This window comes from Muntiacus reevesi, chromosome 2 (genome assembly GCF_963930625.1).
Source record: "Muntiacus reevesi chromosome 2, mMunRee1.1, whole genome shotgun sequence".
Lineage (NCBI taxonomy): Eukaryota > Metazoa > Chordata > Mammalia > Artiodactyla > Cervidae > Muntiacus > Muntiacus reevesi.
In genome coordinates this window covers 40,913,755-40,984,052 of record NC_089250.1, presented here as the reverse complement: position 1 = coordinate 40,984,052, position 70,298 = coordinate 40,913,755, and the positions used below count along the sequence as shown (strand labels likewise).

At 50.6% G+C, this 70,298-nt stretch overlaps 3 protein-coding genes across 3 annotated transcripts; 1 reads left to right on the top strand and 2 right to left on the bottom strand.

Moving 5' to 3' along the window:
• Positions 1 to 16,331: 16,331 nt before the first annotated feature.
• On the bottom strand, positions 16,332 to 18,845 carry LOC136157839 (cystatin-9-like). Its single transcript, XM_065919598.1, has 3 exons — positions 18,536 to 18,845; positions 17,292 to 17,405; positions 16,332 to 16,586 (listed from the first exon to the last, which is right to left on the bottom strand). Exons 1-3 carry the CDS (start codon positions 18,818 to 18,820, stop codon positions 16,494 to 16,496), a joined length of 492 nt encoding a protein of 163 aa, XP_065775670.1. The 5' UTR covers positions 18,821 to 18,845; the 3' UTR covers positions 16,332 to 16,493.
• A 4,276-nt stretch (positions 18,846 to 23,121) lies between these two features.
• On the top strand, positions 23,122 to 25,558 carry LOC136157141 (cystatin-9-like). Its single transcript, XM_065919153.1, has 3 exons — positions 23,122 to 23,367; positions 24,604 to 24,717; positions 25,466 to 25,558. Exons 1-3 carry the CDS (start codon positions 23,122 to 23,124, stop codon positions 25,556 to 25,558), a joined length of 453 nt encoding a protein of 150 aa, XP_065775225.1.
• A 23,206-nt stretch (positions 25,559 to 48,764) lies between these two features.
• CST8 (cystatin 8) lies at positions 48,765 to 69,334 on the bottom strand. Its single transcript, XM_065919152.1, has 6 exons — positions 69,140 to 69,334; positions 65,113 to 65,119; positions 63,500 to 63,531; positions 56,270 to 56,482; positions 52,327 to 52,440; positions 48,765 to 48,848 (listed from the first exon to the last, which is right to left on the bottom strand). The coding sequence occupies exons 1-6, from the start codon at positions 69,332 to 69,334 to the stop codon at positions 48,765 to 48,767; spliced, it is 645 nt and encodes a 214-aa protein (XP_065775224.1).
• Between the last annotated feature and the right edge of the window lie 964 nt (positions 69,335 to 70,298).

Sequence of the window (70,298 nt, the reverse complement as noted above, 5' to 3'; positions counted from 1 at the left end):
GGATCATTTCTTGATTTATTTGACTTTAGCTGGTTCATGGGGACCCCCACTTAGGAGCATTCAAGCCATGGACATTGTCTTCTTGTTAAAAATTGTTGTCTTCATAATACATGCATTCTCTCAAAAGCTTTAAATGCCTGTGGGCAGCCATTGACTAGGCAATGGTTGGTCTCTCATGGCCTAGGATGATGAAAGAGACCAGAGGGCATAGCCAGCTCCTAGAATTTGAACTTGATGTTTTCTCCTGTGAACACCACACTGGGACCCAAAGATGCGATGATAACTGACTCAGACTAAGGCCAATGGTTTTCCTCAAACCACTAGAGTGGCCAAGAGGATGACCAAAAGGGTGGACTGTGGAAATAAATGTCTAGGCCCAAAATGGGACTGCTCTGTTGAAGGTGCTGCAAACTGATCTTTCACATTCTCATGAATACTTCCTTGGACCAGGAATGCAATATCCAATCAGCCCAACCCTAAGCACTAAACCACCTCTGGCTCCATGCTTATTTCCTTGTTCCTTGATCTTCCTAAATAAAGTTAGACATGCAAGCCCAATCAGTTCTGCCCTGTCTCTACATTGCTGCTTCTAATGCTCCAGAAACTCGCTCTTGACCAAAATCCCTTGAGAGGCTGTACCACTGTAACCCCCAACCCAAGGATAGCTTCCCCTTGAATAAAGGGTATAAACTTGCTCTTAAATTGTCTTGATTTTGTCATTTGACAATCCTGTCAAGGAAGAGGGAAAACAACCCACAGAAAGGTAGAAAACATCTGGAAATCATATATCTGATGTGGAACATGTAGCCAGAATTTATAAAGAACTCTTACAACCAGTAAGAAGACAACTAATCCATTTAAATAAATAAATAAGCTCCAATTTTAAAAATTTTAAAATAACCCAATTAAATTTTTAAATAGAAAAATAACTCAGTTTAAAGATACCAAAGAATATGAACAGACATGTTTCCAAAAATGGCATGCAAATAACCAATAGGCACATGAAGAGTGTTCATCATTATCCACTAGGGAAACGCAAATCAAAATCAAACTGAGGTACCACTTCACACCCACTACATGATTATAATAAGAAAGACAGACAATAAATTAGAATCCTCTTATATTGTTTGTGGGGATATAAAAAGGTACAGCTGCAAAAGGTTAAAGGTAAAGTTACCACATTACCCAGCAAATCTACTCCTATGTAAATGGTGATATAAATGAAAATGTGACCATAAAAAAAAAAAACATGAATTCTTATAGCAATATTATTCATAGTATCAAAAAATAGGGGAAAAAACTCCAAATGTCTGTCAATTGATGAACAAGTAAACAAAATGTAGTATGTCTATACAATGACATATAATCAGACAATAAAAAGAATGAAGTATTGATCCGTGCTACCACGTGGGTGAACCCTGAAAAGATTATGCTTTGAAAAAAGTCAACAACAAAACCACCACAATATTGTATAATTCTGTTTGTGTTAAATGGCCAAAAGAGGCAAACTTATGGAGACAGAATGGAGACTAGTGGTTGCCCAGGGCTGGGGGTGGCAGAGAGGTGGGAAGTGACTGTAATGGGTAGGGGGTTGTCTTGGAGGATAATAAAAATGTTCTAAAATTAGATAGTGGGAATAGTTTGACAATTCTATGAATATACTAAGAACCACTGAATTGTATGCATGAAATGGTTGAATTGTGCTGTTTGTGAATTATATCTGAATAAAGTGGCTTTTTAAAAAATTCACCCAGAAGTTACAATTTACCCAAACCAAATGTTTACTGTGTGTTCTCTTTCCCATCCCAAATAACTTCCGGCCACATTTCCAAGCCTCAACAAAATTAAACAAGTACAGTCAAACAATTGTACTCTAATGACAAGTCAACCCAGAAATTTCCACCCTAACTGGACCCCTATTATCTCATTCCCAGGAAAAAATCAAATTTAAGATATCAAGGTTAACTCCTCTTGCTAAATGAAGTCCTAAGAAATTGAAGTCCAAAGGAATTAAACCCCAAATACAGTGCTCTTGTTCTCCTGTGAGTTAAAAATCCAAAGTCTTAAAGTTCACAATCCTCCCTAAGTTCTTATTCAGCTCAGGCTCAGCCAGAATCTCAGCACTGGAGGCCTGAGGCTGAGTGCTGCCTGGGTGAAGTCCAATCTCCTGCAGCAGCTCGAGGCCGTTTCCCACTGTAATTGGGCGAAGGGGTTTTATTTCCCACTGTGACTGGACGAAGGGGTTTTAAAGCAGCAATTCCCAAAATGTGGTCTTTGGACCAGCAGCAACGCAGGCCAGGAACTATTTAGGAGTGAACATTGTCTGACTCGGCCCTTGCCTGCTGAATGATAAAGTCTGGGTGGAGCTCCATAATCCCTGCTAATTAACTGGCAGGGCTCCCTGACCTCCATCTCCTGAGATTCTTGCCTTTATGTAATGCCTTTCCCCTGAGAATGGGCTGGACTTGGTGACTAATTTTTGTTTTTTTGGTTTAAAAGATAATTTATTTCATCAAGTTAGTTTTAAAAAGACAGAAAATCACCACATTACACAGGATAATGCATTCAATGGAACCAGAGCCAACCTTTATAAACAAATGGAGAAATAGACAAAGACGGTCTAAGCTTCAGAAAACAGGAAGAGCATCCTGCAAAGTTAGGACAAATCACTGTTTTCCATCAGAACATTTACAACAATGTACCTCGGTGGCTCAGCGGTAAAGAATCCACCTGCCAGTGCAGGAGACTCAGGTTCTATCTCTGGGTGGGGAAGATCTGCTGGAGGAGGAAATGGCAACCCACTGAAGTATTCTGGCCTGGGAGAGTTCATGGACAGAGGAGCCTGGAGGACTGCAGTCCATGGAGTCGCAAAAGAGTCAGGCACAACTTAGTGACTAATCAACAATAACAACAATATACAGGATGGCAGTGTCAAATTTTAGAGAAAACAGATCATCACTACACTGCATCTGATTTCTTAGAGAATAAAGGTGTCTTTTTTAAATGCCATTTGGTTTTTAGAACAGAAAGTATTTTTCTCTTATGTTTAGGTTGTCTGGTACTCCAGTGAAAACACCCCACATAACAACCTTTTGAATTTTAAAGCTTAAATCTTGGTCCCAATATTCCTGACCTGTCTCTTGTTATTGTGTGAAAGAAATTTTTTTTTCCATAAGTTTCAGTTCAGAATTTTTACAGTTGGTGACTAGTTTTAAATGAAAGAACCACAACAGAAGTGATGACCATCACTGCCCAATTCACCCAAAATGTTTGTGGATTGCGGCTTCTGCCTCAGACACTGGCTGGCTCAGTGTGACCACAAGGACGCTTAGGTAGCCCCTGGAGAGATGCACAGATGAGGAACCAAGGCGTGCCAGCAGCCACATGGAAGCCACTTGGAAGCAGTCCCCCACCAGCCAGCGCCGTCAAGCCTTCATCTGAGACCCATCTCTGCTGAGAGCATGACTGTAACCTCAAGAGGCCTTGAGTTGGAGGCACTCAGTTTGGCTGTACCTGAATTCCTGGGGCACAGAAACTGTGAGATAATCAGTGCTCACTGTTTGAAGTTGTTAGTTTATTTCAGGTGCCTGCAAGCTCACACAAGTCCAACTCTTTGAAAACCTTTGGACTGCAGCCCATCAGGCTTCTCTGTCCATGGGATTCTCCAGGCAAGAATACTGGAGTGGGTTGCCATGCCCTCCTCCAGGGGATCTTCCCAACCCAGGGATAGAACTCGTGTCTCCTGCATTGCAAGTGGATTCTTTACCACTGAGCCTCCTGAGAAGCCTAACTTGTTTCACAGCAATGGGTAACTGGGCTTCCCTGGTGACTCAGTGGTAGAGAATCTGCCTGCAATACAGCAGTTGAGGGTTTGATCCCTAGGTCGGGAAGGTACTCTGGGGTAGGAAATGACAATCCACTCCAGTATTCCTGCCTGGAGAATTCCATGGACAGAGGAGCCTGGCGGACTACAGTGCATGGAGTGGCAGAAGAGTCGGATATGACTGAGTGACTAAGTCACGCACAATGGAAAAGGAATTCCCCGCTCCTTGGGGGATTGTGGTGCAGGCTAATGTTGAGAACCGTGGCTTCACTGCTGGAACAGTCAGTCTCCAACTGAATCAGGTTTCTCACTCCTCCCATTGCCCTTCAGCAGGATCAGGTAAGGTTTTGATGGTCTCCTGCCCTTTCATTAAGGAGTCCTTTGGTTGCTTCTGGTTTTTTGTTTGATTGGTTGGGTTTGCTAGTGCCAGAATAAGTCAACTTGCTGTGAATTCAGTTTTTTTCTGAAGCAAACCTTTCTATCTCTTGAAATGCAAGCTCAGAGGAGGGAGGAGCACAGAGACCCAGGGAGGTGGGGACCCTGAGGGCAGAGCAGCCTTCTTAAGATTTGGGCTCTGGGGCAGGCGGTAGCGAGTGGAGCCCTGGCCCCTTGGGTATCTTAAACTTTTATATAGAAAGCCTATAGAATAAGCACCACAAACCACTCCTCGAGTGAGCCCTGGCTATCACCAGCACCATTCTTTTTTCCTGTCCCGCTTCTCACCTGGACACCCTGTGGAGGACACCCCCAAAGAAGAAGGCCTCCCCCATCCAGTCCTCCTACCCGTGCCCGCACCCCCCCCCCCACATCACTCTGAGGGGGCTCACAGCTTCTCTTTGCATTCACAGGGTTGCAAAAAGCTGGGAACCATTATCTCCTTTGTTCTCAAATTCAAATCAACACATGACGAAAGTACAGAAGAGCAGCCCCTTCGTGGCTCCAAGCTGCCGACCAGGCGCCGGGAGCAAGTCGCTAAGTCCCAGTTCCCCCAGGGCCTCCCTGTGGGCTGGTCTGGTTGCAGGTTTTTGCTGCAGCCCTGAACTGGCCTGATATCAGACTACCTGTGTGATCTCTGATATGGAAGGGGTGGTGGACCCACACAGGATGACCCCTCCTCCAGTGTCCAGTGCTCACGTATCGGTACTGCTGAGGGTCACCTTTGACTGGAGCCTCTGTGTGTGGCACTGTGGAGGTAGATGAAGTCTGACTCTTTAGCCTGAGTTCATGTGGATGGTGGCAGGCTTCAGAAAGGTTTGCTTGGTGGAGAACACCTGAGGTGCCTGAAAAAGTAAAGAAGGTAGAACATGGATGGATCTGTCTTTGGAGCCCCGAAAGGGAGTGTCATCTCCACACCAAGTTTGATGTGTGATGTTTCTAAAATAAGCACCACTTGTAGGGCCTGATTCCCAGACAATGTGAATTGAAGAAGTGGAAATTTGGCCGAATTGATGGAGACTGTGGCAGGAGACCCCAAACCAACTCTGAATGAAGTCGTTTCAAGGGAAAGCAGCCAGCATCCGCGTAGGAGTAGCCGTGACGGCGACAGGGACAAGCTTGTCAGATTGGCAGGATCTAAAGAACCATTTTGAAAAGAGCATTGGTAAACGCTGCCCAGAGTTGTCAGAATGAAACGTCTGGAGGGCTCCACATGGCGTGAGAAAGTGGCTCTGCCAGGACAGCCCCAAAGGCACCACGGGAGGAGCTCCGGCCAGGAGGGGTGGAGGGAGGCACTTGACTGGAGGGAGGTCGTGCGATCCCTTGCCTGATTTCATCCCAGGAGAGAACAAGAGTCCTACACGGCTGACTTGGGGGTGCTGTTGCAGTGAAAAAGAGAAAAAAGAGAGGTATGAGTTTTTCTTTTTCCCTTTCCTGAGAATAAAGACGATAAAAAGAATAGTGAGCAGGCCTGAACGTTCCTAGTTTTTTTACTTTAACTCTGCATGTCTGTAACTAAGCTTGGTTTTCTGCCCCTTAACTCTGCAGGAGCTACAGTTCACATTTTTCCCTTTCACTCCATGCTAAATACATCCCCTATCTGCCATTCACCCTTACAACACCCTTCCCCTTGTAGTTACATATCAGAAAGAAGGCTGCAGAGCCACCCAGCTGCCAGACTCAATTACTGATTACTGACGCAAGTCAATGACTGTCTTCAAAACAGTGCAAGAAATGCAATCCCTATCAAGCTACCAATGGTATTTTTCACAGAACTAGAGCAAATAATTTCACAATTTGTATGGAAATACAAAAAACCTCGAATAGCCAAAGTAATCTTGAGAAAGAAGAATGGAACTGGAGGAATCAACCTGCCTGACTTCAGACTCTACTACAAAGCCACAGTCATCAAGACAGTATGGTACTGGCACAAAGACAGAAATATAGATCAATGGAACAGAATAGAAAGCCCAGAGATAAATCCACGAACCTATGGACACCTTATCTTTGACAAAGGAGGCAAGGATATACAATGGAAAAAAGACAACCTCTTTAACAAGTGGTGCTGGGAAAACTGATCAACCACTTGTAAAAGAATGAAACTAGAACACTTTCTAATACCATACACAAAAATAAACTCAAAATGGATTAAAGATCTAAATGTAAGACCAGAAACTGTAAAACTCCTAGAGGAGAACATAGGCAAAACACTCTCTGACATAAATCTCAGCAAGATCCTCTATGACCCACCTCCCAGAATATTGGAAACAAAAGCAAAACTAAACAAATGGGACCTAATGAAACTTAAAAGCTTCTGCACTACAAAGGAAACTATAAGTAAGGTGAAAAGACAGCCCTCAGATTGGGAGAAAATAATAGCAAATGAAGCAACAGACAGAGGATTAATCTCAAAAATATACAAGCAACTCCTGAAACTCAATTCCAGAAAAATAAATGACCCAATCAAAAATTGGGCCAAAGAACTAAACAGACATTTCTCCAAAAAAGACATACAGATGGCTAACAAACATATGAAAAGATGCTCCACATCACTCATTATCAGAGAAATGCAAATCAAAACCACAATGAGGTATCATTACACGCCAGTCAGGATGGCTGCTATCCAAAAGTCTACAAGCAATAAATGCTGGAGAGGGTGTGGAGAAAAGGGAACCCTCTTACACTGTTGGTGGGAATGCAAACTAGTACAGCCACTATGGAAAACAGTGTGGAGATTTCTTAAAAAACTGGAAATAGAACTGCCATATGACCCAGCAATACCACTTCTGGGCATACACACCGAGGAATCCAGATCTGAAAGAGACACGTGCACCCCAATGTTCATCGCAGCACTGTTTATAGTAGCCAGGACATGGAAGCAACCTAGATGCCGATCGGCAGACGAATGGATAAGGAAGCTGTGGTACATATACACCATGGAATATTACTCAGCTGTTAAAAAGAATTCATTTGAATCAGTTCTAATGAGATGGATGAAACTGGAGCCCATTATACAGAGTGAAGTAAGCCAGAAAGATAAAGAACATTACAGTATACTAACACATATATATGGAATTTAGAAAGATGGTAACGATAACCCTATATGCAAAACAGAGAGACACAGAAGTACAGAACAGATTTTTGAACTCTGTGGGAGAAGGTGAGGGTGGGATGTTTCGAAAGAACAGCATGTATATTATCTATGGTGAAACAGATCACTAGTCCAGGTGAGATGCATGAGACAAGTGCTGGGGCCTGGTGCACTGGGAGGACCCAGAGGAGTCGGGTGGAGAGGGAGGTGGGAGGGGGGATCAGGATGGGGAATACTTGTAACTCTATGGCTGATTCATGTCAATGTATGACAAAACCCACTGAAATGTTGTGAAGTAATTAGCCTCCAACTAATAAAATAAAATTAAAAAAAAAAAAAAAAACAGTGCAAGAGGGAGAAATCAAGATCCTATCCCCTCTGCTCCTCATCACCGATGACTGTGAGCTCCTCGTCTTATATAAGCCCCCAGAATCCTCAAGGAGGGGGTCACAGTTCTTGAGGTTTGAGCCTACTCTGTCCCCCTCTTCGCCACCGTTCTAGTTCCTCAAAACTCTGTCTCTGAAAATTCAAACTCTGAAAATTCGGCTTCAGTGGGCAGAGAAGGCCAAGATTTTGGCCAGCAGCAGTGGGGGCGGGGACGGCAGGGTTCAGCCAGGCTGAGAGATCCCAGCCTAGCTAACCACGCCCTTTGTGAACTTTGTCATTGGCAATCCGAGCTCGGGTTGGAAAAGAATTTCCAGATGGAGCATTTCAGAAGGGAATGAGATTATTAAAAGCAAAGAGTAGAGATAATAAAGGCGCTGTAAATGCAATGGGCCAACCTCCTGACAGGCCAGGGAGAGCCGGCGATTTTCTGGCCAATTTTTATAATCTCAAGACAAAGAAACTCAGTTGGTAAAGAATCCGCCTGTAATGCAGGAGACCCCAGTTCGATTCCTGGGTTGGGAAGATCCCCTGGAGAAGGGATGGGCTCCACCCTTCAGTTTTCTTGGGGTTCCCTGGTGGCTCAGCTGGTAAAGAATCGGCCTGCCATGCGGGAGACCTGGGTTCGATCCCTGGGTTAGGAAGATCTCCTGGAGAAGGGAAAGGCTACCCACTTCAGTATTCTGGCCTGGAGAATTCCATGGACTGTATAGTTCATGGGATCACAAAGAGTTGGACACGACTGAGCAACTTGCACTTTCAACACAAAGAAAATTCCTGCCGGAAGCCTGGCACTAGGTGACTGGGTAGGGCGCTATAGCGTGAGCAGAGGGTGAGCATTTTTGCCTCATTTGGGGTCAGGCTGATGATGATGGGGGAGGGGCGAGGCTTTTGGCAGTGGTCACCAAGGGTCTCAGTTCCCGGCACAACCTTGTTTCTGGACTCCGTGTCTGTGCCCTGGGGCAAGGCCTTGCACCTGTGGCCCTGGAGTAGGGCTCCACAAACTGGACCCCAGGCCGTGTCCAGGAAGAGGGAAGAGGCTGGGAAGGCTGAGTACCTGCTGGGGTCACAGCTGCTGTGGGGTCAGAACACAGGGACTGAACCCCGGCCTTCCCAGTACACAGAATTGGAAGCTGGGCAGGCGAGTTTGGCTGTCAGAGCCTTTCACCCCACTTGATTCTCCAGGAAGAGCTTTTTGGAGCTCTGGTCCTGGCATGAATCAGACCAAGGCCAGGTAGCAAGGCCCACCGTGTGCCTGCCTCTGCCCTGACCTCTGGGGCCTGCCAGGCAGTGACGGAGCCCACGAGGCCCTCCTTTGCTGTTCCCACCCTCTGTGCTGCAGCTCAGAACCTCAGTCTCATTGCTGATGACCAGGGTGTCCGGACCAGGCCTTGCTCCTCAGGGACTCTGCCCCGTGACAAGGGAGAGGCATGGACAGCAGAGAACGGCTTGTCAGCACCCAGCTGGGCCGAGGTCTCCTCGATACCGTCCACACACTGCCTCATTCATCTTATCACCACCCTCCAGGCAGATACCTGTTATTCTCACCCTGTGGTTGTGGAGACAGAAGCTGACCGGAAGTAGAAATGTGTCCCTGGGGCTGCAAGTAAGAAGAACTGGAAATCAGACCCCAGCTCAGAGGTGCCCGCCCTGAGGGCCTCTCCGGGGGTCCTGGGTGGGCAAGACCCATCAGTGGACCCGTGGAGGGCGAGAAGGTGCACCTGTGTCTTTAGATGGATTGAGGCCTCACCTATTTGGTAGTAACATTTGTATTTTTGTCAGTTGCAGATTCTGTTGTAGGGCTTCTTTTTCAGTTTAAATTTGCTGGAAATCTAAAGAGGATTCCTGAAGTAAGCAAAACTCAGAGTCACTGAAGACAGAAATGAGGGGGCCTCCGGGAAGGAGGAGGGCCAGGGCGGGGTGCGGTGGGGGGTCGCAGAGGCGCAGACCCTGCTCTGGCCCAGCTGATTCCCCTGGCCAACAATGGTCACACAGGTCCATCCTGAGGCGCTCTCTGCCTGTTCCTTTTAATGCCACCGGGGACTCCAAGCACATCTTTGTTTCCCAGCTCCTGGGAAGTCTGGCGGCGGGGGGGGGGGCCGGGGGGGGGGGTCTTGGGCTATTTGGATGGGGTCCCCAGGGGAGTGTCAAGCAGGAGGTGTTCTGGAAGCCCAGTGTGTGATCCCAGCAAGGAGACTCGAGATGGGGGAGGGAGCGGCCAGTCAGGCTAGGCCGTGAGGACAGGGCACCAGGCCTTCCTGGAAGGAAGGCGTGGAGTTGTGGGGTGGGTGGCAGGGGATGGGGTGGGGGGGTGGAGTGCTGGGGAGGAATGTCCTCTGTCCTGTGTAGAGATGACCGACTGCTCACTCCAGCTCTCCAGAGAAGGGCTAGGGGTTGGCCCTGGCCTCTGCTTTCAGTCTCTGACCATTAAAATCAATGCCTCTGAGATAGGAGGGTAGGCTTCATGGGTTCAGTCTCACTGCAGGGAGCACTTCCAGGGGGCTCCCTGTGAGACCCCTGGGGGAGCTGGGTGCCAGCAGCATGAACATGGGCACGACAGAAGCCCTGTGTCTCCCGGGAAACGGGGCCACCTGGTGCCCGCGATCCCACTTGGGGAGACAGAGTTCTTCCACAGGGCATCAGGACAGCTTTGTAGAAGAGGAGACATTCTGTCTGGACAAGAAGGATGCATAGGCGTCTCGAGAGAAAAGGTAGTCAGTCCAGTCCAGGTGCAGGCGGGGCCGGGCGCAGAGCTGTGACTAGAGACCAAGGGGCCCCGCCAGGACGCACACCCTCTGGGTTTCCCAGGCCCCGGTCCTATCTGTGCCTATGTCTCAGGTCCTCGCAGTCTAAGGTCCACATTCACCCTCTTTTTCTGGGTTCTGGTCTTGATGGTGCCTGTAGCTCTCAGGCTATGGATGGGGCCTCCCCCAGACAACTATGGATCCAGGGGCTCTGCACCACTTTTCAGGTCCAGTCGGGTCCACATGCCGTGATCTGGGCCAGCTGTGGCCCACCCAACATGTTCTCCCCTGGACTGCATCGCGAGGACGCACACTGGGCATGGGGATCTAAGCCGTGTGAGGGTGAGAGTGTCTGTGGACACCCGCTCTGAATGCGCACGGTTGCTTGCCTTCAGGACGTGACAAGACAGGCCCCTGTTTTTCAGGCTTCTCTGATGACAAACTCTGAGTGGCCGCTCTGGGCATTCCTGGACTCTGCCTATCGAGGTGTATTAGGACTCTATTCATACATGTCTCCACAGGCTCTTCCCCCTCAAATCCACTGAGATGTTGCTAAAATTGCTGCCAAATCCATCCCAACTCCATTCCTGAACACTCATTCTTGGGCAGAAAATGTCTCACTGTTAACGCTGACGTTCCCTTCGCGGTTTCAGTTAACTTACAGCCATCTGAGAAAAGGAATGGTCTGTTGTGGAGTTTTTGATTTCACGACTTTGTGAAAATATGATTGAGAGACAGAAGCCACACACATCCATGTCTACACTTAAGAGTTTGGAGTTTGGGATCCGCATGAGAAAGCTCGCACATTCCAGGCCACAAACAGATGACTGGCTCCGAAAGCGCCCTCCTGTACCTTCATTTTTTAAATGTTGTTCGTTTCTGGTATGGAAAGCACTCTACCTCTACCCTCTCAGCCCAGATGCATGTCCATGGCAGTGCCTTCAGGCCCTAAGTCGAATAGCACATGTCCAGAAATTATCCTTCTTCTAACTAAAACGTGTGTCCTCTGACAACCTCCTCCACTCCCCTCCTTCCAGCCCTGGGAACCCCCGCTCCACTTCCCACCTCTGTGAGTCTGACTACTTTGGCTTCCTCACGAAAGTAGAAGCATGCCTCGTGTTGTCCTCTGTCTACCTTCTGTCACCATAATTTCCTCTTGGTCCATCTGTCTTTGTGCAACTTCCCTCTGTTTTGAGGTTGAATGATGGTCCAGTGACATGACCTCTTTGGAGTTTTCCCTGCACATCTGGTTGCTTCTCATACTTGATCACATGGCCCTACTTCACTGTTGCAAATACTAAATGACAAAAGGACATCCTCTGGCTTGGAGACCAGGGAGCAGTGACCATGGAATCTGCTTGAAAAGCAAAATCACAGGGAATTTCCTGCTGGCCCACTGGTTAGAACTCTGCTTTCATTGCCAAGGGCTCAGATTCTATCATTGGTCCGGGAACTAAGATCCTGAAAGCCATGCAGCCGGCAAAAAGTGAAAAGAATGATCACAAGGACTCTCTTTCTCTGAAGAGGCTGGGGTGCTCACCTGCACAGAATCAAGGCAACAACATCTCAGGGCCCGGGGGCTGAGCTATGAGCAGTCTTGTGAATGTGGACACCCCGAGGAGAGAGAGGCCTTGAGTGGGGTTCAGGGCTCCCACCCCCTGCAAAGACCCCCAACTCTTCCTCTCTCCACTCAGGCAGCATCTGCTCATGGAGGCCGGGCTTCTGGAAACCCACATTTTTCTCTGTCCCCAGGCATGGTATTCTGACTCTTTCTTGATCAGTGTGGCCCCCAGAAACCAGTCTCAAGCCCGCAGCTCCAGCCCACACAAGTGCCTGACTGCTCAATGTGACTCTGCCCTGTCTACTCCCAGCGCACTCTGAACTGGGCCACCCAGAGTGTGGTACAGAGGTAGAGTCGGCACAGTCCCCTCAGAGCCGGCTAAGATGCACCTTCTCTGGGCCTGCCCAGACCTGCAGGGTCAGGATCCCAGGGATGGGCAAGGCCCAGGGTCCAGGGTGTCCACAGGCCTCCACGGGTGCTGGGCCCCTCTGAAGTTCTCAAGTAACTGTGGACAGAGCCTAAATGTCCCCTGTGGGAGCACAGGGCCAAAGTCTTGTCTGGAAAGAGTGCACCGTGTCGTGGTCCCAGGCTTGCTTTTTGTCCCAGCTGGAGGCAGTGAGGGTCTCTTCTGTGAAACGGCCCCTCCCTGCTCACATGGAGTTGTGTGCCACTGAGCTGAGGTCTGGCTTCCCTGGTGTCTCAGCTGGTAAAGAATCCACCTGCAGAGATTCAAGGGATTAGATCTGACAGCATGCCTGAAGAGCTATGGACAGAGGTTCGTAGCATTGTACAGGAGGCAGAGATCAAAGTTATCCCTAAGAAGAAGAAATGCAAAAAGGCAAAATGGTTGTCTGAGAAGGCCTTACAAATAACTGAGAAAAGAAGAGAAATGAAAGGCAAAGGAGAAAAGGAAAGATATGCCCATCTGAATGCAGAGTTCCAAAGAATAGCAAGGAGAGATAAGAAAGCCTTCTAAGAGATCAGTGCAAAGAAACAGAAGAAAACAATAGAATGGGAAAGACTAGAGATCTCTTTAAGAAAATTAGAGACACCAAAGGAAAATTTCACGCAAAGATGGGCATAATAAAGGACAGAGATGGTATGGACCTAACAGAAGCAGAAGATATTAAGAAGAGGTGGCAACAATACACAGAACTATACAAAAAAGATCATCATGACCCAGAAAACCACGGTGGTGTGATCACTCACCTAAAGCCAGACATCCTGGAATGCAAAGTCAAGTGGTCTTTAGGAAGCATCACTACGAACAAAGCTAGTGGAGATGATGAAATTCCAGTTGAGCTGTTTCAAATCCTAAAAGATGATGCTGTTAAAGTGCTGCATTCAACATGCTAGCAAATTTGGAGAACTCAGCAGCGGCCACAGGACTGGAAAAGGTCAGTTTTCATTCTAATCCCAAAGAAATGCAATGCCAAAGAATGCTCAAACTACCGCACAATTGCACTCATCTGACACGCTAGCAAAGTAATGCTCAAAATTTTGCAAGCTAGGCTTCAACAGTACATGAACTGAGAACTTCTAGGTGTTCAAGCTGGTTTTAGAAAATGCAGAGGAACCAGAGATCAAATTGCCAACATCCATTGGATCATAGAAAAAGCAAGAAATTTCCAGAAAAACGTCTACTTCTGCTTTGTCGACTACACTAAAGCCTTGGACTGTGTGGGTCACAACAAACTGTGGAAAATTCTTGAAGAGATGGGAATACCAGACCACCTTACCTGTCGCCTGAGAAATCTATATGGAGGTCAAGAAACAACAGTTAGACTGAACATAGAAAGATGGACTGGTTCCAAATTGGGAAAGAAGTATGTCAAGGCTGTATATTGTCACCCTGTTATTTAACTTATATGCAGAGTACATCATGGGAAATGCTGGGTTGGATGAAGCACAAACTGGAATCAAGAATGCCAGGAGAAATATCATTAACCTCAGATATGCAGATGACACCACTCTTATGGCAGAAAGTGAAGAACTACAGAGCCTCTTGATGAAAGTGAAAGAGGAGAGTGAAAAAGATGGCTTAAAAGTCAACATTCAAAAAATGAAGATCAAGGCATCTGGTCCCATCATTCCATGGCAAGTAGGTGGGGAAACAATGGAAACAGTGACAGACTTAATTTTGGGGGGGCTTCAAAATCACTGCAGATGGTGACTGCAGTCATGAAATTAAAAGATGCTTGCTCCTTGGAAGAAAAGCTATGACCAACCTAGACAGCATATTAAAAAGCAGAGACATTACTTTGGTAACAAAGTTTCGTTTAGTCAAAGCTATGGTATTTCCAGTAGTCATATACGGATGTGAGAGTTGGACTAAAAAGAAAGCTAAGCACTGAAGAATTTATGCTTTTGAACTGTGGAGCTGGCTGGAGAAGACTCTTGAGGGTCCCTTGGACTGCAAGGAGATCCAACCAGTCCATCCTAAAGGAAATCAGTCCTGAATATTCGTCGGAAGGATTGATGCTGAAGCCGAAACTACAATACTTTGGCCACCTGATGTGAAGAACTACCTCACTGGAAAAAAATCCTGATGCTGGGAAAGATTGAAGGCAGAAGGAGAAGGGGAAGACAGAGGATGAGATGGTTGGATGGCATCACTGACTCTATGGACATGAGTTTGAGTAAGCTCCCGGAGTTGGTGATGGACAGGGAAGTCTGGCATGTTGCAGTCCATGGGGTCACAGAGTCAGTCAATAGACTGAATTAAACTAAATTGAGCTGTGACCGCGAGGCCCCCAGAGGGCGCCAGTGTCCCCCAGGACACAGCTCAGCTCCTGAGCACATGGGCTTCACTGCTCTCTGCTTCCCCTTCACCCCTCCCCCTCCTCTGGTGACAGCACCCCCGACAAAGGGGACAGTGACAAAGAGGACAGTGAGGGCCCGCTGAGTGTCATGGCCACTCCGCCTGGGACACCTCTGAGGGGGGCGTATCCATTAGCTGGCCAGGCCCCAGGCTGAGAACCCAGGAGCTGAGGGGTCCTGCCAAGGGAGACTCAGGGATTCTGCGGGAAGTTCCTGGGCCCAGGACCTGCAAACCCTGCCCCCACCTCACCCCGGCACCCGCCCAGGGGCCTGGGAGCCCGTGTTCCATAACCTGAGGGTGCTAGGGGCCACAGGGATGGGGGCACATCTGCACCTGAAAGACCTCAGCTCTCTGCTGCTCTCTTGGGGGGAAGACACTTCACCTGTGGGCAGGCCGCCTTCTCTCAGCCACAGAGCTGACTCCGGGCCACTCATCCTTTTTGGTCCTGTCCCTCCTTGTCTCTCTGACCCTCACCAACTGCTGCGTCCAGGTACCTCCTTCCACTCCCACTCCTTGCAAGTGTGCCCTTGATTCATCATCCAAGTCTGGGGCACTCCATAAGTCTCTGATCCCCCTGAGATGCTGAGGGGGGCATGTGGCTGGGCTTCCTCCACGGTTGCTCCTTCCCAACCCATCCTGCCTGGGTCTCGCTCTCTCTCCTAGAGAGGAGGCAATGTTATCATCTCGGGATGGAGGAGGCAGGGTCACGAGAGGGAAGGGACAGGGTTTTGCACCAGAGCAGTGGACCGGGGAGGAGTATGTCCTGGAGCAGATAGACTGGACCCATGCCCAGGGAGGCTGGGTGGGAGCCGGAGACGGGAAGGGTGAAGCCTGGGTGCCTGGGGGCAGCAGCCATGAAGGGCCGGCAGTGGAGATGCAGGTGGGCTCAGCTCTGGGCCCTGCTCCTGCTTCTCCCCTGAGGGACGGGCCTGCTCAGACCCTCCCAGGGTCTCCACAGCATCAGTAGCCATTCTCAGTTCTGAGTGTCCCAGGGACCCTGTTTGTAGAGGAAACGCAGCCTGCTGCTCCAAAGGTCCAGAGACGCTGGGCAGCTGCAGGTTTCTAAGAGGCTCCAGAAGACACTGCAGCTTGTGTTGGGTGGGCCCCTCTGAGTGGAGGCTGGAGCCCCTCCTATATTCCCCCCTCCTGTTCCAAGATCAGTGGATGTGTGTGAGCAAGCCACTGGGCATGTGCTGAGGGGCCCAAGACCCTGTCTGGTCCACCCTGCACTGAGTGTTGCCTGTCCAGCCATGCCAATGTCCCTCTAAGGATCACGCTCATCCCATGAGACCGAGGCACAGCTCAGAGACACCTGTGCTCCTAGGTCATGCCACTGGCAGCTGACTCACGTGTCTGAAGGGAAGACGTGCAGCCCCCAGGCCCAGCCGGCTGCCCTGCTGGGAGGACGGCCCCAGCTGCCCAGCCCCAACTCTCTGGAACCAGGCTGCACAAGGCTGCTTGCAATGCTGACATTTAATGACCAATTCTACGGGGTGACATGGACAGGGAGGCGTGTTCACGTGGCCCGTGCATGACCCTGAGACAGCCGCTCATCCAGAGAACAGAGCCAGAGCCGCTCGGACACTGAAGGGACACAACAGGGTGGCGGGGTGCCCCCAGGCTGGGGTGTGGCCTCACTCGGCGGAGCCCCCCAAGCAGGTGTCGTTCAGGAGTTGGAACCTGGTCACCCAGGGTTCAGAGTCGACTGTGAAGAAGCAGGTGACGGTCTGTGGGAACAAGCACAGTAACAGACTAGAGGGAAGGGACTTGTGAAGCTGGGGTCTCCAGCTCTAAAGCTGGCATCCAGCACACCAGACGATCTTGGATGGGCAGGTCACCCTGCCCTGCCAGGCCTGTGATCTCCAGGGACTCCTCCCCCTGACATCAGGATGTCCCATATGACCCATGCCCCCAGTGTCCCAGCAGGGCCTCTGACCTGTCCCAGTCTTATCCGGGGGTGGGGCTCACCCCCTTGTCACCTGGATCAGAAGCAGCAGGGTAGGGCCTGGGAGGGAGGGCAAGGGGGCTCAGCTTCCATCCGTCCAGCTCTGGGCGGGGCAGGAGGACCACTCGGCCACGGAGATACTGCCCCTCCCCCCCCACAATCCTTCTCCGGAAGGCCGGGCGAGGCGGTGGGTGACCACCAGGGAGGGGACATCTCGCCTTCCACCCAGGGGCCTGGACCACATGGTCAGGAACAGTCTAACCCTAGGGGGACCTCGGATGCAGCAGCCGAAATGGGATCAGTGAGCAGACAGGCCAGGGGCGAACGAGTGACCAGTGACTCCTGGGCTGGCCTGCCTGGCTGGCCTCCATCCTGCAGATGACCCCTCGATATCCTTTGGAATGGCGTCGTCATCACTCCCCACACCGCCCGCCTTGATGCAGTGTCCATGGCCCTGTAACCCGAGGGTGGCTGGTGTGTGTCTTACATTGTTCACATCTGGAGTTGCTTGAAAAGGACAGTTGTCGATGTCTTCATCAAATTTCCCGCACCTGGTTCTGGCGAACTGCAGCTCCATGGAGAACACCATGCCTATTTCTCTCTGTTCAGACAGTGAAGTGGATACTTTATCCTCCCATACACATATGTCCACACACACAGGCACACACACAGACACACACTCACACACACACACATGCACATATCAACACACACAGACACGAGGATGCAAGCACACAGCATATTCACAAGACTGGGACAAAGACTTCAAGAACCACCCTCCCTCTCACGAAGTGCACTGTCTTCTTCTCCACTGCCTGGACTTCAGGCCTCGCAGGGTCCCCCCATTCTAGCCCAGCCTTTATTCCCAACACCCAGAGTCAGTCTTACACTCCAGGCCGGAGACTGCAGGCAGAGGCCCAGCTGGGGACAGCCAGGCAGCCAGGCCAGGCGGGACCCGCTCCTGTCCCTGGAGGGAAGCTGGAGTCGTGTGGAGAGCCCTCTGCCTTCCTTCTGTCACTCAATCCAGAGGTGCAGGGGGGTGTCGCCCCAGCGTGTCCCCCCACCGCCAGGCACTCACACAAAGCACAGGTACACATCCACACAAGGTCACACTCAGGACCGGAAGTGCTCCTTCTGCAGAAAGCTCTCAGCCTTTCTGTCTGCAGTGCATGTGAAAATTGCACCCCTGGTCGTGTTCTGCAGATTTCATTGCCATGAGAACATTTTAGGATTCAGAACGTGGTCTGGGAAGAGTGTAAATCATGCTCGATCCATGGAGGAGAAGGAGCCCGGAGCACGTGGGGTCAGAGCAGAGGCCCTGAACGCCCAGAAGCTCCTCAGGATGAAGGGCCTCCAGCTGCTTTCCCTTTTCCCTCTCTCTCTGGTTTTCCTAAATGAGCCTAGTTTAATGAAATCGATTCTAAATCTCTAATCTGGGGTTTTCTGTCTGGCTCTTTATTTTTTTTAAATAAATAGTTTCATCCCCTCATAGTTCATATTTTGCTTATTCTTCATAAAGCAAGGTGAAAAATGACAAAACTGAAAACACACCTCCCAGAGTTTAAAAAATTCCTGTTTTTTTTTTTTCAATAAAAACTGAAACTAACCCAATAGGCTGTATTTCCCTCTATCTTATGGTTGTCAAATGATGATCGAGATCCCTTGATGACACACCCTCCCAACCCTAGTAACAGCCTGTGAAGCCAGCAGTGGGGAAAATATGGTACTTACCAATTCCTGCCACGACCGCAGTACACGCACCACTTTGTAAGCATTCCTGTCCGGGCTCCTCAGGTTGTACACGTGTAAGACGTACTCCACGACGGCAGGAAAGTAAAGCTCCAAGGTATTTCTGTTTTCACTATTCTCACCCCCTTGGGGACGCCAGCCATAAGTCACCAGGAGCTGTGGACCTAAGAGAAGCAGGAACAGGGTCCAGGGCTGAGCCAACCTGCACCTCTGCTGCCGGCCCTTCATGGCTGCTGCCCCCAGGCACCCAGGCTTCACCCTTCCCATCTCTGGTTCCCACCCAGCCTCCCTGGGCATGGGTCCAGTCTATCTGCTCCAGGACATACTCCTCCCCTGGTCCACCCCTCTGGTGTGACAGCTTGTCCCTTCCCTCTCGTGACCCTGCCTCCTCCATCCCGAGATGATAACACTGCCTCCTCCCTAGGAGAGAGAGCGAGACCCAGGCAGTGTGGGTTGGAAAGGAGCAACCATGGAGGAAACCCAGCCACATGCCCCGCTCAGCATCTCAGGGGGATCAGAGACTTATGGAGTGCCCCAGACTTGGATGATGAATCAAGGGCACACTTGCAAGGAGTGGGAGTGGAAGGAGGTCCTGGGACGCAGCAGTTGGTGAGGGTCAGAGAGACAAGGAGGGACAGGACCAAAGAGGATGAGTGGCCCGGAGTCAGCTCTGTGACTGAGAGAAGGCGGCCTGCCCAGAGGTGAAGTGTCTTCCCCCCAAGAGAGCAGCACAGAGTTGAGGTCTTTCAGGTGCAGATGTGCCCCCATCCCTGTGGCCCCTAGCACCCTCAGGTTATGGAACATGGGCTCCCAGGCCCCTGGGCGGGTGCCGGGGTGAGGTGGGGGCAGGGTTTGCAGGTCCTGGGCCCAGGAACTTCCCGCAGAATCCCTGAGTCTCCCTTGGCAGGACCCCTCAGCTCCTGGGTTCTCAGCCTGGGGCCTGGCCGGCTAATGGATACGCCCCCCTCAGAGGTGTCCCAGGGCAGGGTGGCCATGACATTCAGCGGGCCCTCACTGTCCTCTTTGTCACTGTCCCCTTTGTCGGGGGTGCTGTCACCAGAGGAGGGGGAGGGGTGAAGGGGAAGCAGAGAGCAGTGAAGCCCATGTGCTCAGGAGCTGAGCTGTGTCCTGGGGGACGCTGGTGCCCTCTGGGGGCCTCGTGGCCACAGCTCAGGAACACACAACTCCCTGTGAGCAGGGAGGGCCCGTGTCGCAGAAGAAACCCTCACTGCCTCCAGCTGGGGCACAAAGGAGCCCTGGAACCATGACACAGCGCACTCTTTCCAGACAAGACTTCAGCCCTGTGCCTCTGCAACATTTAGGCTTCGTCCACAGCTACTTGAGAACTTCAGAGGGGTCCAGCACCCATGGAGGCCTGTGGACTCCCCGGACCCTGGGCCTTGTCCATCCCTGGGATCCTGACCCTGCAGGTCTGGGCAGGCGCAGAGAAGGTGCATCTTAGCCAGCTCCCAGGGGATGGTGCCGACATGATTGGGTAGCCCAGTTCAGAGTGCCATGGAAGTGGTCGGGGCAGAGTCACATTGAACAGTCAGGCACTTGTGTGGGCTGGGGGCTGCAGGCTTGAGACTGGTTTCTGGGGGCCACACTGATCAGGGAGGGTCTAACTACCATGCCTGGGGACAGAGAAAAAAGTGGGTTTCCAGAAGCCCGGCCTCCATGAGTAGGTGGTGCCTGGGTGGGGAGAGGAGGGGCTTTGATCCTGCCAGCCTGTCCCCTTCTTGCTCCTGGCACAGACAGTCTCAGAGCTGGTGTCTTCCTAATACTCAAAACTCCTCATATTTAGTTAATGCCTAATAATTGAAATTTTTCTAATTACAGCTATTACAAGGAATTTTAGGGTGAAAATTTTTCTATATATTTTTTATTGAATTATAGTTGATTTAATATTAGTGGTGGGACAGGACTGAGCAACTAACACACACACACAGAGGTGTATATACATTGTTGCTATTGTTGTTCATTCACTAAGTCATGTCCAACTCTGCAACTCCATGGAGTTCAGCCAGCCAGGCTTACCTGTTCTTCAGGTTTGTTCAAACTCATGTCCAGTGAGTCGGAGATGCCATTCAATCATTTTATCCTCTGTCACCCCCTTCTTGTCCTGCCCTCAATCTTCGCCAGCATCAGGGTCTTTTCCAAAGAGTCGGATCTTTGTATCAGGTGGCCAAAGTATTGGAGCTTCAGCTTCAGCATCAGTCCTTCCAATGAATATTCAGGGTTGATTTCCTTTAGGATTGGCTGGTTTGATCTCTTTACTGTCCAAGGGACTCTCAAGATTCTTCTCTAGCACCACAGTTTGAAAGCATCAGTTCTTTGGTGCTCAGCCTTCTTTATGATCCAACTCTCACATCCGCACATGACTACTGAAAAAACCATAGCTTTGTCCATATGGAACATTTGCATCAGCAAAGCAATGTCTCTGCTTCTTAGTATGCTGTCTGGATTTGTCAAAGCTCTCCTTCCAAGAAGCAAGCATCTTTTAATTTCATGGTTGCAGTCATTGTCTGCAGTGATTTTGGAGCCCATGGAAATAAAATCTGACACTGTTTCCACATTTTACCCATCTATTTGCCAGAAAGTAATGGCACCAGATGCTATGATCTTAGTTTTTTGAATGTTGGATTTTAAGCCAGCTTTTCCATTCCATTCTTTCACCCTCATCAAGAGTACTCCACTCAAAGTTATTACAAGAAAATGAATTTATCTCCCTGTGTTATACAATAAATCTTTGTTGCTTATCTATTGTATACTGTGTACTTCATCTGTCTTAATCCCTTACCTCTAATTTGCCCCTCCTCCTTCTCTGTACTGGTAACCATTAGTTTCTTCCTGTATCAGTGAATCTGTTTCTGTTTTTCATACAGATTTGTTTGAATTAATATTGGGATTTCCACATATAGGTTGACACACAGCATGTTTCTTTCCCTCTGACATGTCTCTCAGCATAATATTCTCTATGTCCATCGACATTGCTGCATTAGAAGAATTGGGTCCTTTTTTAAGGCTGGGTAGTGTTCCATGTGTATTCATACCACATTATCTTTTTCCTTTGGAGTGTTAGAGCTCGTGATGGGTGAGGTCTCTTTTGCCCATCCCAAGGCTCAGTTGCTATGGCAGCCACAGCACTCCATCCTGTTGTGAGCTGGACCAGTGCTGTGGACTTTCTTCAAGGTGCCATTTGACTAGTGATGGAAGTGGGGAAACTGGTCCACAGGAAGAGGTTTCTATGGATTTCTACACTTAGTGGGGACAAGTCTGCCTGCTGTGTCCTAACATAGCAGGAACCTGGCTTGGCTACCCCCATGGTTCTGAGGTCCAGAAGGAACGATGGCAGCAGCTCCAGCATGGGGGGAGTCCACTCTGTGTAGGGCAGTGGGGGGGTCCGTCTTGTACCCAGGGAGCGAGGGGAGGGCATTGGGGTGACCCAGGTGGACAGGCTGGAGGAGGAGGAATCTGTCCTTCACTTTCATCCGTGGCTCCCGGCAACCCCCAGCTTGAGTCCTGTGCCCCACCCTCTCTTGCTGGCCTTCTCCCTGGCCGACACTCAGGGATCCTTGATAACTATGGGGCTGAAATCACTCCTGGGGTCTGCACGTGGCTGTCCTGATGAGCCCATGGGGGTGTCAAGGACCTGGACGTGGCAGCTTCACACCCCTCCTTACCCCTTTGTTGGAGCTCCGTCACTGGTAGCACTTGTACCTGGCTGTGTTCATGATAGAATGACCAGGCACTGATGATGTGGTGTCTTTCAGATCCCCTAGCTCCCTCCTCTGTCACTGACTCCCCTGGCATTCGATTTCCAGCCCAATGTCCAGTTTTGCCAACCCCCCCCCACCTCCCCTTCAAGGCTGCTACCATGGGTGCCCTTCTCTGGCCTGTGGCCGACGGCCGCTGTCATCACCTCCTTCCTTCCTTGTGTCTCTGTCACGAGGTCAGTCTGGCAGCAGGGGAGGAGCAACAAAGAAGTAGAAGCCCAAGGAAGCCTGTTCCCTACAAAGCCAAAGCCCTCACATTCCAGGCCAGTGATTCTCAGGCAGGCCTTTTAGAATCTTTCCCAGCCATTGCAGACCACCTTCTGTCACCCACAGAGCTGACTCCGGGCCACTCATCCTCTTTGGCTCTGTCTGTCCTGATCTCTCCGACCCTCACCTGCTGCTGTGTCCCAGGACTGCCTTCCATTCACACCCCTTGCAACTGTGCCCTTGATTCAGCATCCAAGTCTAGGGTACCCCATAAGCCTCTGACCCCCCTGAGATGCTAAGGTGGGCATGTGGCTGGAGTTCAGCAGCAGCGGACCGTCCTCCATGGTTGGTCCTTCCCAACCCACCCTGCCTGGGTCTCGCTCTCTCTCCTGGACAGGAGGCTATGTTATCAGCTTGGGATGGAGGAGGCAGGGTCACGAGAGGGAAGGGATAGGCTGTCAGACTGGAGGGGCAGACCAGGGGAGGAGTATGTCCTGGAGCAGATAGACTGGACCCATGCCCAGGGAGGCCGGGGGGGAGCCGGAGACGGGAAGGGTGAAGCCTGGGTGCCTGGGGGCAGCAGCCATGACGGACTGGCAGCGGAGGTGCAGGTGGGCTCAGTCCTGGACCCTTCTCTTGCTTCTCTTAGGTCCCCGGCTCCTGGTGAGTCACAGCTGGGGTCCCGCAGAGAAAGAGGGAGATGATGACCAGAGATTCTTGAAGAACTACCCCCCTGCCACTGTGGAGTATGACTTGCACATGTACAACCGGACGAGCCAGGGCAGGAACGCCTACAAAGAGGTGCGTGTACTGCGGTCGTGGAAGGATCCTGTGGGTACCCTCCCCTGCTGGTGCACACCTACTGTTAATGAGGGTCTGGCAGGGGTAGGGGTTGGTTAACAAGGGGTCTCGATCATCATTTGAAGCCCATAAAATAGAGGGAAATGTAACCTGTTGGGTTCGTTTCAGTTTTTAGAAAAGAAATAACTTGCGAGTGTTTTAAATCTCCATCAGTCTACCCACATGTAAAGTGTATTTTCAGTTTTCATTATACTTGAGGTTGTTTAAAGAAGAATGACCAAAATATAGACTGTAAGGGGGTAAAGCTGCTTACCTTTTTGGTTTTTTTTTTAAAGAGGCAGACAGAAAATATTGGACTAAAGAGATTCAGAAATGATTTCAAGGAAATAACATTAAAAGAGGTTAATTTACAAAACAGAGAGAGAGAGACACACACACAGAGACGTACAAATAGCAGGAGGGGGAGAGCGCCTAGAGGGTCGGGAGCCACAGCCCCCTGGTTCTTAGGGGCCTCGAGGAGCTCACGGCCTCTCCTTGGAGTCCATGTGCTGTGGGCTCCTGGACCTCTCCGTCTACATGGATCCAGTGTGATTTTTAAAAAAATTAATATATTTATTTTAATTGGAGGATAGTTACTTTATAATACTGTGGTGGTCTTTATCATACGTCAACATGAATTGGCCACAGGTGTACATGTATCCCCCTCATCTTGAACCCCACTCCCACCTCCCTCCCCATCCCCTCCCTCTGGGTTGTCCCAGAGCCCCAGCTTTGGGTGCCCTGCTGCACGCAGTGAACATGCCCTGGTCATCTAATTTACATAAGGTGATGTCTGTGTTTCAGTGGTCCAGTGTGATTTATACTCATCCCAGATGGTATTCTTCATCCTAAAACGTTCTCCTAGCAATGGAATCTGTACAGAATGTAACCAGGGGTGTGTGGTTTTCACGTGGACTGCAGACAGAAATGCCAAGAACATTCTGCAGAAAGAGAACTCCCGGTCCTGTGTGTGCCTGAGTATGCATGTGTGTGTGAGAAGGTACAGGAGCTCCATGCGGCTCCTTCCTTGCTGTAGGACAGGTGAAAGTAGTGACAACAGTGTGCAGAAGGGAATATCCATTTCTCAGCCCAGATTTATCCAGAAAACCGGCAGTCAAGCCCCTCCTGCCAAGACCCCTGTCCTGCCCTCACAGCTTGGATCTACCTGCCAGGTACATAAGGAGGGGGAGGAGGGCTATGTCCACATCCGTGTCTGTCCAAACCCAGGTGGATGTCAGCCTGGTGTTCTCCATGGAGCTGCAGTTCGCCCGAACCAGGTGCGGGAAATTTGACGAAGACATCGACAACTGTCCTTTTCAAGCAACTCCAGATGTGAACAATGTAAGACACACACCAGCCACCCTCGGGTTACAGGGCCATGGACACTGCATCAGGGCAGGCGGTGTGGGGAGTGATGACGACGCCATTCCAAAGGACACTGAGGGGTCATCTGCAGGATGGAGGCCAGCCAGGCAGGCCAGCCCAGGGGTCACTGGTCACTCGTTCGCCCCTGGCCTGTCTGCTCACTGATCCCATTTCGGCTGCTGCATCCCAGGTCCCCCTAGGGTTAGACTGTTCCTGACCATGTTCTCTGGGCCCCTGGGTGGAAGGCGAGATGTCCCCTCCCTGGTCATCACCCACCACCCTGCCCCGCCTTCCAGAGGAGTCGGGGGGGCAGCATCTCCGTGGCCGAGTGGTCCTCCTGCCCCTGCCCAGAGCTGGATGGATGCAAACTGAGCCCCCCTGCCCTGCTGCTACTGCTTCAGGTGACAAGGCAGGGTGAGCTTCGTTTCCTAGACAAGCCCAGGTCAGGTCAGAGGACCCGGTGGGACGCTGGGGGCATGGATCGTGTGAGACATCCTGGTGTCAGGGGGAGGAGTCCCTGGAGATCACAGGCCTGGCAGGGCAAAGTGACCCGGTGCCTCTGGGGTCAGCAGAGGGTCCCAGGTCAGGAACATCTAGGATGAGCTTGGGGCTGCTCCTGGGGGCCACCCCAGGTAGGTAGGTAGGGTGGGTGTGGCTTTAGAGCTGGAGACACCAGCTTCCTAAGGCCACCCCACCACACTCTGTCCCTCTGCTGTTCCCACAGACTGACGCCTGCTACTTTACGATCGCCACTGACCCATGGAGAACAAAGTTTAAACTCCTGAACGACACCTGCTTGGAGGGCTCCCCTGAGTGAGGCCACACCCCAGCCTAGGGGCACCCCGCCACCCTGTAGTGTCCCTTCAGTGTCCGAGCAGCTCTGGTTCTATTCTCTGGATGAGCACCTGTCTGTAGCACCCAGGCCATGCGGACACGCTTCCCTGTGCATGTCACCCGGTAGAACTGGTCATTAAACGTCAGCATTGCAAGCAGCCTTGTGCAGCCTGGTTCCAGATGGTGGGGGCTGGGCAGCTGGGACCATCCTCCCAGCAGGGTACCTGGCTGGGCCCAGGGGGTAGGTCTCTCCCCTTCACACACCTGAGACACCACAGGTGGAACAACCCACACAGGTGCATCTGGGCTGTCTCTGGCTTCAGCATCCCTGCCCCAGGGCAGCCCTTCAGAGGCAGGTCTGCTGAAGAAGCCCATGATTGCCTTGGGACTCTAGGTAGCAGTCGTATGGTCCTTCTCCCTCCTTCCCCTCCTCCCTGTGTGGCCTGAGCGAGCGTGCATGCTCAGTCACTTCAGTTGTGTCTAACTCTTTGTGACCCCGTGGACTGTAGTCCACCAGGCTCCTCGGTCCTTGGGATTCTCCAGGTAAGAATCCTGGAGTGGGTTGCCATGCCCTCCTTCAGGGGATCTTCCTGACCCAGGGATCGAACCCGTGTCACCCATGGCTCCTGGCATGGCAGACAGATTCTTTCCTGCTGAGCCCCAGGGGAAGCCCGGTGTTGCCTGCAATCACCTCTCAGATCAGTACCTGCTCCCGTGTGTGCAGCAGGCTTTCCTGGGGGAGGGGGCCAGTCTTGTGGTGTGAGGACTCTTCAGCATGTGAGTGTCCTCCACCCAGGGCTGGCTGGCTTCCCAGGCCCGGGACTCAGGCAGGGCCGAGGGGACCCCGGCCACAGGCGTCCTCACTGTTGGCAGGCACCATTCAGCGTGGGCACAGCTGTGTGCCTGTCCCCCTGCCACCTGGTCACAGACCCTGCTGGTTCTTCTCCACGACCCTCCCCAACCCCTCCTTCTGCTCCCTCCAAGGCCTTTCCTGACTCCTGGCTCTTCCATCAAAGGAAACTTTCAAGGTCCTTTAGGCACTGTGAGCCCCAACATGTTTCCAAGGAATCGACCCCACTGTTCCCCTCAAGCAGCTCCTGGGAAGTGTCTCCCTGGGGTCACCCCAAAGTGAGGAAGCCGCTGGCCCTTCATGAGCTCACCCCTTTCCTGAGGCAGTGGCAGGGCTACCAAGAGGGATACTTGTTGCCCTAAAGCTCCAGGAGTGAGCGACGAGAATGAAAACAGAACATGAAATTTGGTGCAATATCAGGGGACCTGCTGCCTCTATTGGACTGAGGTGCAGAGTCCACTCAGAGTCCAGCTTTTATTCCTGATTGCAGACTTTCTTTGATCTATCTTTCCTAAGACACGGCATTGACATAGTCCAGAGCTCCTTGTTTTTACCCTGGGCCGTTCCCTTCTGGGAAATTCTTGGGAGCAATTAGCAAGTGCGTAGGCAGTGTTCATGCCGGACGCTGACCCAGGGTTCCAAGGTCCATGCTTTCATGATCCCAGTCATACTCCCTTCTGGGTCTGGCCTTGGGGTCTGTAACAAGGCTATTATTCTAAGAAAAACATGAAAAATAATCATCAACACAGTTTCTTGATATATGCTGTTTTTCCAGGTGCTGTTTCTATGAAATTTCTCAAGGCTGTGAAAGTACATTATTAGAAATTCCCACTATAGGTACTGAGGGCTTCGGTGTTTCCGCCGGGATGACGCTGCTGCAGTCAGCCCACAGGAGTGGGGCTGTGTCAGTGGTCCTGCCTCTACAGGGGGCTGCAGGGCCTGGCTTTGTCTTGCCCCACTGGCCCCACTTGTCCAGAAGGGAGGACCCCTGGGGGTGCTTGGCTTCGTGAGCCCAGGTGTGGATGGAGGGACCCGTCGTGGAGGGAGGAGCTCCCACCCTGGCCCTGTGAACCTCACCTGGAATGGCACATCCTGGCCCCTTCCTCCTTCCGGAATCTGTGTGCTGAGGAATCATGGGATTGGGTTTCTGGCCCAGCTGCCCCTCCCTGGGCAACAACCCCCATACCCCCAGTTGAGGTGAGGTGACTGGGCCCCAAGCCTCATCCACAGCTCAGGCAGGAGCACCCTCCCCTGAAACAAGACAATAGAGTGGTCTCTGCCTTCCCAGCTGCTAACCTGCTGACCCCAGGCACCATCACCAAGGCTTACGGCTGGGCCCTGAGTGGGCCATGAAAGAAAATACAGCATCAATGGCCAATGCGCTACCTCTAGATCCTGTGCTTTGCTCTGTGGCCACTTTCTCAATTGCCAGGAAACATTTTGACACTTTCCTCAGCTTTCCCAGGGGTCAGGGTCCAGGCAGAGCCCTGGCTGTTGTTCAGTCGCTCAGTGTCATGTCCGAATCTTTGTGACCCCATGGACTGCAGCACGCCACGTTTCCCTGTCCTGTCTCCCGGAGTTTGCTCAAACTCATGTCCACTGAGTCGGTGATGCCATCCAACCATCTCATCCTCTATTGCCCACTTCTCTTCCTGCCCTCAGTCTTTCCCAGTATCAGGGTCTTTTCCAATGAGTCAGCTCTCCGCATCAGGTGGCCAAAATATTGGAGTGTCAGCCTCAGCACCAGTTCTTCCAATGAATATTCAGGGTTGAATAAATAAGGATTGAACAAAAAGGAACAAGTAAGTGGAGACCTTATCTCTGCAGATTCCCTGGACCTCACCCATAGAAACAGAGGTGGGGGCGGGTCTGTCAAGTGGTGTGGGGACCAGCTGTGGGGACTTCTTGGCCTCAGTCTGCTCCCCAGGCTATACTTCCCCTCCTGGTCCCCAGACTCCCAGGGGCCTAGAGTCACCCTGGGATTTGGACTCTGGGTTCCTCTTGCTGTAGTCAGCCCTGGGAAGCAAAATGTTCTGCTGGGAAATGCATTTGTGAGTCTTTCTCTACCCCCCCCGCAAATCCTTGATGACATATGCTGACAAGCAGTGAAATGGGTATGAGAGATGAAGAGGGATAAACTAGGTATGAATGAGTCCTGAAGCTGAACCGTCCAGCATGGAAACACAGTCAGTAATGTTGTTAATACCTTTGGAGGATAACAGATGGTAACTAGAGTGGGCATCACTTTGTAACGTAGAGAAATATTGCATCACTGTAAGTTCTACACTTGGAACTAACAGTGTCGTATGTCAGTTACACTGTAATTTACTAAAAGAAAGAACTGAGGTGTTTCTCTCCCAAGTCCTGCAATGGCTGCAGGCTCCGCTCAGGAGGTTCAGATCCCCCGCTGGCCAGTCTGCCCCACACAGGTGCCCACTGCAGGTTCTGCAGGAGGAGAAGTCTCAGGAGATTCACCCACAGTCAGGTAGGTACCCACCTGCTCCTGTGTGCTTGCTCACACTTACCTGGCTGGCCCTGACCTGCCCTCCAGGGCTACCATGTCCACCACTATGTTCTGGAAAGTGCTTCTTTTTGTTTGTTAATTCACTTCACCATCTCAGCCCAGCCCTATGCACAGATACACAGACAGACAGAGAGACAGACATACACACACACATGGCGGGAGCCTCCCCTGATTGGCGTCTCCTGGTCGCCACACCTCGCAGCCCTCTCTCCCACACTGAATTGAAGTTAATCAACAACCCAGAGAGGTGGCGGTGTGTTACCTCTGACGCTGGACCACCGAGAGCACCATGGCTTCCAACCTGGACTTTCGGACACTCTGTCTGGTGGAAGCCATCCGCCTCACCCAGTACACAGCGGCTGTGCAGACAGACCCTCACAGAGGATAGCAGAGACCACCTGCTCACAGCCAACATCAGCCAGTAGCCAAAAGGGCAAGGTGCCTGAGGAGTGGGCTCCCCGGAGCCAGGTTCACCTTCAGACCAGGGCAGTGCCATGACAGCCTGGGAGTGACCTCAGGAGAGGTGACACCAGCCAAATCACCCCAGACCCCTGACCCGCAGACACCATAGAGAAATAGATAAATTACTTGAAGCACCAAGGGTAGGGTGATCAGTCACAAGGCATTAGATCATACCTCCCACTCTGTGCGAGCACACACAGGAGTACACACACACATGCACATGCCCAAATGTAGCTTTCTCTTCCTGCACCATCACTCTCACATTTTCCTGCCTCAATTCAAAACCGAAAGTAAAACACAAGTCTCCCAATCACCCAACGACCTCCCAGGTTGGATTGGGAGGGGTTAAAACTGTGTCTGAAGCCATGATGCTGTGCCTTCTGGAGCCCCAGGAGGGAGCTTTCCATGGAAATCCATGGACAGACATTCTCAAAGCATCCTCAGGGCCTTGCAGAAACTCCCCACCTGAAGCAGTGGAGGAATGGGGTTTCCTGTTAGTTCTACACAAAGAGCTGTCAGTGGAAAGTAATTTGTGCCCAGAGCTTGGTGAAATATGGTAACAGGTTCACATTCTCTTCCATTCATTGGGAGCAGACTGTCCCCGCTGGTAAGTGCACTGACCAAGAAGAAGATGCTACACTACCAGCACCGCATCCATAGCCTTCACGCCTGGAGAATGCACAAAAAGCAAGCAGGCTACAAAAGGGAAGTCGAGAGGTCAGATGTGCTATTTAAGTGTTTTACAAGTATCTTCACTTCTTGAAATGCACACGAGAGTTGCAGAGTGGTTAGTTGACCATTAGATAGGACTGCATTCTTTCTTCAGCATGTTGAGTTCAAATTTCCAGGGTTTGGATGCCACAATAAAGGTACAATAAAACATCTGGAAGAGATAAAAAGAATAATAACTCATAAGCAAGAAATTCCAAAAAAAAGAAAACCAGACGCTCCTATTTCCAGGTGTCAAGGTGTGGCTTAAGGAGGGGCCAGTCAAGCTCCTGCAGGCCCCCAAACAGTTGACCTGATGGCTGAGGAGACAGCTTCGCAACTGAGTGCCACTTCGGTTCATGTCCCTGTGATGTGAGGTCATCACAGTCAGGGCTCCATTTGCTCCAGGAGAGCAAGTGTTGGAGCCCAGGATGAATTAGTCTTGAAAGTCTCCTGTCCAGCTCTGGACTTCCCCCGCCACTGCCCCACGCAGACTTCCTGCAGCCCCTGGAGATCCCATGCTGCATGGAGGGCCCAGTGGGTCCTTCCCAGGGGAGGCAGAACCACAAGAATAGTCGGGGTCCTACAGGCTTTGGAAAGGGGAACAGAATCTGACCAGGTCCCACCAGGAAAAGCTTGCAACTGGGGAGCTGGAAGGAGACACAGGGCCTGCAGAAGGAGCGGTGCTCCCAGCTTCTGACCTGGGTGAGATCACCCTGTCCCTCTTCTTGCCTAAAATCTCTATTCAATCAGAATAAAAATATAAAGTGAGAAAACCTCCATTATATCAATGTGGCATTCAGTAGAACGGAAGTTGTGTAAGATACAAAGACTAAGGGGTCAGATTGAGGGGGACAAAGGACCAAGCAACCAGGAACCCAAACTGGCTATGGAGGAACTGAGTCCAGACTGGTGGCGCATCCAGGTTGCAGGGGATCAGGATGAGTTGAGCTGGTTCCTGGCAGTGTTGGGGAACATATTAGTTGTTCTAGTTGTTCAGTCTCTAATTTGTGCCCGACTCTTTGTGACCCCATGGACTGCAGCATCCCAGGCTTCCCTGTCCTTCACTGTCTCCCAGAGCTTGCTCAGACTCATGTCCATTGAGTTGGTGATGCCATCCAACCATCTCATCCTCTGTCATCCCCTTCTCTTCCCGCCTTCAATCTTTCCCAGTGTCAGGATCTTTTCCAATAAATGGCTCTTCACTTCAGGCAGTCAAAGTATTGGAGCTTCAGCTTCAGCATCAGTTCTTCCAATGAATAGTCAGAATTGATTTCCTTTAGGATGGACTGGTTGAATTTCCTTGTAGTCCAAGGGACTCTCAAGAGTCTTCTTCAGCATCACAGTTTGAAAGAATCAGCTTTCTCGGACTTCTTTATGATCCAACTCTCAAATCTGTACATGACTACTGGAAAAACCATAGCTTTGACTTTATGGACCTTTGTCAGCAGAGAGATGTCTCTGCTTTTTAAAACACTAAGTTTGCCATCGCTTTTCTCCCAAGAAGAAAGCATCTTTTAATTTCATGGCTGCAGTCTCTGTCTGCAGTGATACTGCCCTCTAATAACTGTACAGTTTCAGAAATTCTTAGATTTTATTATTAAGTAAAAATCTAAATGATGGAACAGTGTGCAGTGCAATTCCCTACTACACAAAAACACAAATATAAAATATAGAAAAACCTAGGATATATAACAATAAGTTGACAGCAGTAAACTTTCCATAAGGGTAGTTATAGCTGATTTTGTTTTTTTCTTCTGTAGTTGATTTTCAGCTACTTAGGACTTTGGACAATTTTCAAATTTCCTACCTTCTGTGAAACAGGCCTGTAACTATTTAAAATAATACCAGGTTTTAAAACTTTTCCCCAAGGAGATCAGATAGTTACCCTTTCTTCCTTTCTAAGACTCAATAAAGAAAGCAGATAAGCTCAAAACCTTTAGGAGATCTGAAATGGGGAATCTATAAGAGCTGCATAAGCCTTGTAAGGGCAGAGATGGGAAAGACTACCTGGAGGCTAATGAGTGATTGATTTCAAGCAAGATAATTCAAGGTTGCTGAAGGCTGCCTTAGCACCTACCTTCTGCATTTGGGGATCCTCTTGTATTAAACAGTTTTCAGTTATCCCTGAAATTTTCTTGCACATTGTCCGCTCAATTATGACTTCAAGAAGGTAATCCAAACTATCCGTGACCTGTCCGTGAATCATTTCAAGTTAGAGATCATCAAAGAATATGTGGTATCAGTTGTCTTTCTGACAAATAAACATGTCATTGACTGCTTAGGGCAAAGGACGTCTCCCCACCTCCCTCCCTCCTATAGTTTGTTCTGACAGGGTTTTGGGGGCAACACAGAAGTGGTCCTTACCTTGTTCTCTCTGTCTCTCTGTTTCTCTATCTTTTTCATGATGATATTTAATTTTAAAGCAATGACAGCTCTCACCGAGATAAATCAAGAAAGCTATTTCCTAAAGGCCATTTTCCTGGGAAAACTAATCGTTTGTTCACTGGAACTTGGGAAAGAATCAACATTTTCAGTGAAATCCACTTAGAATATATTGCTTCCCTTTGGCAGTTTTAGTTATCTACACCTTATTCCATGTCATACACCCTCCCAAATCCCTGACTTTCCAGGCATCTCCTCTCACTCCTCCCCACCCTGTCCAGAGCCCACCACAGCCCTGTACTCCCGGAGGCCTCATGCAGAAACCCACATGAGCAATGGTAAATGTCCACTCCCATGATTGAAGAATGAAATGATGCTCGACCCTACTGTGCATTAGAGAAATGCAAATCAAAACTACAATGAAGTGTCACCTCACACAGGTCAGAACAGCCATCATCAAAAAATCTACAAACAATAGGTGCTAGAAAGGGTGTGGAGAAAAAGGAACCCTTCTACACTATTGGTGAGAATGTAAGTTGGTACAACCACTATGGAGTAGTATGGAGATTCCTTTAAAACACTAAGCATAGAGTTCCCATATGATCCAGCAATCCTACTCCTGGGCATATACCCTGAGAAAACCATCATTCAAAAAGACACATGTACCCCAATGTTCCACTGCAGCACTATTTACAATAGCCAGGACATAGAAACCACCTGAACAGGAAAACAAAGTTTATAAGATGTTAGGGAGAGAATATTTAAAGAGAATGACCAGGTTAGTTAGATTCTGTACCTGAGCGCAGAATAAGAGATAATTCAGAAAATAGAGTAAACATTTTGGAAGTTCTTGAAAAGTCGCCTGGGCACTGAAAAAACTGGGTGTAAGCAGAAATCTAAGTATGGTTTCATGAGTATAGAACATACTGTAAAATTTTCAGCTACACACTAAGTGTCTGAAAGGACACTTGCAGGGGTGCCCACCAGGATTGATGTCTCTGGGGGGTATAAAGAAATCAGTGGTCACTTTCATTTTTTTACCTCAACTACTTCCAAATGTACCCCCAAGCACATTTTTCAGGACTGGATATCAGGTTTTCCAGTACTGTTGGCATTTGGGGTTGTTGGCATTTGAATTTCTTGGCTGTGGGGGCCGTGCTATGCCTGAGGCATGATGACCCACATTCCTGGACTCCATTCCTCAAATCTCAATAGCAGCCCCTTCAGTTGTGATGACCAGAAACATCTCAGGCTATGGCCAAAAATGCCCTCAAGAGCAAAATCTATGCCCAGTTGAGAATGAGTGCTTTGTATTTAGTAAATTTCCAAGTGAAAATTGCCAAAAAAACAGACTGCCCTAAATCATCCTCAACAACCACTGACTGACCCCCGGTCCCACCTTCGCCCCTGGTTGCCCAGGAAAGGGAGGCAGATGAGGGTCCAGCTGTGGATTCAGCCCCTCACTCCTGCCATGGCCAGGCCTCTCTGACTCCCCTGGCCTCCTGTGACACCATGCTCTCCTGGCTTGTTGCACCATTGTATCTTTGGCCCAGCCGGCACCATTCAGAAGCAGTAGCATCGGTGGATTAAGAGTAGACAGCCTGGATTTAAATCTTGGCTCTTCTGTTAGTAACTGTGTGATCCTGGACAGGTCTCTAAACTTCTCTGTGCCTGTTTCCTCCTCTGTGAACTGGAGCTGGTAACTACATGCTTTTTCTTTAAGGGCCAGAGAGGAAATATTCCAGGCTTTGCAGCACAGACACAGCCCAGACGGCATTCAAAAAGTGTGACTGGCACTGTCCTAATAAAATTGTATTTATGGACATAAGTTTCAGTGTAATATAATTTTCATATATCACAAAATAGTCTCCTTTGGTTTCTTATATTCATTCATATCTCATGGGATGTACTAAGAAGGGCCATGGGCCAGATTAGGCTGCAGGCTGTGAGTGACAACTGCTGATAAATATCTTTGTAGTTTTAACTTAGGTCATTCAGTAGAATAGAGCAGTTTTCCATCTATAGGGCCTGTGGGCATTTTATTAAGTTTTATCTGAATTGTCACCCAGTATTTTTCTGTTTGCTTTTGTTTGGGGATGGTGTACTCTTCCTTACCCCTTTCTTCAAAATATTTTCAAGAGAATTTAAAACACCTCTCTCCTAGCCTCTCTTTTAACCTGTTTCCACTTGATTCTTTTGTATCCTTACCTGAATTCTAGAGCTGACAGTGAACTAAGAAATGAAATGGACACTCATGAAAAGAACCAGCAAACAGTATGAAATGATATGTAAGTCTTGAGATATGTGGGTCTTTATTTTATTATTAAATGGTGGTTTAGTCACTAAGTTGTGTCTGACTCTTTGCCACCCTATGGACTGTAGTCCACCAGGCTCCTCTGTCCATGGGGATTCTCCAGACAAAAATACTGGAGTGGGTTGCCATGCCCTCCTCCAGGCGATCTTGGCGACCTAGGGATCCAACTCTGGCCTCTTGCATTACAGGTGGATTCTTTACTGACTGAACTACCAGAGAAGCCCAAGAGATTAAATATCAGCCTATAAAGCAGAGCCATCTATTTCTGTTTATATAAACAGAGAGCACAGGTTAAGAAAAATGGCCTAGTCCCAGGAAAGGCAGGAACTTCATTAAGAACAGCTATTAAATCTGAGCCCCCAGGGATGTGGGGTGTTAATTCAGCCACCCATAGGGGAATGCACATCCTGGCCCTGGTGATGCTTCCTAAAAACACAGAGCACGCAACTGGGGCCACAGAGAGAAAGAGAGGGAGCCCAGGGCCCACACCCTGTGCAGATGGGCAAGATGCCAGGTGTCCCACCTCTTAGGGGTCAGGACACTGAGTGAAACTTCTGCCCGCGTAAGGAAACAGGAAAGGGAGGCAGGTTGGCGGTGGCTTGAAGGTGGGCAGCACAGTTTGGGGGGAAGATGGGGTGAGCGGAGGAGAGGTGTGGGTCAGGCCAGCATTGTCCACAACACATCACCTTCTGCCCCCGCCACGACTGCTTCCTGCACCCCAACAACCCCACCTTGGGCTCCTGCACAGATAGCAGGACAGTACTCTTTCTCAGGAAACGCGGTGCTGGTTCCTCTAAGACGCAGTCCATATTCCAATTCCTCCAGCTGCCCTAAGAGCATCCTTTATGGCATTATTTTATTGTTTATTTATTTAGCTGCACCAGGTCTCAGTTGTGGCATGTGAAATCTAGTACCCTGACCAGGATATGAACCCAGGTTCCCTGCAGTGGGAGTATGGAGTCTTAGCCACTGGATCACCAGGGAAGTCCTTGGTATTATTTTAAATCCAAGAGACAACACAGAAACACATCTTGCCTTTATCATCATGCTTCCTAAGTTTCCTTTCAAGGGAACCATTTCCTGCTTTACCCCATCTTTCACAGCACTGATATTTAAATTTTTATCAACTTTTAAATTGGAGTATAATTGTTTTGCAATGTTGTACTAGGTTCTGCTGCACAACAACGTGAATTGGCTATATGTATACATGCATCCCCTCCCTCTAGGACCTCCCTCTGACGCCCCCACCCCACTCCTCTAGGTCATCACAGAGCACCGAGCTGAGCTCCCTGTGCTATATAGCACCTTCCCGCTAGTCATCTATATTACACATGGCAGTGCGTATATATCAGTGCTACTCTCCCAATTCGTACCACCCTCTCCTTCCCTCTCTCTGTCCACAAGTGCATTCTCGACATCTGTGTCTCTATTCCTGCCCTGCAAATAGGTTCATCGGTATTATTTTCCTTGAAATCTACAGGACTGATATTTTGAAGTGGTCTTAGAGAATGCCCCATAATAAGCTTGTGTGTGTGCTCAGCCAGTTCAGTTGTGTCTGACTCTTTGCGACCCTGTGGACTGTAGCCCGCCAGGCTTCTCTGTCCATGGGATTCTCCAGGCAAGAATACTGGAGTGGGTTGCCTTGCCCTCCTCCAGGGGATCTTCCCAACTCAGTGATTAAACTCACGTCTCTTACGTCTCCTGCATCAGCAGAGTGGTTCTTTACCATGAACACCACCTGGGAAGCAGCGCACCATAACATGGACTTGTCTAATTGTCCCTCATGATCACCCTCACACCTTTGGGGCAGGAACACAGTATACGAGTGATGTTATGTCCTTGCAGTGATGTCACATCAGAGGCACATAGTGTCAGTTTGTCCAGTGTGTTCTGGTTGTGATTAATTAACAAGCAATTCCTGTAGCTATGGCCCCTTCCCCTTACTTCTCTCCATCTTGGGTGGCAGATTCATTGCTGATCTTTGCCTGAGTTTGTTATTACCTTGATGGTTGCAAAAGGTGATTTTCTAGTTTCAAATTCTTTCACATTTCTAAGTAGGCATTTTTCTGTAAAGAGGAATCTTCCCTTCTGCCCTGATTCCTATTTACAATGAAGCTGGGTGTGGAGTTTGTTTACTTGTTCACTGTGATAACGCATGCTTGTCAACATTCAGGTGGATGATATCTGCTAACACCGTCCCAAACGTGGCCCCTTTAAGAGCCCCTTTGTGTTCTTACCTGTGTTTTCTGATGTGATGATAATTTGAATGGATATATTATATTTTACCCCAGAATTATAAAAGAGAAAACTTAATTAACTTTCTTCCCCAAACCCCTAGATTCAAGTTTATAAATTTTGGCTCCAGGTATCTCTCAGTTGTTCTCAGCTGATAACGGCCCTCCCACAAAGGTGGGCGCGGGGACAAAGGATGAGAAGCAAGAGCGACCAACCTGCTCCTGGGACCTCAGAATGTTCGTCACTTTGTAGATATATGTGTCCCTGCTGGCCTCATTGTACTCCTTCATGGCGAACCACAGTGCCTGCTGCACATACACATAGGATGCTGGGATGTCTTGGAATTCTCTTGTCACCTTCTTCGAACCCCAGACTTGGACACCTCTGGACGCAAGGGCCACCATGGTCATCCAGAGCAGCAGGCCAGGGCAGATCCTGGCCATGGCTCCTCAACCGGGGGTTCAGGCCGAGTCCCTCCTGTTCTGCCGAGGTTTAGCAGGCCTGGCTGCCTCCACACCGGCCCTTCCCAGCGCTGCTGCAGGTGGAAAGTGAACTGTTAACATCATCTGCCCAAAAGGAAGCCGCCTGCGAGACTGTGTAATTCAGTCCATTTGCCCACCTCGGATGCTTCCTTTTTGGAAGGACACACACCTCCGTGTACACACACTCACACACACACACCCCTGATCTTCCTGATGGCTGCCTAGGACCTGTTTGTGCTGGGACCTGTCTGCTGAGTGGGGGTGAGTCTCACCAGCCCGGGGAAGGCCCCGCACATGCTGTGTCCCCATCTCTCCGAGCCCCGTGGAGATGCTCTTTACACTCAGGAGGCAAAAGTCCCAGGACTGAGCATCTGCTTTAGCCCAGGGCTGTCCGGCTCAGTCTTGCCCACATGTACGAGGGATGGCACGCCACTTGTGAAGAGCCTTTGTTTTAGAGGAAGCCCTCCAGCCGACAAGGACCTGCAGGATGTAGCTCCTAAGACCAAAGCAGTGGTTCGGGTGTCAGGGGCTGACCAGGAGCTAGCAGCCTGAGCCAAAGCAGGACCCATGGGGTGCGTTTGCCCAGAGAAGTAAGGACACAGTGTCCGGGCTGAACAGAGGATGTGGTGTCTAAACCAAGAGACTCCTGGCGCCTAGATATAGACACCCAGCACCAAACACTCCCTGGGTCTTAGTTCAGCTGCCCATCTGGGGTCGCCATGTGCCCTCTGCCAGGAATCACCAACCAAACCTGTGCCTCCCAGAGACTGACCTGTGGGGAGGCTGATGCACACGGACCCTGGATTCTCCGGCCCACCCTCCCGGCCGGCGGTAACCTATCCCTTCCCGCCCTGCCTCTGCTCCACGGCAGCTTCAATGTGACACACGAGGGGCAGGAGTGGCCTCTCCGGCTTCATGTGCCTGGGCACACGGGGCGGCCGCCCAGGGCCGTCTCCTGCCCACCAGGGCTACACCCAGACCCACCTGAGCACCAAGGCCCTTTCCACAATGCGGTGGCCGAGCCCTGAGTTGGCCGCCAGCCGCAGGCAGCCTCTCCCCCTCCCCAGGACCTGAGCGTAGTGGCCCCCGCCTGTGGTCGGCTCGTTTCCGGCACACTTAGTTCACAGCCATGTGCCTGCTCGGGGTGTCTGTAGGGGCCAAGGTCGGGTGCTTCTGCCCCCAGCTGCCCTCCCTGCCAGTGGTAACCTCTGTGGCCCCTTTGTGACCTAAGCCCTGCCCCACTGATGCAGCCCAAGTGACCAGGCCCTCTGATGGGGGACCCTCAGCCTTCAAGCCCATAGACTCACTGGGGATCCCACAGTGTCTGCCGCCAGCACTGAGTTCCCATCCTGTCCCACGCCTCTGTACTTCCTAAATCTCTGCACTTTGGATGGGCAGCTAGAAGTGAAGCCACCTCCAGGGAGTCTCTCTCAGGGTCCCATTGTGGAACCTCCTTGCTCTTAGAGGCAGAAGGAGGCGCCAAACAGCCAGGCTCAGGGGACCTGGACCTCCTCGCTCAGGAGGGGAGCCCAGGGCTGGTGCTGAGGATACGAAGCCGAAGGCTGGCGATGGCCACAGGTGTGTGACCCTCCGTGGGATGGACAGATGGCAGCCATCTCTCCACATCTCTGGGCTTGTCCTGGATGGGCTCCCTTGGTCCAGTTTCCTCTCCTGTGTGTGTTTCTTGTCCCGAGTCGTACTCCCCTGATAGTCACGACTCCGTCTCGCTCTACACGGGGGCCTGGTTCAGCCATGGTGAGGGACTTCCACGACCTCAGGCTTTGGGAAATCAGTTTCTCTTTCCAGGATAACATGCAGCCCAGGAGGATCATACCTGAGACCTGTAAGATGAGATCCAGACAGGGCATGTGAGACCTGAAAGTTACCGGCTGAAGGGTTAGATGCCTGAGACGGAATCCTGGGCTGGAACTCAGGAGCCCTCTCACCTCACGTGCTAGCAACGTAATGCTCAAAATTCTCCAAGCCAGGCTTCAACAGCAAGTGAACAGTGCACTTCTGGAAGTTCAAACTGGATTTACAAAAGGCAGAGGAACCAGAGATCAAAGTGCCAACATTTGTTGGATCATTGAAAAAGAGAGTTCCAGAAAAACACCTACTTCTGCTTTATTGACTACGCCAAACCCTTTGACTGTGTGGATCACAACAAACTGTAGAAAATTCTGAAAGAGATGGGAATACCAGACCACCTGACCTGCCTCCTGAGAAATCTGTATGCAGGTCAAGAAGCAAAAGTTAGAACTGGATATGGAACAACAGACTAGTTCCAAATCGGGAAAGGAGTACATCAAGGCTGTATATTGTCACCTTGCTTATTTAACTTACATGCAGAGTACATATAACTTATATGCAGAAACAGTGACAGACTTAATTTTGGGGGCTCCAAAATCACTGCAGATAGTGACTGCAGCCATGAAATTAAAAGACGCTTGCTCCTTGGAAGAAAAGCTATGACCAACCTAGACAGCATATTAAAGAGCAAAGACATTACTTTGGCAACAAAGGTCCATCTAGTCAAAGATATGGTTTTTCCAGTAGTCATGCATGGATGTGAGAGTTGAACTAAAAAGAAAGCTGAGCACCAAAGAACTGATGCTTTTGAGCTGTGGAGTTGGAGAAGACTCTTGAGAGTCCCTTGGAATGCAAAGAGATCCAACCAGTCCATCCTAAAGGAAATCAGTGCTGAATATTCATTGGAAGGACTGATGTTGAAGTTGAAACTCCAATACTTTGGCCACCAGTCAGTTATGCAAATAACTGACTCATTTGAAAAGTCCTTCATGCTGGGAAAGATTGAAAGTGGGAAGAGAAGGGGATGACAGAGGATGAGATGGTTGGATGGCATCACTGACTCAATGGACATGGGTTTGGGTGGACTCCAGGAGTTGGTGATGGACAGGGAAGCCTGGTGGGCTGCAGATCATGGGGTCGCAAAGAGTCGGACATGACTGAGCAACTGAATTGAACTGAACCGAACACAGTCAGATGCTTTGGCATAGCCAATAAAGCAGAAATAGATGTTTTTCTGGAACTCTTTTGCTTTTTCAATGATCCAGCAGATGTTGGCAATTTGATCTCTGGTTCTTCTGCCTTTTCTAAAACCAGCTTGAACATCTAGATGTTCACGGTTCATGTATTGCTGAAGCCTGACTTGGAGAATTTTAAGCATAGGGCCAGAGAGTGTTACTGAAATAAGTTGTTTGGTGATTTAGTCTTTTCTCTAGGCTTCTGTCCCTCCACTGCCAACCACTCCTCCCAAAACTCTCCACCATCCACCTAAAGCCATTGGCCACCTGCAGGACTGAGGATCTGCTCAGAGGCAGAGAGGGTGAGCTCACAGCCAGATAGACGCCACCATGAAAGGCTGTGCTGCTGAGGCCCAAACTCTAAACTCAGCCTCAAAAGCAAAGATCCTGGCAGGAAAAAGCCGAATCACCTTCCTCCCTAGTCACATTTGCTGGCCGCTTGCCAAGGCAGAGGTGGAGTGAGACACACAGGAGACAACGCCCAGGGCTGGACAATTCAGTTCAGTTCAGTTCAGTTGCTCAGTCGTGTCCAACTGTTTGCAACCCCATGAACCATAGCACGCCAGGCCTCCCTGTCCGTCACCAACTCCCAGAGTTTACCCAAACTCATGTCCATTGAGTCAGTGATGCTATCCAACCATCTCATTCTCTGTCGTCCCCTTCTCCTCCTGCCCTCAGTCTTTCCCAGCATCAGGGTCTTTTCCAATGAGTCAGTTCTTCACATCAGGTGGCCAAAGTATTGGAGTTTCAGCTTCAACATCAGTCCTACCAATGAACACTTAGGACTGATCTCCTTTAGGATGGACTGGTTGGATCTCCTTGCTTTCCAAGGGACTCTCAAAAGTCTTCTCCAACACCACAGTTCAAAAGCATCAATTCTTCAGTGCTCGGCTTTCTTTATCAACTCTCACATCCATACATGACCACTGGGAAAACCATAGCCTTGACGAGCCGGACCTCTGTTGCCAAAGTAATGTCTCTGCTTTTTAATATGCTGTCTAGGTTGGTCATAACTTTTCTTCCAAGGAGTAAGCGTCTTTTAATTTTATGGCTGCAATCACCACCTGCAATGATTTTGGAGCCCAGAAAACAAAGTCATCCACTGTTTCCCCATGTATTTGCCATGAAGTGATGGGACCGGAGTTTTCTGAATGTTGAGCTTTAAGCCAACTTTTTCACTCTCCTCTTTCACTTTCATCAAGAGGCTCTTTAGTTCTTCACTTTCTGCCATAAGCGTAGTGCCATCTGCATATCTGAGGTTATTGATATTTCTCCCAGCAATCTTGATTCCAGCTTGTGATTCATCCAGCCCAGCATTCCTCATGATGTACTCTGCATATAAGTTAAATAAGCAGGATGACAATACATAACCTTGATGGACTCCTTTTCCTATTTGGAACCAGTCTGTTGTTCCATGTCCAGTTCTAACTATTGCTTCCTGACCTATATACTAGTTTCTCAAGAGGCAGGTCAGGTGGTCTGGTATTCCCATCCCTTTTAGAATTGTCCACAATTTATTGTGATCCACACAGTCAAAGGCTTTGGTAAATTCAATAAAGCAGAAATAGATGTTTTTTTTGGAACGCTCTTGTTTTTTCGATGATCCAGTGGATGTTGGCAATTGGATCTCTGGTTCCTCTGCCTTTTCTAAAACCAGCTTGAACATCTGGAAGGTAACGGTTCATGTATTGCTGAAGCCTGGCTTGGAGAATTTTGAGCATTACTTTACTAGCGTGTGAGATGAGTGCAATTGTGCAGTAGCTTGAGCATTCTTTGCCATTGCCTTTCTTAGGGATTGGAATGAAAATTGACCTTTTCCAGTCCTGTGGCCACTGCTGAGTTTTCCAAATTTGCTGACATATTGACTGCAGCACTCTCACAGCATCATCATTTAGGATTTGAAATAGTTCAACTGGCCTCCCATCACCTCCACTAGCTTTGTTCATAGTGATACTTCCTAAGGCCCACTTGACTTGGCATTCCAGGATGTCTGACTCTGGGTGAGTGATCACACCATCGTGATTATCTGCGTTGTGAAGATCTTTTTTGTACAGCTCTTCTGTGTATTCTTGCCACCTCTTCTTAATATCTTCTGCTTCTGTTAGGGCGGACACCTGGCTCCAGTCCTAGTTTGGGAAGGTTGCCCATTGCCCTTGACAGGGCTGTCATACACAATTCCAGCTTGGTTCGTCTTATTTGGTGGCTCTTCTTTTCAGCATTGCCTTTTGTTTAGTCTTGCTCCAAGGGTGGCCTGATTGGGTGAGATCCTACAGAAATCACCCTCATTTTATCACAAATCTCCTTTTGTCTGAAGGGAAGATGGGGTCCAGCCCCCGGCACTTTGGAGCAATCCTCTGCTCTGTAGCCTTGCCCTGGCCCTGGGCCTCTCTCATGGGTGAAGTTTGCTGTGACACTGAGAGGGTGAGGCTAAGTCCTTCACACAGCAAGTTCTCCATCTTGGCAATGGGCACAGTCCCACCTTCTCGGTTTTTGCACAGAGAAGCTGAGGGGGAGACAGTGATTGCAGAAGGGCTTTCCCTGCATTTCTCTGTGCGGGACTGGGTGTGGTTCTGAGACAGGGTGGGGGCTGGGCGTGGTTCTGAGACAGGGTTCTGGAAGCAGGGCCCTGGGCATGTGCACACCTTGGGCTGAGCCCACCAAGTCAGACAGCTCGGGGGCCCATCCCTGCAGTGTCCATGGTGGGGCACCACGTGGGGGCAGGGGACCAAATCATTGCCACTGACAATTCTTTTCCTAAGATCAGTCCCCAGAGTCACATTCCTGTTTTTGGGGGTGGAAGGCTGCACGCTGCAGCTGCCTGGTGTCCAGATAAGAGCTGGGAGCTCCTCGACCCAAGCCCTCCCACCCTCTATTCCCAGGACTCTCTGTTCCTTGGGGAAGCGCCTTGCTGTCTGTTTTGTCCCTGGCCTACTTGGAAGTGGAAACAGTCGACCTCTGTGTCAGCTCAAGAACAAAGGCGACCTTAGAAATAACGCTTTTCAACTGTGGATGGGATGTGGTTGACAGTAAGAAGTAGGAGGGACCCGCAGAGATAGGGCTCAGGCCTCTGCTGCCCACTGTCCCCAAGGCCACTGTCCAGTCCAGCCTCAGCAGAGACCCACAGATCCAAGTGTCCCAGCCCTGATAGCTGGGTTGGAACAGTCAGGCTCCCTGGCCCGGATGCGCAGAGCAGCTGACCCAGCACATCCCCTGTTTCCCTGGACCCACTCACTGAGGTGGGTGTGTGGTCCCCCAAGGTGAAGGCAAGCAGCCCCAGGACCCAGTGATAAAGGAAGGACTGAACTAGATGGTAACAGTTGTTGGGATAAGAACTTCATCTTCCAAGCTGGCCTGTGACTATACCCCGGCTCCCACAGGGCCAGCAGCGTCCTAGCTCAGGGGTGCTCGTGTCTGGGAGGTGGTCACACATCCGACCCTGCTCCTGGCTTCACTCCCCTGGCTGGGGGGTTCTGTGAACCAGCCAGAACTCGGGACTTGTTTACTTGTGCTCAGAAACTTTTATGTCCGAGAATGGAGGCCATTAGCTGGGACTGGTCCCCTGGTAGCCAGGCTCTGCTCGTAGGGTCAGTAAAATGCTGTGGGGAGAGGGCTTCCCCTGGCTAAGCCTGACCGCAAGCTCCAGGTGCCCACTTGCCTGGGGACCCCCCACCTCTGTTTGCTGTGGCTTCCTGAGCTTCCATCATTTTCCGTCAAAGGCTAGACCCATGTGCGGCGAGGAGTGGGGAGGCTGCCCATCATGGGTGTCGGTCCCACTGAGGGTGGGGACATGGTGTGTGAGTGCTGAATGCTGGGGGCGGGGAGCAGCCCAGAGTGGGCGTGCCGCCTGTGTGACCAGGCCATGGATGGGGCATAGCAGGAGGGAAGCTTTTAAAATGCCCTGGGCACTGTAGACAAAGTGGGCACAAAAGGGCATGTCCAGTCCCCACTGGCATCATCACTGGGCTGTGGAGGGGTCATCCAGGCCCTTCGAGTCATCTCTCCTTCTACTCTGGTCAGTCCACAGGAGAAGACGGCTCCTCGGGGAGGAGTTGAAGAGCCTCTGGCTGGCCCTGGGTGATGTCAATGGCTGCGTTGACCTGGCCCCACACATCCAGGAGAAACCTGGTGATGGGGACAGAGACTGTGGGAGGAGATGAGTGCCCCGCTCAGTCTATTTCGTGTTGACTCTCGTGGGGTGGCCCTGGCTGAGACCGCGGATGCCAGAAGGCAGACGGTGCAGTGGCCTGCTTCTGTCCAGGGTCTCCAGGGAATCCGGGCACCCCCATGGTGGATCTGAGGGAAGTGGGCTTCACCAAGGAAAGCAGCCAGGTGGGCCAGGGACCCTCGGCCACAGAAGCACCATCTCACCCTCTGGGCCTCCCCTCTGGCTGCAGCACCCTCCTCCTGCTTGCCCTTCCTCTGCCCTGGCCGTGTCCATCCATCTCGAGAGAGGACCCAAATCTTTACCCCATAAAACGAAAAGGCCTTGTATTTCGCTCCCAGGATTGGAGTGAAACCCCCTTGTATTTGCCAGCCCAGGTCCATCCCAGAGCTTGCACATGGCCATCCTGCCCAGCCCCTTGCACAGAGTGGATGGTGGTGGCCACTCCACATGCTTCTGGTGCCTGGGTCTTGACCTTTAGCCTCTGACTCCTTTGGAGACTCTAGAAATGCACCCACTGAGTCTACACGTACCAACCATGTAAAAAGGGGGACTCTCCCAAGACACATATGGAAGCTGAGTCTGTGTGCCCACATGGCTTCCCAGTCCAGCAGGACCCAGGAGCCAGGCAGTCCCCATGCCGGCCCAGCTCAAGGCAAGCAGACCTGCAGTGTGTCGGGGTAAAGGTGCCACGGGGGACACGGCCGAGCTGGTGTGGCGCTGATGTCTCTGAGACCAGCACAGGGCCACATTCTCCCCACAGCCCTTTCCCAGGTTGGAGGCCCTGCACCCCCTGCCACCATAGCCCAGGTGGTCCCTGGGGTGCCTGCACGTCCTGGGAGCTCTGCCTCCTTTCCCCCGGCCCCACCCAGGACTGGGCTGAATGGATTCCTTGTTTGGACTTAGAATGGCCATGACTGGTCACTGGGTGGAAAGACCTCAACCCCCGCTGAGCCCTGGGCCGGTCTCTGAGTCCTCCGGGGCTGCCTGGTTGGGCTCCGTTTCCCTCGTCTCCATGACTTCCTGGGACCCCATGCTCCGGGGTCTCAGAACAAAGTCCAGGATGTAGGGGGGCTTCGGCAGGATGAAGAGGAGGCTGCAGGTCAGATCTTGGGGGCTCTTTCCCTCCCCTCCCCCTCAGGGGAAGTAACTGTGTGTGTGTGTGTGTGTGAGAGAGAGAGAGAGAGGGAGAGGGAGAGAGAGAGAGAGAGAAACTCCAGTAACATCTTAGCAGAAATGACATGAAACCCAGCAAGGAAAAGCGAGGCCTGCTTGGCATCATTTTTCATGTGAAGAGAGAGAAAACGAAGCACCTTGGAGAGGCAGGTTGGAAAGAGGTGAGGTTAGATTAAATTTTCTTGTTAGTTAACACACACTTAGAAATAGGCCTGTATGGGGCATCTCTCAGCAAGGCACACCTGTAGCACCCCCGTGGTGGTCGCCCTGCCCTGGAATGTCTGGCTGGCCCCACACTGTCCCCAGGCCCACGGTGAACACCAGATTCCCGTGGTTCCCACCCAACAAGCCTAAAGGAAGGACCATTCCAAGGGGCTGATCCCAAAAGGTCCTTCCTAGGCACCCATGTGTGCCTCTGGAGCTGGGGGCCAAGCAGGCGGCTGTGGGCTGACCTGGGCTCCCGGGGGTGGGGGGTCTGCTGTTCCTCTGGGGGGCGTCCCACTGGGGTGTCAGGGGGCACTTATAGATGGAGCCCCCTGGCTGGCTGGGAAAGAGTAGTTTTCAATCAGAGTATGAGTATTAGGTTGACGTAGAGCTTGTTTTTTTATTTTTTATTTTTTTTTATTTTTCAGTGGGTTTTGTCATACATTGATATGAATCAGCCATAGAGTTACACGTATTCCCCATCCCGGTCCCCCATCCCACCTCCCTCTCCACCCGATTCCTCTGGGTCTTCCCAGCCCACCAGGCCCAAGCACTTGACTCATGCCTCCCACCTGGGCTGGTGGTCTGTTTCACCACAGATAATATACATGCTGCTCTTTCGAAACATCCCACCCTCACCTTCTCCCACAGAGTTCCAAAGTCTGTTCTGTACTTCTGCGTCTCTTCTTCTGCCCTGCATATAGGGCCATTGTTACCATCTTTCTAAATTCCGTATATATGTGTTAGTATACTGTAATGTTCTTTATGTTTCTGGCTTACTTCACTCTGTATAATGGGCTCCAGTTTCATCCATCTCATTAGATCTGATTCAAATGAATTCTTTTTAATGGCTGAGTAATATTCCATGGTGTATATGTACCACAGCTTCCTTATCCACTCAGAGCTTGTTTCAGATCTAAAGCCTGGGCCCTTAGTTGGGGGAGGTTCCTGGTGGGGAGGTGGGCAGAGCAGGGGCTGTGTCGGAGGAGCGTAGGGGGCACAGGGCTGGGCCTGGAAGAGAGACTGTGGGGACTGATGGGGGTTGGGGGAGGGACAGTGGAAGAAGAGGCAAGGGCTCTGCCTGGTGAGTGCCCGGGAAGCGTGACAGTCCCAACCGAGACCTCCATGTTCCCGCTTGAGACCTCAGTTCACAGGAGCCAGAGACGAAAGCAACGGCCGTGGGGTCTCGTGACCTCTTTCTATCGGGGCAGCATCACTCCTTCCCCACCACCCACCAGGCCCTGAGGAGAAACCCTGACCTTTGGGAACACAGTTGTCATCCCAAATTGTACCCAACGCCAAGTTTAAAACAGGATAGTTACTTAAAAACATTTTAATTGTGGAAAATATATACATATACATATATATATATAACCTCCCATTTTAACCATTTTCAAACGGACATTTGGTAGCACTGAGTATATTCACATTGTTGTGGCCCTGATCTTCACAAGGTTTTCATCCTGCGAAACTAAAAACTGTATCCATCAGAGAATCCTCCCTCAGACACACCTAGTCATTTATTTATCACTGTGCTGGGTCTTCATTGCTACGCAGGCTTTTCTCTAGCTGAGGCAAGCCAGGGCTACTTTCTAGCTGCTGTGCGCGGCCTTCACACGGCGGTGACCTCTTATGGCGGAGCACGGGCGCCGGGGCGTGCAGGCCTCAGTACTTGCGTCACATGGACTCGGTAGTCGTAGCTCCCGGGCTCAGGAGCACAGGCTCGATAGCCGTGGTGCACAAGCTTAGTTGCCCCATGGCAGGTGGGATCTTCCCAGCTCAGGGATCAAACCTGTGTCTCCTGCGTTGGCAGGTGGACTCTGTATCACTGAGCCACCAGCGAAGCCCAGACACACGTATTTTTAATGACTGCTTTCTTTGAAGTTTATCTCCTACTATCATCCCTGTTCTTCTTTCACAGACCCCCAAGTCCTCTCTGTCTCTTTGCACATACACAACTGCATACCCACACCAATACATACCTGCGCACACGTGCACACGTGTGCACACCTGTGCACACACGTGCACCCCAGACACATGTGTACTTCAGCTTCCCCTGAAGCTTTATTGCCCTCACCTCTCTTGATCTGTGACCGCTGTTGACACGTACATAAAAAGTAAAACAAATTCTCCCAATTCTGAGAGACCCCGCAGGGGAGGACTGATGCTTCTGCCAGGGGGTCTCCCAGCCCCCTGGTGACCCATCCACTCAGGACCCAGGGAGGGAGGAGTCTGAAGCCAGATGAGGCTCCCAGAAGGAACTTGTGAGTTAGCACCCACTGTATTCAGCCCTCTGGGTGTGTATGTCTGCATGTGTGTGTGTGAGGGGTGTTATCCAATCAAAAAGCGATTCCTTCCCAAGTGTGCGGTGGAAAATGGAATCAGCCCTCACTCCACCCTTTGTGCTCAGGGACAAACGTTCCTTATTCCTAGTGGCATGCCGTCACGTCAGCCAAAGGCAAGTGGCCTCCTGTGAGGCCAGGAAGGAGGCATGGGTCTTGCCCACCTTTCGTTACCACATAGCAAGAAACTAGAAAGTAGAACAGCAAGCAGGGACACATGTGTGAGGAAAGTGTGTTGGTAACGGCCCACAGGCCATCACTTCTTCACAAAGGGAGGGGTGTTGGCGGGGCTCCAGAGCCTCTAGGCGTCCACACACTGCTTCTTCATCACAGTGAAATAGCCGTGCCATGGGAGTGCGCCCACCCAGAAGGTGCACATTTGTCTCTGAAAAAGACCACCACCACAGCAAAAGTCAGCAGTGTGCCAAGTGCGAGAGAAAAAGTGCTTCTGTTACCGGGCGGGTGCCAGCGTAGGAGCTAGGTGCCAGCGTTGGAGCTAGGTGCCAGCATAGGAACAGGCCAGAAGATGGGTCATCACCCATCAAAGAACACCCCACAGAACTTGCTGGCTGGAGGCTGCAGACCCTTGTAGCCACCAGAAGTTACGTGGAGGAGTGTTTGTCCCCATTCTATCCATGGATAGACAGCAAATACTAATCATCATATTTTTGGTGGGAGATCAGATGTAAATTTGATTTTATTTTTAATCCTCCTTAATATTGTCTATAATGTAAATACCACAGTTCTGTGCCAGGTATAAACTAATACATGTCATCTTAATAATCAAATAATGCCTTTTGCTCTGATGACAAATACATCAGATAAGAGCAACATAGAGGATTCTAGGACCTAACATAAATTTTATTCCAAAGCTCCTTCTTCTCCCTTTCAAAATGTCATTGAAATGACAAATGAAAACTGGGTAAATGGGTAATAGATGGGCAAACAGGTGGAAAGAGGCTTAGGGAGATGGACAGGCAGGTAGAGATTCTAGAAAAACAGCAGTGGTCGTCTTCAGTAACTGACAGGAAACACAGGGGCATTTCGGGAGTGAGGGGCAAACAGTGTCAGAGAGAAGGGCGTTAGATCTTGGCTGAATTCTGACACACACAAAGGAGGATTGTGGGGTCCCCACAAACCCACAAGTTACCAAGTCAAGATGATTTTATGGGCAGATTACAGCAAACCTTGGGAATCCAAAGCTCTTTTGGTCTTTAAACTGATCTGACTGCAGAAAAAAGTTGAAAAGCCCTGTTCTCATTACACCAGACCAGAGAAACCCTGAAGCCAAAATACAACCAAGAAATAAACTGTAACCCAGACTTACCTAGTAAAATAGAATATAATATCCTTTAAAAAGTCAGCAAATTAAAGGCAGCATATTGAACAACTGCTGACCCTTGTGCAGTGCTTTTCAGCGTTTCCTTGACATGAAGTGTGTACAGTGTCTGTACCTGGACCTTCTGATTCAGTAGGTTTGGGATGAGGCCATGGAATCTGTGTGTGTGTGTGTGTGTGTGTGTACCCCACACTCCAAGTCATTCTCTGGGGAGTTTGAGTGTACTTAATATTGATATATAGAAAAGCAAAATTCATAAATAAAAAGTGGCACCCTAAGCCACCAGGCTTCCCTGGTGGTTCAGACAGTAAAGTGTCTGCCTGCAATGCGGGAGACCCGGGTTCGATCCCTGGGTCGGGAAGATCCCCTGGCGAAGGAAATGGCAACCCACTTCAGTACTCTTGCCTGGAAAATCCCATGGACAGAGGAGCCATGTTAGACTACAGTCCATGGAGTCACAAAGAATTGGACGCGATTGAGTGACTTCACTTCACTAAGCCCTCTATATTCTAAGAGACAAGGGCAGACCCCACCCACGCCACTGCTCCCTTCCAGCTTGGACCCCACAGGATTGCTCCCACAAAGGGAGGTGACAAGAAAAAGAGGCTGTCCTGTCCACAACAAAGCAGTGACCTGAGACTAGCCACCCACATGCACAAGCCCATCCACGGAGTGACCTTCAGGAATTGCACCCTTCCAATCAAACAGAACTAGAAATTTGCCATAAAGGAGAGGAGGATGCCAGATGTGTGTGTCCATAGCAAGATCCACAAAGCTGACCGGGTCAGAGGAACAAGGACGGTCCCCTACCGTGTCCAGGTCCAGTTGTCCAGAAACCTGGCCAAAGATGCAGCTTCACCCAGAAAGCCTGCACACCTTGATCTTTGCACCTGCCACCACTTTCAATGGAGATGAGAACTAACCACGACACTCAGTTACAGAACAACCGAAAAAAGACACATACTTCCTATGCCAGACACATAAGGATGACTCAATATTAGGGGATCTATTATTTGAATTTATTTTAGTAATGGGTCAAAGAAGAAAAATTATTCAATATACTTGGTAGATGTTGAAAGAATAATTAATAGAAGAAAACATCCTTAATTAAAAAAAAATAACTCTTGATAAAGAGGGAGTTGGAAGAACTTTGGAAATCAACTCCTGATGTAGTATTTACTAATAAGGTATAAATACTGAAAAGAATCCCATTAAATTCTCCAGGAATGAGACACCACCCAGCATGACTCCTCTTCAGCATATTATTCCAAACACTTGGAAAGAAAGGAACAAAGTTTTGTTTATCGATAAATGTGTACTTAAAAATGTGTGCTCTAAAACCGGGATGGGCCATGGAAACTTTACAAAGAATAAAAGAGCTTCCTGGAGACAAGTTTCCTAATTAATCTTAGTGTTAATTCTTTAATATTTTCTACAAACAGGTAAAAAGTAACAACTCTCCTTTATCCTCAATGCACCCAGCAGAAAATATAAAATTCAGCCCACAATATTTCTACTAACACGAAAAGATAAACAAAACTAAAATAAAAGATCAGATGGTATCCCATGTGCTCCCTGCTTGAATGTTTGCCCTGAGGAGCCTCTGCTTTGCTGGAAGTGATGGATTTGTTCACAGTAAGCCCACAGAGGAAGTTTTAGGTTCCCGTCAACAGACCTTTGTGTTCCCCACTGTGACTGCATGCCACAGCAGTTCTGAGCACGGTCCCAAGAGCCCCACTGCAGAAGCTCATTAGCAACACCAGTTCTTAGATTCCTTTCCAGACTACTGAGTCTGATTCTGCAGGGGGAACCCTGCCATCCAGGTGTCAAGGCCACCAAATGATTCTGACCTGTCTCATGTGAAGGACCATGAGTGTGAAGGAAGGGGCCCACCTCCACTTGCAGAGAACCCGGGGGGCTTCACCAACATCAGAGGAAGCCCTCAGGTCAACCCCAGATACTCCCACCCTAAGTCAGAAATACAGGCTTGAGGCCAAAAGCCCCAGGGCCACATCAACCCTCTGCTTCGAGCCTGGGGCTCTTCCCAAGGCTGAGCCTGGAAGGTTGGGGACATGCCTGACCTGATCACTGCTTAATCTCCAGCACCCAGCATAGCGCCTGGTGCCAGGTAAGCTTTGATTAGCAGTTGAGTGAACGAATGGACTTCCCTTTGTACTTTCATAAGGATGGGCAACCTCGGGTCAGGCCACAGTAGGGTGGTACCTCCAGGTCCAAGAGGGTGGATTCCCAGTGAATGTGTGTGAGCAAGTTTCCCTGTGCCAGGAACCCAGAGGGATGGAGGCCTTGGACTGAGAGTGATCTTGACAGCACCCTGTCCGTAGGACGAGGCTTCCTTCACAGTCTGCTGCCCTGCACTGTCTGCTACAAGGGCCGCAGGACTGACCACGGGGGGCTCTGCTCTGGGAGTTGTGCCGACCACTCAAAGACAAGGTCTGGGTACCACAAGTTCTGCCTGGGGCTTAGAGCAGCCAAGACCACAGCAGACAATTGGTGTGTCCCCTACCTTTTCCGGTTTGGAGGTGTTCTTAACCATGCAATTCTCGTTACTGTTTGGAAGCTTTCTGCAGTTGGTGCGGGCGATTTCAGCTTCAATAAAGTATTCCAGGTAATCAGTGACCTGTTGATTAGCAGTCATGCAATTTTGTTCAAAAAGCCTTCTTCTACTTGTTAATGTTTTTAACAAACCCTGAAAAAACTGCTCTTCCTTTCCTTCCCTCTCCTTATCTCCTCCTCCTCCCCCTTCCAAACGTATCGTTACGAGATGGCCTGTGGAGCCACCACACAAAGATACCCCTACCTGGAGCCGGATTCCCCAGGGCGGAGGCTCCATCCAGTGTGGGGCCTTCCTGAAGGCAAGACCTTCTACTTCAGAACAACCGGCTCCTGCGCCCAGGGTGTTACCAGTTCACTTGGGCCCCGTGGGAACAGGACCCTCGGCCACATGGGATCTCCTCCTTGAGCCCCTTCCCATACACACACACACAGAGACATCCTTCAGATTTTGTCACCTGAGATCCCCTGCCCATTGAGGCTCCCCCACCCAAGACCCCCTAACCCCACCCCAGGGTCCTGTGTAGCCAGGCTTGCTGTCTTCCTGTTCTCTGAGTGTTTAGGAAGCAGAACAGAAGCAGTTGACAGAATTCATGAATGATTGAGTGAGGTGAAGGCTGCTCTATATCCATTTATTAATAAATCTGCCTCCATCTGGTTTTAAAAGATTACAGTAGGATTTAGAGACGGCCAAGCCCGCCATGCAGAAAATACTTCTCCCATCAGCTCTTAGAGTTAGAGCAGGAATAGATAAGGGCTGTCCTTCTACAGTGCTGTCCCAGACCTTCGTAGGTGGGGTCCCCAGATCGACAGCATTAGCATCACCAGGGAAGTGGATGGAAATGCAGGTTCTGAACCACTGAGTCAGAAACTGCTGGGAGTGGGGGTGGGGTATACACAGTCAGTGTCTGAACAAGCCTCCAGGTGATTCTGATGACCAGGGGAAGTAAAATAAAGCAAAGAGGAAGAAGACAGCAGGAAATAGGAGTGTGTCTGCAACTTGAGTCCAAGTTCCCCTGGAGTCAACCTTTGCTACCAGGCCTTCCCACACTGCCTCTCCAGCCTTAAGCAAGAAGATCCTACCAGTCCATCCTAAAGGAAATTAACCCTGAATATTCATTGGAAGGATTGATGCTGAAGCTGAAACTCCAATACTTTGGCCACCTGATGCAAAGAGCAGACTCATTGGAAAACACCCTGATGCTGGGAAAGATTGAAGGCGGGAGGAGAAGGGGACAGAGGATGAGATGGTTGGATGGCCTCACCGACTCAAAGGACATGTGTTTGAGCAGGCTCTGGGAGATAGTGAAGGACAGGGAAGCCTGGCATGCTTCAGTCCATGGGATCGCAAAGAATCAGACGTGACTTAGTCACTGAACAACAACAAATGACATCTTAGTTTTGTTCCAGAGAACTAACAGGGAGACTGGGCTATTGTGGGAGAAGCCGGTTGGCCAGCTGGCGGCCGACCCAGGACTGAGACAGAGGCATTGGACATGGAACACACTCTCCCCCTGCAGTCCTGGCCTCGGCTCCTCCAGCCACAGGAAGGCAGAGGATGACTTGATTCCAGGGAATTGGGGACCTGAATGCACATGCCCCTTTCCGGAGGTGAGGAAATCAGAATGGCAGATTGAAAGACCACATCTGGTCACAGGGATCCCAAGAACTCCCTGACCTGATGCCCCTCTGGCTTTTAGTCTTCCTAAGACAGCCTGAACATCTCGCCCACAGTCTAGGAGGCCCGGCCTGGCCTGGTCACAGCCCACCTGTCTGGCCGCTCACACTGGCTCCTTAGGGCTAGGAGTCACACTCCTTCTTCCCCCCCTTGCACCCCTAAACTCTCCCTGCTCACCTCCTGAAGTGGAGACTGTTGGCGGGGGCCCAGGCACCCACCTATTCTGCTGCTTCCTGGGGCTCCCTGCTGCCAGACGGAGCCAAGGGCCCTGGAAGCATCTCCCAGCCAGTGACAGGTGAGAGCTGGTGGGAGAGGAACCCAGCTCCCCTCCTGCAGGCGGTCCAACCCTGCATAGGTATTGTACCATCTCCTCGAGGCCCAAGGGACACAGAGTTCAGGTGCCCTCAACAGTCAGCGTGCTCAGCGACTCCCCTGCACTGGCCACTTCCCTGCCCCCTCTCAATTGCCTCTGACCTCCAGGTGCTTCCTGGATGGCCTCTCAAATAAACCACTTCACCAAAACACTAGTGCTAGAGGCTGCTTCTGGGCAACCCCCCAAAAAACACCTCCCACCAACCTCCTTTCCCTGTAGCTCGTCTGCCCTTGGGTGTCACCTTCAGCTTAACTTGGGGAGGCAGGGCTCAGTCATGACCATGCAGGGGACCCAGGTCCCACCCAGAGATCCTCACTTAATTGGTGAGGGTGTGGCTGGTGCAGGAAGGGGACTCACCAACTCTCTAAGGAAGCCCCACAATCAATGTGACATAGGCGGCATCCCAGCTCTCGAGTTTGGCTCAGGGTTTTGTCTTCTTTTTAAATTTTTTTCATCATCTTTGGCTTCCCTGGTGGCTCAGATAGTAAAAAGAGTTTGCCTGTGATGCAGGAAACCTGGGTTTGATCCCTGGGTCGGGAAGATCCCCTCGAGGAGGAAATGGCAACCCACTCCAGTATCTTGCCTGGAGAATCCCATGGTCAGAGGAGCCTGGAGGGCTAGAGTCCGCGAGGTCACAGAGAGTCAGAAACGAATGAGCCACCAACTCTCTCTTTGATCATGTCTTGGCTGAGAGTAGAACCTGATTTCCAGTGAGAGACAGCTCTTTACTTAATTTATTTATTTTTGTTCACATCGTGCAGCATGTTGGGTCCTAGTTCCCCAACCAGAGATCAAATCTACGCCCCCCCAAAGCAGGGGAACTCAGTCTTAACCACTAGACAGCCAGGGAAGTCTCGCACTTTGTCTTCTAATTGGTCTCCTGGCTTCCTAAAGGCTGTGATCATTTGTTTCCGTCTCAGCTTCATCTACAGCGTCTGGTACTGCTTGTGGGTCCCAAAGGAGAAAACCATGAAGGGCTTTTCTTCCTGTGAAGAAGTCACAGGACCCAGGAGCCTTTACTTTGAAGGGTGACAGCAGTGCCCCTGATGGAGCGTGCAGTCGTCAGCATTGTGTGTTGGGGACACTGGGCTGATGGTGCACATGTTCCTGGAGACAGGGTCACGTGTAGACTGGCCCCGCTCCTGCCACCAGAGAGCCTGGAGTCCGACACCTGGGGTAAGTCTGTCACAATGGCCTGTCTGCTGAATGTCTTTGCAATACATCCTTGCAAATTTCCTGTGCACTTACACCCCAGCCACACCCCAAACACCTGACTGAGGCTAGAAGTCAGCAGAATTCCAACACCAAGGATCCCTTCGTGGACTTGGCAGGTGGGGGTGGAGTGTCCCCCATGTGAATATCAGGTGATCGATGACTCTCAGCACTGGGTCACCTGAGGCCCTGTAGGGAGGGATTTCATGGACAGAACCACTGCTGGTAAAAAGATGTAGGACTGAGAGAATGAAGGGATCTGGGAGGAGGCACTTTATGAGCCTCCCTATTCCATGTCAACCCACATTCCATGGGATATGGGGAGATTGAAAGTCACAGGGTAGCATTATTGTAAAAATATTCATGGTGCTCACTTGTCTCACAACCTTAGCAAACACGGATCACAGATGTGTGATTTGCCATTTGGGGTTTAACTGAGTTCATAGGTTGGGGCCCCTAGGACAGCCGTCAGGTCACCTAAGAAAGGGAGCTGGCCGTGGGGCTCAGCGCCACTGTGTCCAGGACTATTGGGTCCCAGTGCAGCTCACGTGCCCTCTCTCTCATCCTGGCTTCGGTCTGTGCTGCCAGGGGCAAGCAGGAGCGAGTATGCAAAGTGGGAGGAAGCGCCCTTACCTGCATCTGCACCTGCCACACCTTGACCACCTGGAAGAGGAATTTGTCCTTGCTATCCTTGTTGTACTCCTGCATGGCGAACCACAGACACTGCTTCACATTGCTGCTTGAGCTGCTGACGTTCCTTAATTCGCTCAAGACCTTGTTCGTGTCCTTGTATACAAGCGTGCTGCCCCCCAGGGCCACCAGGGCCACCAGGAGGGCAAGCAGGAGCTGACAGGCCCCCCAGAGTCTGGTCATGGTCCCTCCTTCCGAGGACACAGGTGAACGTCTCTATCCTCCCAGGGATGGATCTGCGAGTGGTGTGGGGTGGCCGCTGCTGGCACGACAGTTTCCAGAGTTCTTACCCAGAGAGAATCAGCTTGGATCAAGACAGAAGCATCAGGGTCAGCTGGTGAGACTAGCCCTGTCCTCCAAGAAGCTCCACCCATAAGAAGCCAGGTTAGAGTTCCCACCTGCCTGCTGCCGTGCTCCTGGGTGGCTCCTCCAAGGAGCTCACTTAGAGCCCTGGGGCCACACCTACGATGTGCGCCTCATAGCCCACTCTTGTTTCTGCATCTCTGACTTGTAAGAAGTGGCTGTAATGGGTGTGGCGGCCTCGAGCTTTCCTACTTTGGCTCCCTTTCCGGCCTGCTCCCCGTCCTGGGGAGTTGGACTCTGACCTAGTCCCAGCCCAGAGTTCTCCTATGAACCTAGCGCTCTCAGCTGCATCAACGACCTAGTCTGGGGACTCTTTGTTCCTGCTCCCTGGTCTGTGGTCACCTGTGACCTCCATGCCCCCCAGGGCAGTCCCACTTTGTGACGTAATCCCACACTTGTGACCCTGTCTCAGAGGGCGCCTTGCCCAGGCTGGCCCCTGGTCCTGGTCCCGGCGGCTCACATGGCATGCCGCTCCTGCTTCTGCCCTTGAAGTGGAAGGTTGAGCACGCTATGACCTCGGCTTCCTAAGCACCTGGCCTCTGACCCCCTCTGCTGGGCACCTTTCCAACATCTTTGCGAAATTATGCAAGTATTTCTGCATAATAAAAGACCAGAGAAAGAATCAATGCAAAGCATTACATGAATTTAAATTTAGTGAAAGAAAGTGAAAGGTACTCAGTCATGTCTGACTCTTTGCAAATACAGGCCCATGGAATTCTCCAGGCCAGAATACTGGGGTGGGTAGTCATTCTCTTCTCCACAGGGTCTTCCCAACCCAGGGATTGAACCCAGGTCTCCCGCATTGCAGTCTGATTCTTTACCAGCTGAGTCACCAGGGAATGGCCTATTTCTGGTCACTTATTGGTACAGTTGACTCTTGAGCAACAAAGGGGTGAGGGGCATCTACCCGCAGTACAGTCAAAAATCCACATAGAACATCTGATTCCCCCAAAACTTAACTACTGATAGCCTATGGTTGAAATTTGTTTACAGTCCACAAATGCATTAAAAAAAAAAAAATCCATCTATAAGTGTACCTACCTACTTTAAGCCAGTGTTGTTCTGAGGTCAACTCTAATGCATTCATGATTTTTAAATTTTGCTACATATTAAAAGTACCGGGGTACTTTAAGAGTTTCCCACCTTTAGTAAATAGGTGTGTTAGTCGCTCCGCCGTGTCCAACTTTTTGAGCCCATGAACTGTTGTAGCCCAAGAGGTTCCTCTGTCCATGGGATTCTCCAGGCAAGAATACTGGAGTGGGTTGCCATTTCCTTCTCCAGGGTATCTTCCCAACATAGGGACTGAACCCAGGTCTCCTTCATTGCAGGCAGATTCTTTACCATCTGAGCCACCAGGGATACAAACGCTTTATGATTTGAATAAAAGGAGCCTCTTCAGTTCAGTTCAGTCTCTCAGTCATGTCCAACTCTTTACGACCCCATGGACTGCAGCACACCAGGCTTCCCTGTCCATCACCAACTCCTGGAGCTTACTCAAACTAATGTGCAATGACTCAGTGATGCCATCCAACCATCTCATACTCTGTCATCCCCTTTTCCTCCCACCTTCACTCTTTCCCAGCATCAGGGTCTTTTCCAATGAGTCAGTTCTTCGCATCAAGTGGCCAAAGTATTGGAGTTTCAGCTTCAACATCAGTCCTTCTAATGAATATTCAGGACTGATTCTTTTAGGATGGGCTGGTTGGATCACCTTGCAGTCCAAGGGACTCTCAAGAGTCTTCTCCAACACCACAGTTCAAAAGCATCAATTCTTCAGCATTCAGCTTTCTTTATAGTCCAACTCTCACATCCATACTGGACTACTGGAAAAACCATAGCTTTGACTAGATGGACCTTTGTTGGCAAAGTAACGTCTCTGCTTTTTAATATGCTGTCTAGGTTGGTCATAGCTTTTCTTCCAAGGAGCAAGTGTCTTTTAATTTCATGGCTGCAGTCACCATCTGCAGTGATTTTGGAGCCCCCCAAAATAAACTCTGTCACTGTTTCCATTGTTTCCCCATCTATTTGCCATGAAGTGATGAGACCAGATGCCATGATCTTAGCTTTCTGAATGCTGCGTTTTAAGCCAACTTTTCCACTCTCTTAGGTGACTTAAAAATTGTATTTAAAGAATTCTCAAAAGTGCTGGAAAATGCTTATTGAAAAAGTTGTGCACAAGATGCAGAACACTAAATATAATTCACTTCTTCATAAATAAAAAATGTGTTGTTAGGAAAAAGCAGAGAATCTTGTTATTAACCTTGTAGGAGAGTCTTGATCACCCTTCAGTTGCGGGTACTGCCTCTTCACCCTTGTCCCGGGAGGCCCTCCCATTGCACCGAGCCCAAGACCAGCGCTTCACCTGCCAGCATAGCGCACAGCCTCCTCTCGGGGTCCAGGTGGGTCCCTCCCTCACCTCCACTAGCTCCTCATCCTGGCTCATCCCCCTGCCAGTCTCCACACAAACTCCCCCCAAGTCTCATGTGCCCCTCCTGGCTCCCGTTTTCACCACCCTCTTTGTTCTTCCCTGTCATCCATCATAACCTAGTTAGTTACCCATGAATATCTTACTGGCTTGTCTCTCCCCATGAGAAATAAAACGGACTTTCTAAGAGCAGGGAATCCTTCCTGCCACACAACACGTCTCCGCCAGAGCCAGGCCAGCCATGGAGAATGTGTGAATGTTTGAGGAGTCAGTGAGTAATGCTTTTGCTTTGATGGAAAAACACTCGTTTCTGATTTTTCTTCATAATGTTTCAAGTGTTCTATATTATAGATGAGTTAATTATATATTATGTAATTATATATTTATATATTATATAATATAAATATATAATATACTATATAATAAATATAATTATATAAATAGAAATATAATTATAATAAATATAAATATAATTTATATAATATAAATATATTATATATGATTATATATTATAATTATATTGAATTATAATTCAATAATTATAATTATTGAAGAATATATTTTATATATTCTGTATATTCTTCAATAACTAGGAAAAAAAAAGAGAGTAGATAAGCTTAGCAGGGGTATGATGGTAAATAAATGGAAACGGGTTAGACCAGAGTGCAATTCCTATGCTCACAGCAGAAGACCAAGGAGGAGTGGGACCTGAGGGCTGACAATCTGTCACCCTGAGGGAGTCAGCCACACTTACTCCTCTGCCCCTGGGCTCAGGAAGCCTCAGGCACCATAGCTCAAGGTCTGAACCAGGGGAGACTCCACTCTGGGGGCATATTAAGCACCAGAGACCACAGGGCCTCTTCCTTGGGACTCCACGTCCCTCCCTCCTGGGACACCTGGGTCCCCTCCCAGTTCTGTCACGGCCAAGAGTATAAAGGAGACAGGTTTTCTGCTATGTGCAATGGCTCCCACAACGCAGGGACACGGGTGAGCAAGGGCCCTTGGGCGGGAAGCCCAAGCAGGTTGGGAGGCACCCAAGGCCCCACTGAGTCCCTCAGGCCAGGGGGTAATAAAGGGCAAAACCCAAGACCCAGCCTGGCAAATGTGGAGCCCACATCAAGGGTCTTCAGTGGATGGGGTGGAGTTCCCCCACCCCTAGGTCCTCAGAGGCTGGGCTGATGGAGTAACCCCTCAGCCCTTGTCCAATCAACTACTGAGTTCTAAACACATGCTGGACTTTTCTCTGACACCAGGGTGCATGCCAGGCCTGCCGGCTAAGGAACAGGTCGAGGACGCAATCACCAGAGCACCTGAGAAACGAAAGACTCGGAAAGATGGGGTTGAGAGGGATGGAGTCAGCTTGTGACTGAATCCGACGACTTTATTGAGGGGCAACATACATATATATGCTAACAGGACTCACTAAATTTTAGATCAAAGACATGCATACGTGCAGAACTGCAGACACTAGTTTTAGCTCATGAATTTTATCTCAACTCTTTAAGACTAGCAGAGGATGGCACTGGCGTCTTACAACCAGTTAAAGATTCACAGGAGCCTGATAATCTTGTCAGAGTCAGGAGAATGGGCAAATGGTGGCTGCAGCAATTTCCTTGAGGGAGGTGAGAAAGGCCAATATGCACTTTAATAAATCAGGGGTGGCGAGACAGAGAGGGAGCTTTTGATCTCTCCCAGGGCCGAGAAGGGGCCTGAGCAGTCAGGCCGGCTCCCCGCAGGTGCATTTGAGGTTTCTCTTGGCTTGTCTTTTCTTAAGAACTCTAGTTGCCCAGAGCCAGTTTCAATGTCATCTCTCTTGGTTCGCGGCACCCCTGGCATTGATACAACACGCTGGACACCCATGTATCCATCACCCAGACCAGGAGCCAGAGTGTCATAGGTCTCTCACACCTGCTCCTCAGCTGTTCTGTGACCCCACCCTGGACCCTGTGTTTCTCATCCCTGCTTTTCCTCAGCACTTAGTCACTGGTGTCTGCGCCCCTGCCGTGCCCAGTTCTGCTGGGTTTCCTACTTTGGGGAAGAACAGATGTCCATCACCAAACATGCAACCCTGGGACCTGGGTTGTCCGCTCCAGGTTATGGTACCAAGACTTGCACAGAGTAGCATGACTGTGGTCCTTGTCCCTTCCCCAAGATGAAGACCAGCTCACTTGCACCCTTTGCCCTGATCACCCAGCCTCCTGCAGTGGTGGGCTGGTACGAGGCTGCTGTCCGCCTGTGCAGTGGAGGTGAAGAAGGAATTCATAGGGCCTGGACTCCATCTCAGGCCTGTCTGTGCTGATCATGCTCGGCCACCTCTCCAGTGGACTCTGAACTCTCTGCTTAGTGCCTGTGGGAACGGCAATGGAAGGATAAGACCCCCTCCGGACAGGGGAACCTTGAAGATCACATCCAGGTTACTCATCACCTAAGAGAAAACAGACACTAATCACCCCTGCCTCCGGACACTATCTACCAGAATGTAAGCACAGGTTTATCGGTTATTAACTATTTGGAATGTAACCGTGGGCTTATTGATTATTGACTGTTTGAACACATAACACGTGAATGATGGGGTTATTGTGATTGTATTTACCCTTCCTTTGTAAGCATCAAGGGATTGGGGTGGTGGGTTTGGACACGGACACATGGGGTATAAAAGATTTTCACAAATGCTGGTCGGGGCCCTTGGCTAAGAGGAGACTCTGCCTTGGGCTCGCCTGTGTAATAAACTGCACTCCACTATCTGCATTGTCCTTCTGAGTGAGTTTGTTTCCCGGAAAGCGTGGTTATAACAGAGGCAGGGTTGACAACATCAGGATAAGATGTGAAGATTCCTCCTGCTCTCCGGTGGTCTCCCAAGGTGAGGGGGACCTGGGACACCCTAGTCTGAGAACATGTGATATGGGAGCTTCTAGGGTCAGGCACCTGGTCTGGACCCCAGAATATGTAAACCCCACCCCAGGGTGAGCCCAGCTGTGCTGACCTAAAGGAAAGCCACACAGTCACGACTCTGGGCCAGTCTCAGATCCTGACCTGATTATGGACTCCTGCTATAACTCACTGCTGAGATCAAGGTGAGGGGGACGGGCAGGTTGTCAGGCAGTATTCCTGTGCCAAGAGCTGAATAGCATACTAAAATTCACCCAACTGAAGCAATGTTTCCGGGGTTTGGATATTTTGTAGAAAGAAGTGGTTACTGTTGTTGATTTTGTAAAAGAACCAAATCCTATGCCCCCTAACACTCTCATAATCCTTTGAATTTCACAAGCACTTGCATATACACACACGCGCACCATCAGCATGTTAATATTACCTAGAAGAGTTTGCTTCCCAGGTGGTTCAGTGGTAAAGAATCCACCTGTCAAGCAGGAGACATAAGTTTGATCCCTGGGTTGGGAATCCCCTGGAGAAGGAGATGGCAACCTACTTTAGTCTTCTTTTTTTAATTTTACTCCAATTTTTTTACCTGGGAAATCCTACAGACAGGGGAGCCTGGTGGGCTACAGTTCATGGGGTTGCAAACAACAGGACACAGAAAAGTTTAATCCTGGGTGGCTCTGATTGTAATCAGAGTCAGTCCCCCTATTTGGCATACCTGTCAGGGAGGATGAATGCTTCCTACTATGTGTGATATTTTGAGGGTGCTTCTTACGCAGCTAGAGCTGATACAAAATCTTTTCATTGTGTCTTCCTTTAATTCTGGAAAATGTATCTTCATTATTTCTTATAATATTTCTATCTTTTTACTTTTCTCTTCTTCTAGGGTTTATAGGTTCGCAGTTCTACAGATACTTGTACTTGCACTGTGTCCTTAAAGCATCCAAATTTCTCTCCTCATCCTTTCCTGCTGCCTCTGCATACCTTCCCCTGTGATGAGATGAATTAACAAGGAGCTCAGCACATATAACCCAAAGGGCCCTGCTTCTCCAAACCAGGTAAACCGAGAAAACATTCTGGGTTTCGTGGAAATCAAGGATTTCTAAAAACAACACATCCATTTTTCTACTGTGTGCTTGTACTCTGTGTATATTTTCCCTCCCTATCGATTTCAGACTAGGCTGAACCTGGAGAGGTCCCTCCAGGACACGGTGACACGGAACAGGCCACTGGTTGTGACTGACCCAAGGAAGTAAGCCATCACCCACAACCTGCTAATATGATTTCACTGATGACATCAGCGGTGGGTGTGAAATTTACCAGGCCCTCTCAGAGCCTGTGACCATGAGCTTCAGCTCAGTGGATGGGCCATGGTATTACTCTGATAAATCTGCTCCAGAGAGCAGGATCCAAAGGCAGAACATAAGCCACAGACAAGATACCCTCATGGGATTCACACATCTCTGAAGACCGGGCTTCCTTGGAACCATTTCCCAGATCTTGGGCACAAGCGCCAACCACCTGGGGACTTTGTGTCTTTCTGATGTCAGGTCACAGAGATGGGCATAAGTGGGAGAGGAGAGGAGATGAGAGAAATGAAGCCAGAGGGGTTACCAAGATAGAAAACTACCGACATATAATGAAACAGAGCAGATGTCAGGCCTTCCCCAGGGGGATGAGGGTTCGGGTGAAGATGCTCACTTGGGGCAGAGCCCGCCGACCCTCAGGAAGGGCCTACTTGTCCCAGGCCAGTGTGGACCCAGAGCCGCAGTCTTCAGAACCAAGAGCTCTGAGCCAAGGGTGGGCAACAGACTCGCTTAGCTGACCACAGACTTATCCAGTCAATGTGTACATGCCCCTGCCAGACTGTGAGGATGTTATAGGATCTACACACAGGCTGGACAAGGAGCCAAAGTGGAGCAGAACACTGTCTTTGTGATGAGGCTGGTAGAGTTGTCCTTGGTAGTCTTGGGAAAAGCAGTCCCATCAGGGCTGATGACCCCTTCAGGGGAGCCAATTGGCCAGAAAAGAGACAAGCTAATGACCACCGACAAGAAAATCAGATCCCCAAACTCCAAAGACAGAAGGAAGACCCCTCAGCCCCTCCTAAAGTCCTCCTCCAGACAGCATCCCATGACCTCTCTGTCCCAGTTGGGCCCCCACACCCTTGAACCCTCCAGGGCAGCCCCCTCCAGGACCCAGGGAGAGAGACGTGCTTGTAAGAAGTGCTGTTACTCCAGGGCCTGTCCCAGGGCTAGTGATCTATGTTGACAGCCTTGGAAGACAGGCTGGGCTCCTATGGGGAAACACAAGTGTCAGGGAGTGGGAGGGAATGGGGGGACTGGAGCTGCCGTCTTCTGAGCCGTCCCTAGAGACCTTGAGAAGACATTCTCATCCATCAGTGAGCTCCAGGGCAGTTGCCCTATGGGAGTCCACAGAGGACAGAGCCTTCCATCGTCTTAGTCACCCACTTCCCACCCCTGTACCTGGGCATCCTCCCCCCATCACAACCCAGAAGGACCATCCACTGTGAGTCTGTCCTCAGAGATGAACATGGAAAGGACACAAGTGACTGTCACCTGCAAAACTGTCTGGATTCTTTTTGAGTGGAATGGATGGAGGGTGGAGAATTGGAACATGAATAGAAAAAAGAATGGAAGAATGGATAATGGAAGGAAGGAAAGATGGATGGATGAAAACATAGATGATGCAAGGATGGATGAATGCATGGCTGGATAGATATGTGGAAGGATGGTTGGATGAGTGAATAGATACGTGGGTAGATGAACGGAAGGATGAATAAATGGATGGATGGAAACATGCATGAATGGACAGGTGATAGACAAATGAAGAATATATGAATGAATGAATATACAACACCAATCCCAAGGGCCCTGTAGGGCCCATGAAGGACAACCTTCCGTGAGCAGAGGAGTTTGATTAACTCAGTACCTTCACCTGCAACCAAGGTGAGACCAATGATAAATTCTCCATCACTCAACACTGGCAGCAACATCCATGGAAATAAATCATCAGAGAGAAGGCAAATCTAACAAGGACCCAGAACGTGCTTGAGATGCCTTTAATTGACCTGGTGCCATGCAGACCTAGGACTCCAGACCCTCACTCTTCAGGGGAAGAGGACGTGCCGTGGGAGTCCGGAGCGCGTTCCACTATGTCTGCTGGCAGGTGCTATTCAGAAGGGTAAACTGGGTGAACCAGGGCCGTGAGTCCACAATGAAAGTGCAGTTCACCTGAAAAAAAAAGTAATTCTATGTAAGACATAAAATAAGAACAATGTAACAATGGGGGTGCAGGAAGGACTTAACAGGAGCTCAAGGTGCATTAAAAACTAAAGAGGAAAGAAAAGCAGAATCAAACAGTAGCCTGGGACTGGACTCTGGAGCTCAGTTCTCCATGATCAAGGCTGGGAGCTCCTGAGAGGGTGCCTGGTGGGACCATCACCTGGCCCTCAGTGTCCTCTCCCCCAGGGCATGTGATGCCTGAAAGGTTCTACCCAGTGAGCTCCCAGGGAGCCCGCAGCCTGCCCAGGATATGGTTCAGGTGACACCCACCCACCCAGCAGTGGCTCCAAACCCACCTCAGGGAAGGAATATCCAAGGCTGGGTCCAGAGAGACCTCAGCCCCACTGAGGGCATCTCCCTGACTGAGACCCATCTCCACAGTCTCAGTCCAACCGACCAGACGTCAGCCCATAGGGTGATGACACAGGACTGATTGACCAAGACTTGTCCTTGTTGCCCAGGAGACCAGGAGGAGGGCGGGAGCGACTAGCAGACTAATCAGTCCTCCCATCCAGAAGAATCGGAGCAGAGGAGGGAGAGCCCCACAGGGAGAACTGCATCTGCCTGGACCCAAGATCATAGGAAGCTGGAGGCTGGGGAGCCTCCATCCTGGAGGGAAGGGTCCCAGGGGGTCTGTAGGAGTCTCTGATGGGCCAGCCAGGCTGTGAGCACAGGATCCAGCTTTCTGCTGAGCTTGGAGCATCTCTGTGCAGTGGGAGCCCTGGGTCCTGGTGGGGAAGGGCCTGGACCCTGCATTCTGTCCCAGGGTCAACACTGATGCCTTCTAAGCCTCCTCACAGACCCTCCTTGACATTCTTTTTCGTTCTCTGAAGATCTGTGATGCTTTGGGTTGATTTTACTCTCAAACCTTTTTCCCTTCTGGGCCTTCTTGCAAGGGGCAGTTGTCGATGTCTTCGTCGTGTTTTCTACAGATTGTGCGGCCCAGATTCAGGTCCATTAAATATATCAAACTGTACTTCTGTCAAAGGAAGATTGCAGAAACTTCTGTGAATACATACTTTGCAGTAATGAGAAAAGCACAAAGAATCGGATAAAAAATGGGCAAATGGTGTGAATGTGCACATGCGTATCAATTGGGACAAGCCTAGGTGCATTTTCTTATTTTTTTATTATCAGTTTATATATTATTTTTCTTTTTCATCCTAAATCTCTATTTTCTTACAAAAAGATGACCCTGAGTGCGGCTCCCGCAGCCCTGGAATTTCCCCTGCCTCGCTTCACCTGGTGGTTGGCACCCAGGAGCTGCATCACCAGCACATGGCATTAGAGGGGGGGTGGTGCTCCAGGACAAAGGGCCCTGGCATTGACAGTACACACACAGCAAGCCTGGCATCATCCAGCTGTCAATCACATTATCCAGACACCCGGAGGGCATCACACAGCTCCATCTAGGGAGGGGGCCAAAAATGCTCATCCGCTGAGCCTCTGTCAAAGCCATGCTGTCCCTTTAGGGGGCAACATCCAGACCAGGATGGGGGCCCAGGGGCTGGATGCTCCCTCTCTCCTGGGGCAGCTGTGACACCCAAGGGCTCACCCGACAAACCTTCATCCAGGTGGATGTTTGTGACCCGGGTGCTGCTCTGTGTATTCATCAGCTTCTCTAGGAAGTCATCACGAGATAGAATCTCATCTCTTATGGAGAGGTGGTGAGAACTTGGAGAACTCAAACATGGCGTGGAGAGAGATGTAGCCAGAAACCTCCCCAGGGAGGAATATGCCTCTGGGGCACTGCCCTGGAAATGTCTAGAAAACTGGCTTCCTTAGGGGTACAGGAATGCCTGCAGCTGATGCAGCCTACCCCCTAACACACACACACACACACACATGCCCAGTCTCTTGCACTGCGGTTGGATCCTGGACAAGGACAGGTTTAGGATGGATTGGGGGAAGCAGAGGCCACACGGATACTTGAGGGGCTCTTGGCCTTGCCAAGTCCGGGGCTGGGACTCAAGCCAGGGAAGGACCAGCTTGTCAGGAAATGAGGGCATGTGAGGGAAACCAGGGCTGTCTGTGAAGGAAAGGACCCTCCTATCAGAGCCCTACTGACTCAGGCTGACTCGGGGCTGGCCATCCGGTGTCAGGCTTGGGTCTGGGCTCGGAAAGGCTGGACAACAGTTAACCCAGACAAAGTGTACAGGCGGGGGAGCAATGCGCATCAGTGGGAAAGTGCTGCCCGGCCAAGTGCTCAGGACACCACGCTCCCCTCTTCCCCACCCTGATGCTCTGTAACCACAGCCTTCCTGACCTTCCCAGGCTGCCTTGGGGATACCCGACCTTCTTCCAGTCTCCCATGCCCCTCTCTGTGCCATCTGCCCATCTGCTCAGCACAGTGACCTGGGGTCCATGCCTGACACCCCACCCATACCCCACATCAATTTCCAAGCAGACTCAGAAGCCAGCTCTCTTCTGCCACCCGGAGGTCAGGGCAGGGCTCCTGCACCCTGGTCTCAGCTTGCACCCAGGCTGAGACACCCACTGCTCCCACAGAGTCCAGAGAGATGCTGGACAAAGCTGAGCAACCTCTTCTCCTGAGTCCCTGATACTCTGAGGGGAACATCCTGACGGGCCGCCAACACACCCATACCCCGCATGCCATTGCTGCCCCCCCGCACCTCCTTCTCTGCGACACAGACCCACAGAGTCCAACCTGGCCCTGCAGGCACTCACAACTCCTGCTGGTCCAAGGCCCTCTCTGGGGTTCCCCATCCTTCTTATCCCCAGACCTTCATGTGGGTCCTCTCAGGAGTGCCAGTCTTCAAAAAGGCTCTTCTGCCCCCCACCTCCCTCCCCACAGCCCTATGGTCCTGCACTGACCACTCTTGTCCGCCTCTTCACCTGTCTCATCCAAGAACTTGGGGCTTGATTGCTCTCATCACCAGGATAACAGCCCCAGGAGAGCAGGCCCTGCTATCTCCACCTTCTCCCTCAGGCCTGGAGGGGCCTTGGGGAGGGAGAGAGACTCCCCATGGTCCCACCTTTACCACGAAGTCAGGCCCCGGGGTGGGAGTGGTAGATCTGTGGTCTGGATGAAAGGGTGAGAGATCCTTCATTTGGTCAGTGTTAGAGGCTCACTTGTGCCTGACTCTTTGAGACCTCATGGACTGTAGCCCACCAGGCTCCTCTGTCCATGGGATTCTCCAGGCAAGAGTACTGGAGTGGGTCACCATGCCCCCCTCCAGTGGATCTTCCCAACCCAGAACCCTTGGTGGCCTGCTCCACAAGGCGCTTCAGCCCAGCAGCTGGGCCGTGAGCCCGGCGACCTAGGCCCGCGGTCGACTCTGCGATGCTGCTCCTTCCTGGACTTTGACGTTGGGGTGTTGCCCCCCCATTCATCTCCCTTCTCGCCTGACCTTCTGCCTCCCTCTCCTTCTCTCCCCTGCTCCAGGCATTCAGCAAATGCTTTGGAATTTTGGAGCCCTTCTAATGGAAGTGTTTGTATTTTTAAACATCATTGATCAAATGAGGGCTTCCCTGGTAGCTCAGACAGTAAAGAATCTGCCTGCAACATGGGAGACCTGGGTCAGGAAGATCCCCTGGAGGAGGGCATGGCAACCCACTCCAGTATTCTTGCCTGGAGAATCCCCTGGACAGGAGACCCTCGTGGGCTATATTCCATGGGGTCACAAAGAGTCGGACACAGCTGAGTGACTAACACTGACCAAACGAAGGACCTCTTACCCTTTCATGCAGACCACGGACCCCCCACCCCCACCCCGGGGCCTGACTTCAGGGAAAAGGTGGGGCCACGGGGAGGGTCTCTGCCCCTCCCCAAGTCGCCTCCCCTCCCACCTCCATGCCTTCCCCCGCTCCCCTCACCCTCACCTTGTGCAGACTCCGCCCGACCCACAGCAGCTTGTATGCATTCTCGTCCAGTTGGTGCTCATTGAAGTGGTGCACGGCAAACTCCACACACAGGCTAAACTGTTTCCCTCTCTTCCCGACTTCCTCAAATATCCAGCTGCGGGCGTGAGGCCCCAGAGCAAGAAGCCCCAGGAGCAGAGGCAGCTTCCAGAACATGTTGTCCAGCGTCGTCCTGGAGGCCAAGTGCTCGGGAGGCAGTCCTCCTCAGCTCCCCGCGGCACCGCCCTGCACCGCACCGCGCTCTGCTGCCCACCAGGCCCTCTGCCCAGTTCCTCCTCTCTGACTCCCCCATCATCACCAGATGGGAAATAGAGCTGGGGTGGGGTGGGGGGATGTCCCAGTTTCCACCCCTTGTCAAATAAGCCTTGGGCACCAGGAACCCGCAGGCTCTGTTCCCCCTCATTTCTAGGGCAGCTTCAGACCAGCCTCAGTAGAGTCTGGGTGAGGGTCTCAAGCCTTCTGGGATTCCCCTCATGGTAGGGCACCCCAGGACGGGCAGAGTCATAGGAACGTTTAGGGATACTGGTGGGTCCCAAGTCCTGGGCAGCTGAGGGTCAAACCGGATCTACCTCTGACCTTGGCTGCAGCCCACAACCTCAGGAAGCGTCTGGAATGTACAGTGAAGGGCAGTGTGTGGGCTGGGATGGCATCTTCTCCACCTCCCACATCTGCGGACCTCCTTGCCCTGGGGTCTAGCCATGCTGGGCACTGGGGAGGGGGCTTCTAATGTCTGTGAGCAACAGGGAAGCCAGCCAAGGCAGGGGCCCTGCTGGAAAGGGCGTGAACGGCAGCCAGGAGGGGGTCAGGGGCTGCGAAACATCAGGATTAGAATACATTGAATTTGGATACATGTTTTATCAGCTCAAAAAGAGCACATGCTCTGCGGCCACTGCTGGATAGTCTGTGCAACTGTTATTCATTTGTCAAATCAACACTGAGGCGCAGCCCGGGGTGCTTGGCAGCAAGCCATGGCTCCGAAGAGACCACAGAGAAGCTGAAACAGAGACGTTTCCTGCTCTCAAGCTCTGGACGAGGTACCAGCAGGGCCCACGCTGTTGGGGGGAGGGGGGAGGGTCATGACTGGGGGTGCAAACACAGAGCAAGATATGCACGCCTTCAG

Coding starts and splice junctions, on each gene's coding strand:
- CST8 (XM_065919152.1), bottom strand. CDS start 69,334: ATGTTCTGGAAGCTGCCTCTGCTCCTGGGGCTTCTTGCTCTGGGGCCT. Junction 56,483..63,499: donor TCCCCAGGTGGTTGGCGCTT/GTGCCCAAGATC, acceptor GGGGCCTGTCAG/CTCCTGCTTGCCCTCCTGGT. Junction 48,849..52,326: donor ACACCTCCAAACCGGAAAAG/GTAGGGGACACA, acceptor GGTCTTTTTCAG/AGACAAATGTGCACCTTCTG.
- LOC136157839 (XM_065919598.1), bottom strand. CDS start 18,820: ATGGGAAGGGTGAAGCCTGGGTGCCTGGGGGCAGCAGCCATGAAGGGC. Junction 17,406..18,535: donor TGCGGTCGTGGCAGGAATTG/GTAAGTACCATA, acceptor CTGTCTGAACAG/AGAGAAATAGGCATGGTGTT. Junction 16,587..17,291: donor CAACTCCAGATGTGAACAAT/GTAAGACACACA, acceptor TTGTTCCCACAG/ACCGTCACCTGCTTCTTCAC.
- LOC136157141 (XM_065919153.1), top strand. CDS start 23,122: ATGACGGACTGGCAGCGGAGGTGCAGGTGGGCTCAGTCCTGGACCCTT. Junction 23,368..24,603: donor TGCGGTCGTGGAAGGATCCT/GTGGGTACCCTC, acceptor GTCCAAACCCAG/GTGGATGTCAGCCTGGTGTT. Junction 24,718..25,465: donor CAACTCCAGATGTGAACAAT/GTAAGACACACA, acceptor CTGTTCCCACAG/ACTGACGCCTGCTACTTTAC.